Source organism: Hordeum vulgare, chromosome 5H, assembly GCF_904849725.1.
Source record: "Hordeum vulgare subsp. vulgare chromosome 5H, MorexV3_pseudomolecules_assembly, whole genome shotgun sequence".
NCBI classification, from domain to species: domain Eukaryota; kingdom Viridiplantae; phylum Streptophyta; class Magnoliopsida; order Poales; family Poaceae; genus Hordeum; species Hordeum vulgare.
Window position 1 is genome coordinate 494,339,905 of NC_058522.1, and position 72,089 is coordinate 494,411,993.

Sequence of the window (72,089 nt, forward strand, 5' to 3'; positions counted from 1 at the left end):
TTATATGAATCCTTGGCACTGAGGTTCAAACGATAAGATCTTCGTAGAATATGTAGGATCCAATATGGGCATCCAGGTCCCGCTATTGGATATTGACCGAGGAGTCTCTCGGGTCATGTCTACATAGTTCTCGAACCCGCAGGGTCTGCACACTTAAGGTTCGACGTTGTTTTATGCGTATTTGAGTTATATGGTTGGTTACCGAATGTTGTTCGGAGTCCCAGATGAGATCACGGACGTCACGAGGGTTTCCGAAATGGTCCGAAAACGAAGATTGATATATAGGATGACCTCATTTGATTACCGGAAGGTTTTTGGAGTTACCGGGAATGTGCCGGGAATGACGAATGGGTTCCGGGAGTTCACCGGGGGGGGCAACCCACCCCGGGGAAGCCCATAGGCCTTGAGGGAGGCACACCAGCCCTTAGTGGGCTGGTGGGACAGTCCACAAGTGCCCTATGCGCCATAGAGATAAAAATCGAAGAGAAAGAAAAAAAAAGGAGGAGGTGGGAAGGAAGGGGGACTCCCTCCCACCAAACCAAGTCCAACTCGGTTTGGGGGGGAGTCCTCCCCCCTTGGACTCGGCCGACCCCCTTGGGGCTCCTTGAGCCCCAAGGCAAGGTCCCCTCCCTCCCACCTATATATATGGAGGTTTTAGGGCTGATTTGAGACGACTTTTCCACGGCAGCCCGACCACATACCTCCACGATTTTTCCTCTAGATCGCGTTTCTGCGGAGCTCGGGCGGAGCCCTGCTGAGACAAGGTCATCACCAACCTTCGGAGCGCCGTCACGCTGCCGGAGAACTCTTCTACCTCTCCGTCTCTCTTGCTGGATCAAGAAGGCCGAGATCATCGTCGAGCTGTACGTGTGCTGAACGCGGAGGTGCCGTCCGTTCGGTACTAGATCGTGGGACTGATCGCAGGATTGTTCGCGGGGCGGATCGAGGGACGTGAGGACGTTCCACTACATCAACCGCGTTCTCTAACGCTTCTGCTGTACGGTCTACAAGGGTACATAGATCATTCATCCCCTCTCATAGATGGACATCACCATGATAGGTCTTCGTGCGCGTAGGAAAATTTTTGTTTCCCGTGCGACGTTCTCCAACAGGTGAATATCTGAGTTTCGAGTTTGGTGCTCACTTAAGAAAATGTGGAATTGTTTCACAGTTGACACCGCCTGGAACACCACAGCGTAATGGTGTGTTCGAACGTCATAATCGTACTTTATTAGAGATGGTTCGATCTATAATGTCTCTTACCGATTTGCCGTTATCGTTTTGGGGTTATGCATTAGAAACAGCTGCATTCACTTTAAATAGGGCACCATCAAAATCCGTTGAGACGACACCATACGAACTGTGGTATGGCAAAAGGCCAAAGTTGTCGTTTCTTAAAGTTTGGGGATGTGATGCTTATGTCAAAAAGCTTCAGCCTGAAAAGCTGGAACCCAAAGCGGAAAAGTGCGTCTTCATAGGTTACCCAAAAGAGACAGTTGGGTACACCTTCTATCTCAAATCCGAGGGCAAAGTGTTTGTTGCTAAAAACAGAGCTTTTCTCGAGAAGGAGTTTCTCTCGAGAGAATTGAGTGGGAGGAAGATAGAGCTTGATGAGGTTATCGAACCTCTCATCCCTCTGGATGGTGGCGCAGGGCAAGGGGAAACCTCTGTCGTTGCGACGCCGGTTGAGGAGGAAGTTAATGATGATGATCATGAAACTCCGGTTCAAGTTTCTGTCGAACCACGCAGGTCGACGAGACCACGTGCTGCTCTAGAGTGGTACGGTAATCCCGTCTTGTCAATCATGTTGTTGGACAACAATGAACCTGCAAATTATGAAGAAGCAATGGTGGGCCCAGATTCCAACAAATGGCTAGAAGCCATGAAGTTCGAGATAGGATCCATGTATGAGAACAAAGTGTGGACTTTGGAGGTACTGCCTGAGGGCCGCAAGGCTATTCAGAACAAATGGATCTTTAAGAGGAAAACAGACGCTGACGGCAATGTGACCGTTTATAAAGCTCGACTTGTGGCAAAGGGTTTTTCACAAGTTCAAGGAGTTGACTACGATGAGACATTCTCACCCGTAGCGATGCTTAAGTCCGTCAGAATCATGTTAGCAATAGCTGCATTTTTCGATTATGAAATCTGGCAGATGGATGTCAAAACGGCGTTCCTTAACGGTTTCCTTAAGGAAGAATTGTATATGATGCAACCCGAAGGTTTTGTCAATCCTAAGAATGCTAACAAGGTGTGCAAGCTCCAGCAATCCATTTATGGACTGGTGCAAGCATCTCGGAGTTGGAACAAACGCTTTGATGAGGTGATCAAAGCATTTGGGTTTATACAAGTGGTTGGAGAATCTTGTATTTACAAGAAAGTGAGTGGGAGCTCTGTGGCGTTTCTAATATTATATGTGGATGACATATTGCTGATTGGAAATAACGTGGAGTTTTTGGAGAGCATAAAGGATTACTTGAATAAAAGTTTCTCTATGAAGGACCTAGGAGAAGCTGCTTACATTCTAGGCATTAAGATCTATAGGGATAGATCAAAACGCCTGATAGGACTTTCACAAAGCACATACCTTGATAAAGTTTTGAAGAGGTTCAAAATGGAACAGTCCAAGAAAGGGTTCTTGCCAGTTTTACAAGGTACGAGATTGAGTAAGACTTAGTGCCCAGCAACTGATGAAGATAGAGAGCATATGCGCTCCGTCCCCTATGCTTCATCCATAGGTTCTATCATGTATGCAATGCTGTGCACTAGACCGGACGTTAGCCTGGCCATAAGTATGGCAGGTAGGTTCCAGAGTAATCCAGGAGTGGATCACTGGACAGCGGTCAAGAATATCCTGAAGTACCTGAAAAGGACTAAGGAGATGTTTCTCGTGTATGGAGGTGACGAAGAGCTCGCCGTAAAAGGTTACGTCGATGCAAGCTTTGACACAGATCCGGACGACTCTAAGTCGCAAACCGGATACGTATTTATTCTTAATGGGGGTGCGGTAAGCTGGTGCAGTTCCAAGCAAAGCGTCGTAGCAGATTCTACATGTGAAGCGGAGTACATGGCTGCCTCGGAGGCGGCTAAGGAGGGTGTCTGGATGAAGCAATTCATGACGGATCTTGGAGTGGTGCCGAGCGCATTGAATCCAATAACCTTGTTCTGTGACAACACGGGTGCCATTGCCTTAGCAAAGGAACCACGGTTTCACAAGAAGTCCAGACACATCAAACGACGCTTCGACCTCATCCGCGACTACGTCAAAGGGGAGGACGTAAATATATGCAAAGTGCACACAGATCTGAATGTAGCAGACCCGCTGACTAAACCTCTTCCACGGGCTAAGCATGATCAACACCAGAACTGTATGGGTGTTAGATTTATTACAATGTAATTCGCATGATGATGTGAGGGCTAGATTATTGACTCTAGTGCAAGTGGGAGACTGTTGGAATTATGCCCTAGAGGCAATAATAAATATAGTTATTATTATAATTCCTGTATCAAGATAATCGTTTATTATCCATGCTATAATTGTATTGAATGAAGACTCATTTACATGTGTGGATACATAGACAAAACACTGTCCCTAGCAAGCCTCTAGTTGGCTAGCCAGTTGATCAAAGATAGTCAGTGTCTTCTGATTATGAACAAGGTGTTGTTGCTTGATAACTGGATCACGTCATTAGGAGAATCACGTGATGGACTAGACCCAAACTAATAGACGTAGCATGTTGATCGTGTCATTTTGTTGCTACTGTTTTCTGCGTGTCAAGTATTTGTTCCTATGACCATGAGATCATATAACTCACTTACACCGGAGGAATGCTTTGTGTGTATCAAACGTCGCAACGTAACTGGGTGACTATAAAGATGCTCTACAGGTATCTCCGAAGGTGTTCGTTGAGTTAGTATGGATCAAGACTGGGATTTGTCACTCCATGTGACGGAGAGGTATCTCGGGGCCTACTCGGTAATACAACATCACACACAAGCCTTGCAAGCAATGTGACTTAGTGTAAGTTGCGCGATCTTGTATTACGGAACGAGTAAAGAGACTTGTCGGTAAACGAAATTGAAATAGGTATACGGATACTGACGATCGAATCTCGGGCAAGTAACATACCGAAGGACAAAGGGAATGACATACGGGATTATATGAATCCTTGGCACTGAGGTTCAAACGATGAGATCTTCGTAGAATATGTAGGATCCAATATGGGCATCCAGGTCCCGCTATTGGATATTGACCGAGAAGTCTCTCGGGTCATGTATACATAGTTCTCGAACCCGCAGGGTCTGCACAATTAAGGTTCGACGTTGTTTTATGCGTATTTGAGTTATATGGTTGGTTACCGAATGTTGTTCGGAGTCCCGGATGAGATCACGGACGTCACGAGGGTTTCCGGAATGGTCCGGAAACGAAGATTGATATATAGGATGACCTCATTTGATTACCGGAAGGTTTTCGGAGTTACCGGGAATGTACCGGGAATGACGAATGGGTTCCGGGAGTTCACCGGGGGGGGCAACCCACCCCGGGGAAGCCCATAGGCCTTGAGGGTGGCGCACCAGCCCTTAGTGGGCTGGTGGGACAGCCCAAAAGGGCCCTATGCGCATTGGAAGAAAAATCAAAGAGAAAGAAAAAAAAGAAGGAGGTGGGAAGGGAAGGAAGGACTCCCACCCACCAAACCAAGTCCAACTCGGTTTAGGGGGGGAGACCTTCCCCCCTTGGCTCGGCCGACCCCCTTGGGGCTCCTTGAGCCCCAAGGCAAGGCCCCCCCTCTCCCTTCTATATATACGGAGGTTTTAGGGCTGATTTGAGACGACTTTTCCACGGCAGCTCGACCACATACCTCCACGGTTTTTCCTCTAGATCGCGTTTCTGCGGAGCTCGGGCAGAGCCCTGCCGAGACAAGGTCATCACCAACCTCCGGAGCGCCGTCATGCTGCCGGAGAATTCTTCTACCTCTCCGTCTCTCTTGTTGGATCAAGAAGGCCGAGATCATCGTCGAGCTGTACGTGTGCTGAACGCGGAGGTGCCGTCCGTTCGGTACTAGATCGTGGGACTGATCGCGGGATTGTTCGCGGGGCGGATCGAAGGACGTGAGGACGTTCCACTAAATCAACCGCGTTCACTAACGCTTCTGCTGTACGGTCTACAAGGGTACGTAGATCACTCATCCCCTCTCGTAGATGGACATCACCATGATAGGTCTTCGTGCGCGTAGGAAAATTTTTGTTTCCCATGCGACGTTCCCCAACATTAAATTCCTCAAGTGTCAAACTTTTTCATTTTCTTCAAATCTGAGAAAGCATATGACCTCTCCAAATTCCTCGCAACTATACTTTGTTCACAGGTACACACATGTCAGCTGATGAATCTCTCGGTTCTCATCACATTAACTCATTTGCAGCGTTTCTTGAAGAAAATCTTCAAGTCTCATTAGAATCCTCAAGAGTTCAATATCATCAGCAAAATCCTCAGCTGAAGAAAATGGAGGATGACAGGAAACAAAAGGGAGGCAAGAAACTTGAGCAGAATACAGCCTTGGATATCCCTGAGGATATTTACTTAGACTATTGCACACCTGATGAATCTGAAACAATGGCAAAGAGAAAGATTCGGCTTCAGAAGATAGAACGCCTATGGGCAAAGGAGTGGAAGGAATACATATTCGTCACTGCCAAGTATGCGAAGAAATTCGCTCTGAAGCCTCCTGGCAAACGGGCTCCACTTGAGGCTCATCAAGTAGCACATCCCTCAAGCCTCAAGACCCTTGATGACTATCCTGATGAAAAGGACAAGCACTTGGCTAAGATTAAGAAGCAGGCAGATGCTGCGGTGAGGAAATTCAATGAATCCTCAGCTACTGCTTCAACTGCAACTACTTCCTCTGCCGCTGAGACCTCTGGTTCAGCAATTCCTCAACCAAAGTCTGTGCCGTCAAAACCAAAGGCTCCAAAGCCTCAAGAGAAACCATCTCAGGCAACAGTTACAAAACCCTCAGCGCCAAAATCCTCAGCACCACCACAGGTTTCAAAACCAGAACTGAAGCCGGTCATGAAGCCACTGCCCGCTACCTCCAGGTCCTCACTCCCAACTGCAACCAGCTCGGAGACAAAGTCTGCACCACCTCCTATGAAGACTCAGGTGTCTGCTGAAAGAGGAACACAACCAAGCCCCAGTAAAATCATCACAGTCCCGTCTGCATCAGAGGGTAGTGATGAATATGATGATGAAACCCTGCAAGCTATAATCAGAAACAAGCAGGAGAGGGTAGCTCAAGCTTCTGGTAGCGCCATTCCTCTGGCCATGGACCCCAAGGTCCTCCTAGACTACATAAACATCTGGTATGAGGACCCTAACACTCCGCTTGATGATTTGAAACTTCCCCTGGCATCAGCCACATGGTGGCCACATTCATCAATGAGGCCAAGTGGAAGGAGCAGCAAGCCAAGCAGGCCAAGGTTGCTAAGCTCAAAAAGGAGAAATTCCTCAAGCAGAATCTCCTCAACTTGACGCCTGATGCACTGGTGTCAACACAGGCCGAGTTGAAGACTTTGACAGATAAGTACTCCAAGCTATCTGGTCGTCAGAGTCTCAAAAGCAGTTTCATCAAATTTGCCACTAAAGTTGTTGACGACTACAACAAGAAGGCTGCCCCTCTAGTACCAACTCCTCAGCCTCTGATTGAAGAGCCAGCCTATGAATCTCCTCAAGCTGATGAAACTCCTCAAGCTAAGGAAATACCCCAAGAAAGCCGTGTGGATGTACCGGCTATTGAAGAAATCACCATGGAAAATCCAGCTGATGAATCTACTACAGCTGGTGAGACTGCCCCTGATCCAGCTGCTGCATCAAAGCAAGCTGATGACTCTACTCCAGCTGGTTCCTCAAAGCCAGCTGATGAATTTGTCAAGAGAACCCCTTCACCAAAAGCTTCAAAGGTGTAGAAGATGACTCCGTCTGCATCAGACGTGAAGAAGACGAGGGCCGCGGAGAAGGAAGCCAAAAAGAGAAAGGCCTCCTCAGCAGAAGAAAACACTGAGGCCAAGCGCCTCAAAGCGCTTGAAGATAATGCTCCACTGGACCCTGTGCCCCTCAACGTCGCTCCATCTTATGAAATGGTCACCTTTGAAGACCAAGAGAAAGGGCCAGATGAGGAAATGAAGGATGCTGCATCTGAGGAACATACTGACGAAGAAATTCGTATTGACGACAGTCCTCAGCACTCCATTCCTCAGGAAGACACTGTACAAGGATCAGCTGCACCAGCTGATGAAACTGTCTCTGTCACCACGCAAGCTGAGGAAGAGCAAAGTGAAATTCCTCAAGCTGATGAAATTCAAAGTCCTGAGAAAAATCCTCAAGATGAGGAACAGGCTGACCAACTCCTCCACCTGAACAAGATCTACACACTGAGGCTCAGAATGAACCTATTCCTTCTCCGGAGCAGAACCCTCAACAGGATGCTCCAGTTGATGAAATTCCTCAGCCTGATGCCCAGCCAGATCCCATTCCTCAACATGAAGCACAACATGAGCAAGCTCCTCAGCCTGAAGCCCAAGCTGATGAAATTCCTCACCCTGAGGACAATGTTGAGGAAAATGCACTTGACCAAGACAATGCTTTCGTCGTGCTCAACCCCGAGACTGCAATTGTTGTCTCCCCTCCAGTTCCTCAGCAAAATCTTCAGCCAATGCAGCATCAGCCATTCTCCAAGCGTCCAAAGTTTCAAAAGGAGAACTTCTTTGAAGAACACATGTACTTCATTGGAGAAAATCCCTATGACAAGCCTCAAATCAGACATCTGAAGTTTTGGACGAGGACACAGCTGAATTACTATGCCTCTGTGCTGTGTGGAAGAAATAAGATATTCCAGCACAAGCATATTCCTCATGTTGAACTTGAAGCAATTCCATGCCTGGTTCCAGTCCTCAATGTTCTTCATGAAGCTGGACTGCTACCAATGTGCTCAGACATCTCTGATTGGAACAGTGAGCTCATTCTTCAGTTTTATGCCACTCTTCACATATCTGGCGATCCTGAAGACATTAACACCTGGGTGTTTGACTGGATGACACAAAACACTCACTACAAGGCTCCTGCTACTGAGCTACTGCGTGAATTGCCAGTATCAATTCCCTGAGAGGAGGTTGTGAAGCTTTATGGTGAGCGTGAGCTGCCCAACAGGATGATGGAAGTCCTCATGAAGCCTTTGGCTAAAGGGCAACCACCGAGAAAAACCTTCCTGTCCACGAACTCAAGTATGAACCAAGATCTGTTTACAGAATCCTCTGCAGCGTCCTTGCACCAATCAAGGGACACGATGATGAAGAAGATGGTGTAGGCCTCATGAAGAATATCCTCTTCAACATCATTCATGGTATTCCTATCAACTACCGCCAAAGAGTAGTATAAAAAACTACTACCACTGTGCCTACGGTACTAACGCTGGCACTAGCGGTACTACCGCTGTAAGTGCATCTAGTGCCCCTTAGTGATTTTGGTGGTTTGAAGACTTATAGGTTAAGTATCTAATGTGTTTATGAGTGTACACAGGATCTATAAGTCACTGAGGAGTTTGAAATATTTGAGGAATATCGACCCCTAAAAATGTATATCTTCGGTTGAAGAAATTGGTCTAAAGCTGAAGAATTGAATCGCAAAGAATCCGCGATGAAATTGATATTCCTCATGAAGATATTGAAATTGAGGAATTCGGTGTGTCCTGAAGAAAATCATTCTGAAGACTTTGAAGCATGAAGATTTACTCTTTCTGTTTTATTTTCTTCACACTTGAGTAATAGGAACACCATACTGTTAAAGGGGGTGGAAGTTACACTCTGGAATGAATTTCCTCATGATGCTCAACCCAAGCCTAATCCTACCAAAAGCCTCAAGTGAGGAATACGAGTGACATGAGGACTCTCACAGTTGAGGGTTCCGACCGTTTCGATAGCCACGCCACATCATTGGTCTTATCCACACCAACGGTCATATTATTTAAGGGCATTAGTGTCAAATCATGTCGGGATGCTCCCAGGCTATAAATAGCCGCCCCCACAACCATTAGCTGGTTGGCTGCTCCGTTAGAAACTGACACTTGTCATAAGAGCAACCCAATTCCTCAGAGTCTTCGAGAGAAATTTATCAGTGAGGAAATACCCCAAACACCAAACCACAAACTTAGAACCAAGTGATTGAGCATCACTGAAGAAGTTGTTCCTGTGTGGGACTGAAGCCTTTTACCTTTGAGGACTGTGCATCCTCGAGACGGTTAGGCATCATGGTCTAGAGCAATCCAGCAGTCAATTGTGGATCGCCGGGTGACCAAGTTTGTGAGGGTTTGGAAGTCTGCCCTGAAGACTTACCACGAGTGTTGGGTGAGGACTGTGTGTTCTTAGCCCAAGGAGAATACGGTAGGGACTGTGTGTCTTTTGGTTTCAATACCAAGCCACTCCAAACCAGATGTACGACTGTCACAGCAGTTGGAACTCGGTCATCAACTACTGTCTTCGCTGTGAAACGGGTTCTAATTCCTCAACCCTTTACATTTCTCAGATTATGTGTTGATGACTTTCACTGTGACTGTTTGAAGAATTTGCTGAAGACTTTCTCTGAAATTCCTCAACCCCAAATTCTTCACGCTAGTTAATCCTCATCTGTTTTCTGCATGCCTGCTCACTGTGCAATCTGTTTTCACATTCCTCACACTGAAAAACTGCTGTTGTGAAACTTTGCACTTCTGATCCTTTACTGTTTCCGCTGTAAGTTAGTCATCAGTGAGGGATTTCCTCAAAAGGAATTTCCTCAGTGATGAAATTCTAAAAATCTCCTATTCACCCCCCTCTAGTCGATATAATGCACTTTCAACCGCTGGACACAAAAACTGCCATAACTTTCGCATATGAGCTTCGAATCGAGCAAACTCAAGCTTGTTGGATTCAGAACGACAAGAGCTATCAAAACAGTGGATTCTGGACGACAAGAGCTATCAAGCTTGTTGGAAATCTTAAGAACATGCAGTTGTGAAAATGCCAATGTTATAGAGATGTGAGACCTCTATGAATGAAGAACCGACAAAAACTTCCAACATCGAAAACATCATAGAAGATGCATATGGAGTCCGTTTTCGATGAACTCGAGCTTGTCCTGAAGATGACCATAAGCTCTAAAACTCACAAAGAGAAACACGAAACAAGAACAAACAAATATAATGCAAGGATGCAAATGGTTTGAGCTCTCAACGAACGATACGATCAAGCTACTCACTTAAGAGCCCCCCTTGACATATGGTAATCTATCCTAAAATAGATAAACCTATCAAGGGCAAACCCGTACCTTGCACCTAGTCCTCTTGAGCTAGATGACGATGATCTTGGCTTCCTCAAGATGGACCACCTTCGTCGATTGTGTTGGTTTGATGAAGACTAGTTGATTGCTCCCCATACTCACTATGGGTGAGCCACTCTTCAGCACATCTTACAAGTCCATTGCCACCAGAATGGACGACAAGCTTCAAGCATGATATCTTCGTGATGCTCCACTTGAACTTGCACACCGCAATATTGATGACGATCACCACTTGATGTCATCCTTCATAGGTTGAATGAGATCTTCCTCTTAACGCAAACCCATGGGAACACACCTAATCCCACATAGAACTCTCATGAAGACCATGGGTTAGTACACAAAAGCGTTATGGACAATAGAGATTGTCATCAATTACCAAAACCACATATGGATAAATATGCTCTAACACCTTTGCTCATGTTGAATAAAATGAAGTGCATCGTGTCTACTACCATGCTGTAAATTTTTATGTCATCTCAAATCATGTAGCATATAGTTTTCTTACTGTCAATATGCCTTCAAGTTAAAAGAGTTTGTGAAAAATGTTTTTTGCACCAAGTCTCTAAATGTTATGTTTTATAGTCATCTTGTGAATTCCTACCATGTGATCCAAACAACTTTTATAATGTATTGCTATTGATATCAATTAAAATGGCACTCACAGTCGTAGAACTATGGCAGTGTCTTAATCACATCCAAAATAAAAAATCAAGTGTTTGAATCACACCTAATATAACAAATGATTTCTAACGGCGGGAGTTAGGCTAACCTTCTTTGTATGTGGCTGAAACTTCCTCCCACTGTACCATATTCAAAAGCTCATAACTTTACGGATGGAAATTTATGTCGATCATGAACATGCATGTCTTCACCTACCCCGCTCCATTCCTTAGAAGTGGTTGTCCTAGGTAGCTACAAGAGAAAGAAATTGCTCAAATCGTCCCGCCGCTTTAAAATCCCCAGTTCCAAACCAAAACCCTAAGCCTAGTTGAGCCAGTAAATGTCTTCGAAGTGAGCAAAAATGACTTAGGATCAGTTAGGGATTACAGTCAAGGAGCTAGGCAATGCATGTAATGATACGGAGACATTCAGGCAAGTATGGCACATTCATCATGCAAACAAAAGTGAATCAAAGATAAACTTGAGCAGTATGAAGACAAATGCAAATCAGATGAATGTCTTTGGTGAATGTCTTCATACAAGAATAAGCAAGCAATGGCTTCACAATACTAAATAGTATGTAAAGGAGTGAAAAGATAGAACCAACTGCTTGACGAAGACACAAGATTTGTGGACCAGTTCCAGTTGTTGTGACAACTGTACGTCTGGTTGGGGAGGCTGAGATTTAACTATAAAGACCTCATCTTCACCTTATTCCCCTTGAGCCAAGGTCTCTTAGACCTCGCCCAATCACTCTGGTAAATCTTCAAGGTAGACTTTTGAAACCTTCAAAAACTCGATCACCCGATAATCCAGAGTAACTCTTGGATGCTCTAGACCACGACGACTAACAGGCTAGAAGATCACAGTCTTTAAGGGTAATAAATCTTTAGTTCTCTTAGAACAGAATGACTTCGATGATGCTCAAACACTCTGGCTCTAGGTGTTTGGGTTTATCCTTGCACGATAGCTCTCGCTCTTAATGTCTTAGAAGTGGGACGCTCCAAAACGACAATAATTGTATAATAACTCTGAGTAGCCACCAACTTATGATGGAGGCGATGGGTTATTTATAGCCAACAGGCAACCCGACATGATATGACCGAAATTATCCTGGGTCAATGGCCAACCGACACATGTCACAGTGGTCGGATTTCAACGACTCACATGGCAACATTACTTGGGGTACAAGCAATGTTGACTCAACCAACTCTGAAAGAGATTTCTTCTTATTGTATTCACTCGAAGACATAGGTGTTTGGGTTGAGCATCACGTCAGATTCTGACTTCAATCACTTAGACCCCACTTAACAATATATTGGTTCATATGACTAAGGAAAGAAAAAAAGGAACTACCAAAAGACTTCGTCTTCACGTTTCATTAGCTTCATGCATATATCTTCGCGCACCATTGTTGCCTTCAACCATCTTCAGTGTCTTCAGATATTTTTAGGGGTCGTCTTCGATGGTTAAACCAAATCTTCATGGATTTTTATCCGTGTTATCCTGTGAACTCTCACAAACACATTAAATCCCTCAATCACGCTTGTCTTCAATACTCCAAAACCAACAAAGGATGGCACTAGATGCACTTACACATATGATCCAAGAAAATAAGAACATTGTTAGTTGAATAATAAAATAGCTAAGAAAGGCTTGAAACGTAGAAATCATAATATATTACTGGTTCTTACTTCTAGCGAAAGCGGAACGAGAAAGAGGGTTTATTGTGGGCAAAGATGTCGGACGTCCACGTGATACATCTGGATTGTCTATCGTTTTGTTTTTGGTTTGTGAGATTTCATACGCCTTATCAATTCTTCTTTTTTTAACAAAGTATAGAGCAAGTGTCACGTCTTCTTCCATTAAATACGCGTCATAAAAAATACCGAATAAATTCAGAAATACGAGTATCAAGACTTCAAGCCTGATGGACTGTAATACCACTGCCTTTCTATCCATCTAACCACGGGTTAATTGGTGCATTCTCATCAGTTCGCGGATGTTTGATGCACGTGTTGGATGACCGTCACCGTCACCGTCACCGTCATCGCACGCGCTCTAGAAAACCGCACGGAGGAAGACGGCGCGCGCCAGCCCACCCACTGCACCAGACCAGAGAGGGCACCACCGAAGGCGCGCGCCAAGCCCCAAGGTCAACGGCCCCGCTACGCATGCCCCCTTTTCCCCGCCGCTTCCAGGCTCTTGCTTGCGCTCCAGGCCACGCCAACGCAAGCCCTTACGTATCCAAGCCGCAGATCAGAGCAGAACCCCCCATGCCCACACCACACCACACCACAACGTGCGGTCGGCGCGTGCCCCCCCCCCCCCCCCCCCACACACACACACACATCATAAAGCTCCTCCCGGTCTCTCTCCGCCCATCCACCCCCGCCCCCAAAACAATCGCGCCCGTGAGTCGTGGCTGCTGCTACCAATCTGCCCAGCAGAGCCGGCTCTCGACACGCTCGCTCGCGCCGCGTTCGTTGCATGCGCCGGGCCGCCGCCGCCACCAGCAGGGTCAGGATCCACATGGCGGCGGAGGAGGTCAGGCAGGCGTCCGCGGCCGCCACGGCGGCCGAGGCGGTGCCGGCCCCCGCGGGCTCCCGCTGGGCGCGGGCCTGGCCGGCCGCGCTGCGCTGGATCCCCACCTCCACCGACCGCATCATCGCCGCCGAGAAGCGCCTCCTCTCCGTCCTCAAGTCAGTGCCCCCATATCCCCTACCCCTGTTCCTCTCCTCGGACCACGATTACTTGTTTTCGTCCACGATTACCACTTGTACCATCTGCACGATTAGTTGTTCCGCCTCTTCACTCCGCCATCCCACGATCCGTAACAGCTGATTGACCTCCTCATAGGGCCCAATTTTGGGGTTGCTGGACGACTTGTAGGGCTGTAATCCGCTCATCCCCCCACCACGGTTCACTGGTTTCCGAGCGTCGGGCGAGGGCGAGTGCCAAAGCTGTCTGCTTGTGCTCAAAACCATCCAGCCGGATACTGATTCTGCAGCCAATTCTGATGTTGAAGTTGCTACCTTCATTGATAGGACTATATCAGAGCAGTGTGTCACTTTGGGATCACTAAAGCCTGGATTTATTTATACGCACTACTTAATTTGAACTGTTCGATTGTTGTGCATATATAACACTCAGTTTCGTTTAAGCATGGAACCGGCGGCTGTTCTGTCTGCTTGTCAGTATTGTCTATTTGGTCTCATGAAGCCCATACAACAATATATAGCATATGTTGTAGTCTTTGATGATAATGTTGTTAATACTTGAAAGCATTGACGGGACTCCTTGACCATTAGTTGGATATTGTCCATTTGGTCTTTCTATTATACTGTTGAAAAGATATACTCATGAACTGCATGGTGAAACTTTGTTTGTTGTTGATCTGGTACTTCATTCCAATGCATGATAGCTTGGTCAACACATTGCTCTGTTTCGATTTGTGCAATAAGGATTTAAAAAAAAAAATCATTCTGTACCTGAACTCGCTAACGCCCTGAAGGGATAATGTTACGAGTTCGTTCCAAGACATAATATTGTATTACAGTACTACTGACATGGGACTTCACATCCCCGTTTTTTCGCCTACTTGGCCTTTAGTAGATATTCCATGTCTTCCTTTGTTTTATTGTAGATAGAAGAGTTACTATTTCATTATGCTGATACATGATGTAACTTTTTTTTATCTTCACAGAACTGGGTATGTCCAAGAACAAGTTAACATTGGCTCGGCTCCACCTGGGTCAAAAGTAAAATGGTTTAGATCATCAAGTGATGAGCCAAGATTCATCAATACAGTGACATTTGATAGCAAGGAGAATGCCCCCACCCTTGTCATGGTCCATGGTTATGGTGCTTCACAGGGGTTCTTCTTTCGAAACTTTGATGCCCTTGCAAGCCGCTTCAGGGTGATTGCCATTGATCAACTTGGGTAAGCTCTAAGAAAATCAATACACTATTGTGACTAATATTCCTCAATGTGGTGATTGAAGTAATTATATTTCCATTCCTTTGCTCACTTTTTCCCAACTGTTACAATTATCCTTGATACCTGTAGAAAAGAGACATTGGTCTAAAGAGTTTTGTGCATTGTAATATTTGCACACAATGTGTCTTCATACCCACAGCATACTAGGATATGATTCCTGACTTGTTCACATGCCACAAATCTAATTTTGATTGTTTACAATTATCGGTGTTAATGATGCTTGTTCTTGTAATTGACATAAAGAAAGAAAAATATTAGTGTAGATTCATTGATCTTAGAGTTCAAGATTTATGTTAGAAATTGAATCTTATCAGTGTGAGTTAAGAGGAGTCAATCGTGTCCTTTTACCTCTAGGTAAGGAAAATTAATATGATGATACATAAATGTTTGCCTACTATTAGGATATGTGTCATGGATGATAAAAAATGTTTTATACTGTTCTTGTAATTACTCCACATTGTTTGATGTTGCATATTGTTGAATTTTTCCTACCCTTTTGCAGTTGGGGTGGATCAAGCAGACCTGACTTCGACTGTAGAAGTACTGAAGGTTAGATACAGATACTTTATTTTAGTATGCTACTGGTTCCCCTCGACTGCCACTATCATTTCTGTTGTTGACCATGCCTTGGCATCAAATTTTATGGTGAACATCCTGTTTTATTTTGATTTTTGACGATCCTGCAAGCAATTGCTACTATGGGAAACCCATGTAGATTTGTTCCATCATATTGCTTTGTGATGTAGTTTCTGCTATATGCTTTTTTTTTAAACAACGAGTAACATGCTTCCTTTCGTTTTTTATTTTGGTCAACTTTGTGAACAGAAACCGAGGCTTGGTTCATAGATTCTTTTGAGGAATGGCGCAAAGCAAAGAACCTCAGTAATTTTATATTGCTCGGTCATTCTTTCGGAGGATATGTTGCGGCAAAGTATGCGTTACAGGTATATTTATAATTAATTTAGCAAGTGAAGCTACTCAACTGCTGCCTATGATAATTATACTAAAATGTATGCTTTATTTCAGCATCCTGAACATGTTCAGCACTTGATTTTGGTTGGTTCTGCTGGCTTTTCATCAGAAACAGATCATAGTTCTGAGAGGTTAACCAAGTTCCGTGCAACGTGGAAAGGCATGCTAGTAAACCATCTTTGGGAGTCCAATTTTACTCCTCAAAGAATTGTGAGGTAAGGCTAGGGCTTCTTCTATTTGTATTTTCATTTTTTTACCTAATAATGCAAATGAAGACAAGATGAAAATGTAAGCCTCTCCACTTCATAATTAGCAATCATCCATGTCTAGTTAAATTTGGTTAGTGCACGTACCTTAACAAAACAGAGCAATCCATCACCCATTTTAACTGGAAGTATTATGTAGCCAGCTGTGACCACCATATCAGACCAAACCTGCCAGCATGATTTTGTTAGGAAAACAGCAACGCATATTGAACGGAAGCTCCAAAAATAAGCTGCAATATTATTTGCTGTCAAATAGAGAAGTGCCAATTATTATCTGAAGTAACACGAATTAACAAAAATCGCAATCAAATTCATTCTGCTGTCTTAGAAGTCCATGAAGGCATCATATATACTCTGAACTGGCAGTCACAGCTGGGGCATATAACAACCTTGTCATGCTTCAGTCAGTTAAAATGGATGGAAGGGCTGGATTGCTCCTTCTATCGAAGTAAATGAGTACTACTCCCTCCGTTCCTAAATATAGGTCTTTTTAGAGATTTCACTAGGGACTACATACGGAGCAAAAGGAATGAATCTACGCTCTAAAGTATGTCTATATACATCCGTATGTAGTCCGCTAGTAAAACCTCTAAAAAGACCTATATTTAGGAACAGAGGGAGTATGTTCAAATTGAAGTAGAGATAGCTCAACAACGCAAAAATAATTTGAAGTGGAGATAGCTGCAACAATTCGAAAACTATCGGATTTCTTTATAAGCTACCTCTTTGGTACCTTTTGTACTGATGTCCGTTTGTTTTACTTAAACAGAGGATTGGGTCCTTGGGGTCCTGATTTAGTTCGGAAATATACCACTGCTAGGTTTGGCTCACATTCAACAGGTGAATTACTAACAGAACATGAGTCCTCCTTACTGACAGGTAAACATTTGTTGTTACATTAATTCTGTAAGTGCATTTTCTTAGATGATGCTTGTAATTGAACCTTATTGTTGCTTTCTTGTATATGAAGATTACATTTACCACACTTTAGCTGCTAAAGCTAGTGGAGAGTTGTGCTTAAAACATATTTTCTCATTGGGGGCATTTGCAAGGAAACCACTTCTGCACAGGTTAGCTCCTCTTCCTATGCACTTAGTTTCTTGGAACTGCCCCCCTGGTGATAACAGCATGTTCAATTATTATGTTTCTCAGTAATCATTAAGAATTTAAGATAAGAGCCCCTCCTATAATACTACCTCTGTAACTTAATATAAGACGTTTTTTGACACTACGACGGTGTCAAAAAACGTCTTATATTTTGATACGTTGGGAATATTATTTAGAACTGTATTTAATAAAAGTGAAAAAGGGTTGTGTGTGCGCCCAAGTAGCTGTGGAAAATCTGCTTTCGTTGATTGTGGCTTTTGAATCTTTAGCGGACAGGATGGAATTTGTTTCACATGTTCTTCCCTAGCATACTTGTTAATTTCTTCTCTCTTTATAGCATTAGTCAAGTAGATAAGATAACTATGGCTGCCAATAACCACTTATTCGTTACCATGAATAGATTTGAATTCCAGAATGGCTTATCTAGCGAAAAGTTTGAAAATCCGACTCTGTAACAAACTAGCTATACTACCAATTTTCGTCAGTATATTTGATATATAAAACATGATAAGTTAATGATCTTGTAGATGCAGTAATGTATTGACCAAAAGTACCAGAGTGAACTATATGCAGCGTAAATATATTTGTGATGTTTTCTCACTGGCCTATGACTTGCGACAGTGCATCCGACTGGAAAGTGCCAACTACTTTCATATATGGCCACGATGATTGGATGAATTACCAAGGGGCGCAGCAAGCACGCAAGGACATGAAAGTTCCTTGCGAAATCATCAGAGTCCCACAGGTCAGTTTTCCATTCTGGCAGTATGTGCCCAGCCAGCCAAAAGATTAGTATTGACGACATATACCTTAACTGCTATGCAGGGAGGACATTTTGTGTTTATAGATAACCCTGAGGGGTTCCACTCGGCGATCTTCTACGCGTGCCGGAAATTTTTATCTGGAGATGCAGAGGAAGGTCTCTCTCTTCCTGATGGCTTGATATCTGCATGAGGCGTCATCTTGTGTGATCTCGTACCGAATAGCGGTGTCAGCATAAAGCAAAGCTATACAACAATAGAAATGTTTTTGTATGTATGAATTGTGTGAATATGTCATTCATATGTGCTTGCGTACCAACAACACTAGTGAGACTATTATGTTTTTTTTTTTGCAGGTCTAGACATAATTATGTCATATATGTAAGATCTTCCTAGTCAGTTTTTAGGTCAAGTTGCTGTAAGTGATGCTCTATATTCTTTCAGGGCAACTTTATGTTTGCCTGCTACGAAACATCTTCACAGTATTAACTGCCGCTGTACATTTGCTGCAGTCATTGCTGCGTCGTAGCCATTTTTAGAAAGTATTTTGGAACAGTGGAAGTGCATTTTGGTGTCTTACGATGCTATTATCCTACCAGACTATTTTGGTACTAGTACGTCTACGAGTATTCTACAATTAGTCATGAGGCTGACAATGGCAACGTCCGCGGGGGCTGTTCCTGTCCCTGAAGGAGTTTTTTTTGGCCCCGATCGGACTTCCTTCCTCGAGCTCGGGGGAATCCCTTGGTCCGGTCTCCGGACCAGGAGGCGGTGGCGGCATGGTGTCACTATCTTTTTGAAGGGGTCGTCTTGTTGTTCGAAGAGTCTCGATGGTGCGGCTCGAGTCAATGTTACCGGACTTCTTGGGCGTAATGTATGCCATCTCCGGCGCCATCTCAAAGACACCTTTCCTAGGTTTGGCCGTACCGTTCACTTGTTGATTTTCTCTTGGCACAATTGGTGATAGTACGTTGGAATGTGTTGATGTTGAGGTGATAGTACGTTGGAATGTGTTGACGTTGAGTCTTGGTTTTGTTGTAGAGGTCTCGGTATTGGTTGTGATGTGACTTGGTTGCTTTTTGGCTTGAGTCATTGTCATTGACATAAGGTTGGACTAGGGAAACATATATCCTAGTAGACAAGGTGGATATGAGTGATGAGTGTGGCGGCTAATTCTCGTGATTAACGTTGTAATGGTCGAAAGGCTTTGTATTCGGTTTCTTTTTTTAATGTGAAAGGTGCTTCTTTATACTTCTTTTAATGCGATGATACGCATATTTACGTGTATTCTATAAAAAAAATCATGGCAAAAATATTTGTGTTTACTAAGCTCAACAGCTTGCTGATTCCTACTCTCTCAAATATAAATCGCTTTAGATATTTTAATATGAACTATGTACGGATATGTATATAGATGTATTTTGAAACATAAATTCATCTATTTTACTTCCTACATATTTCCTCCGTTTTTAAATATTTGTCTTTTCAGAGATTTAACTACAGACTACATCGGAGCAAAATGATGAATTTACATTTTAAACTATGTCTATATACATTCATATGTAATCGATAGTGAAATTTCTAGAAAGACAAATATTTAAAAACGGAGGGAGTAGTTTATATTAAAAATCTTTAAAATGATTTATATTTAAAAACGAGGGGAGTAGTTCTCTTGGACATTATGCCTAACTTCCAACTCCAAACAAAGAAAAAGCTCGCCCTTTCATTTCAGCAAAGAGGGAGCGAGCGTGCCGCTCTTTCGCGGTTTCGCCTACCCCATTTGATGAGCCTAAACCCACAGGCGGGGCGCGCCGCAGCTCGCGTGGCAGAGCATGGAGCGCCCTCCGCCATCGCCGGCCTGGCCGCCGCCACCTCCAGGATCGCCTCCCACGGCCGCGCCGGCGACGCCGCCGCGGCGCGCGCCGTGTTCGACGCGATGCCCCGCCGCGACGCCGTCGCCTGGAACGCCATGCTCACCGCCTACGCCCGCGCCGGGCAGCCGCGCGCGGCCCTCGCCCTCTTCGCCGCCATGCGCGGTCCGGACGCCTTCTCCCTCACCGCCGCGCTCTCCGCGGCGGCCGCCCTCCGCTCGCCCGGCGCCGGCGCGCAGCTCCACGCCCGCCTCCTCCGGCTCGGCCTGCGCGCGCCGCTCCCCGTCGGCAACGCGCTCGTCGCCATGTACGCCAGGTGCGCCCGCGCCGACGACGCCGCGCGCGCCTTCCGGGAGATGCGCGACCGCAACGCGCTCTCCTGGTGCTCGCTCCTCCACGGCTACGTCGCATCGGGCCGCATGGCGCTCGCGCGCGAGCTGTTCGACGAAATGCCCGCTGGAAGCGTTAGCAGTGTTGCCTGGAACACGCTGCTCACGGGGTATTCCCGCTGTGGCAATGCCAAGCAGTGTCTGCTTCTGTTCAACGAGATGCGGGTGTCGGGGCTTTCCTGCGACGATGCGACGCTCTGCATTCTGATCGATGCTTGCACGGAGCTGCCCTGCCCATCCACCGGCGCTGCAGTCCACAAGATTGTGGTTCAGAGTGGCTGGAGTGCCATCCCTGAGGTCAATAACTCGCTTATTTCCTTCTACAGTAAGTTCAGCTTGCTGGATTGTGCTGTCAAGATCTTCGAGTCTATGGAGAGTAGAACCGTTGTGTCATGGAATTCACTGATCGACGCACACACAAGGCTTGGCCACATTGAACAAGCTGCTGCTCTGTTTCAAAGTGCTCCTGAGACCAATGACATCTCCTGGACTTCGATGATTGGAGGTTTTGCGAGGAATGGCTGTGCGGATGAGGCCCTTGCACTATTTAGTAAGATGTTGGAACACGGGCATATCCATCCTGACGACTTCACCTTTGGTGCTGTGCTTCATGCTTGCGCTGCTGCGGCATCTATGGCCAGTGGAAGGATGATTCATGGCTGTGCATTCCAAACGGGTTATGCATGCTACTTGTACGTGGCCAACAGTTTGATGGACATGTATGCAAAGTGCGGAGACGTCGAGGGGGCAAGCAATGTGTTCCATGCCGTTCTTCAGAAGGACACAGTGTCATGGAACACCATGTTGTTCGGGTTTGCAATAAATGGATGGGCAAAGCAAGCATTTGCAGTGTATGAAAGGATGTTGTCCCAGGATGTTTGCCCCGACGAAGTCACATTCACAGGCTTGCTCACAGCCTGCAGCCATTCTGGCCTCCTGGAGCAAGGGAGAGCCTTCTTTGAGTCGATGGTGTCTGTCCATGGACTGAAGCCAACACCGGAGCATTTAGCTTGCGTTCTCGACATGTATGCTAGATCTGGGAACATCGCAAAAGCCATTGAGGTGCTGGAGCAATACTCTGAAACGGTTCAGATGCACAGCAGCGATATGCGTGAGTCTCTGCTTAGTGCCTACTCATCGGTGCAACTGGACACAAGAATCGGAAGGAAGGTGGGGAGCGGCATGGTGTCGATGGAGCCTGTGAGAGACACTGGGTATGTGATGTTGTCCAACATGTTGTGCGCCACTGGGCAGTGGAAGGAAGCGGAGGGGGTGAGAAGAGCCATGGCAGAGCATGGTGTCAAGAAGTCTCCTGGCTGTAGCTGGATCCAACTGAAAGGTGCTGCTAAGGTGTTTGTATCAGGCGGGCAGGAACTTGATCCGTCAGATAGAATATGTGATATCATTCAGTTGTTGGATGAAGAAATGAGAAATACTGTGTGCTGTGGTGCATAATTATTGTCACTCAGTTTAGCGCAGTACCTTTGATGCGTGGAGTTCTTCAGAGAATCACATATTGTTAGACATGCTCAAATACTACATGTATGAATTCCGGTACTACCATGATCGGCGGCACGAAATCGAAGGTGATTAGAACAGCAACAACAAGAAAAACGCCGAGAACGCACTGAAACGCAGGTTGCAGTTCAGAGCGGCTGAAACACACGTTGTCTACACTGAAAAGATTGAAGAACGTGCGGTTTCCAGTTTAAAACACCATGGATATGTTTTCTGTCCTTACGAGTGATGCAATGAACACACTGAGTATAGGATAACCGTAGTGTCAAAATGTGAGCTAGTCAGCAGCCAAAATGGAGATATCTTCTCGGTGCTCAGAAGATATCCATTGCAAGTCTCTGATAAAACTCTACCCAACTTTGGTATCTATACAGAATTGACAGGGCTGTTGCTGGAAACCGATTCTCCTGGGCTGGGAAAAAATAAACGTTCGGTGTTTCCTTCATCGCTGACACAGGAGTTGCAAACATCAAAGGATACTCATTTGTCGGCCCCTATACATATGAAAGGTATTGTAGGTTTGAGTCTATTTATCACTGTTTGGCTGAAGCTTTTATAGGGCAGAACGATATAGGTCGACACACGTATATGATGCGAGCTTGATCTTGTTTCAGCAGCAGTGCTATGTGGGCGGTTTTATACTAGCCATGTCAAAGATGAATTGGTGTAAATCATCATATAGGGTGTAGATTTTTGGCTTGTCGGTGCACCAGATTTTTTCCTAGAAAGTACTCCCTCCGTTCTTAAATATTTGTCTTTTTAGAGATTCAACTACGGACTACATACGGAGCAAAATGAGTGAACTTACACTCTAAATTATGTCTATATGCATCCTTTTGTAGTCCGTAGTGGAATCTCTAGAAAGACAAATATTTATGAACTGAGGGAATAGGACCGAACCGGACTAGTGGTTGGATTCATGCCCTAAAAGGTGTAATTATTCCTGGCCAGAGAAACACTTAAGGTGACGAAGCGAGAAATTTCATGTTGGAGAGTGCTCCGGGAGAAATATATGAGAATTGTTTCTTTTTAATCATGGGTGAAGAAAAATCGCTGCCTTCGTGTAGGATAATGTTTTTTTTCCTTATTCGACATGAACCGGAGGCATGGAAGTTCAGGCATTTTCAACTCATGTTTACAAAGTCTATGAGACCAAAGGTCCAAATATGAAATCGTAAGTCGAAGTAATGTGTCTGAATGGATATCAAGCTGACGAAATGCCTTTGCATTCCCGGTGTTCCAACACTTTGAAAGGACGAGCATTACACTGAGGAGCCAAAGTGATTGGGGCGGAAAAAGCATCAACTCTTTGTTTTTGGTGGAGACTTATTCATGAATTGCATGTTGTAGGGAAGCGATAATGCCTCGACGAAGAACACCTCCCCATGTATTAGTTAAGTTTCTTGCACAACAATGGATAGCTGGTGAATGTTCGTTGTAAGGGATAGTATGAGGGAAGGATTGGCCCTTGCAACTCTTGTATAAATGTTCGGTACAAACCAAGGACATGGTGATCATGACCATTTGACGAATTTGGCAACTTCAGAATGATTTTACACATGGGAAGTGTGAGACCCCGATTCAAGTTATAGTTGACTATTTGAACATCTATTATAAGTCGCTTAACTTGGCAACTAAGTTCAATACGGAAGAAATCATAGAAGGAAAAATGCCAACGATGGAGGAAGGCCAAGCTGTGTACACAACAAACGTGTGCTACTTATTGTACCATGGCCTCATCCACCTGCTGGTGTTGGGGAACGTTGCATGGGAAACAAAAAAAATTACGCACACGAAGACCTATCATGATGATGTTCATCTATGAGAGGGAGATCGGTCCACATACCCTTGTAGATCGCTAAGCGTGAAGCGTTAAGAAACGCGATTGATGTAGTGCACAACTTCGTGATTCAAATCACTGTCGTCCCACGATCCGTTCCGATGTAGCGTCGAACGGAAGGCACCTCCGCGTTTAACTCGATGACGATCTCCGCCTTCTTGATCCAGCAAAAGAGACGGGGAAGTAGATGAGTTCTCCGTCAGAGTGACGGCGCGCCGGTGATGGTGATGATCTATTCCTGCAGGGCTCCGCCCGAGCTCCACAGAAAACCGATCTAGAGGAAGAACTACGAAGTATAGGTTTAGGGTTGCACGTGGCTAAAGTTGTGTCACAAAAACCCTAAAACCTCTAGTATATATAGGAGGAGGGGAGGGGCTAGCCTTGGGGCTCAAGAGAGCCTCTAGGGCGTCGGGCGAGTGGAGGAGGAGGGGACTCCAACTCCAATTCGGTTTAGGGAAGGAGGAGTCCCCTCCTTCCTTCCCACCTTCCTTTTTTTCTCCTTTGATTTTTCTTCTAGCCGACATAGCCCCATTGGGCTGGCCTCACTAGCCCACCAAGGGCTGGTGCGCCACCCATGGGCGAGTTGCAAATATGAGCAACATAACCGGTATCAAATACCGAGGCACTACTATGAGAGTTGGTTAGATACACATCAATAACATGTATATCACATATACCTGGTTTGGCGTTGGCCGCCTTCTTATCAAAAAAATACTTGGTCAGTTGCGCTTCGAGTGACCCATCCCCTTGCAATAATAACACTCAGTTTCCGGCTTAGGTCCAGCCTTAGGTTTCTTCGTCGGAGTGGCAACAATTTTGCCGCTCTTCTTAGAGTTACCCTTCTTGTCTTTGCTGTTTCTCTTGAAACCAGTGGTCTTATTGACCATCAACACTTGATGTTCTTTCCGGAGTTCTGACTCTGCGACTTTCAGCATCGCGAATAACTCGCGGGTGACTTGTTCATCCCTTGCATGTTATAGTTCAACACAAAGCTCTTGTAGCTAGGTGGCAGTGATTGAAGAATTCTGTCAGTGATAGCCTCTTGCGGAAGTTCAACTCCCAGCTCAGCTAGACGATTTGAGTACCCAGACATTTTGAGCACATGTTCACTGACAGACAAATTCTCCTCCATTTTGCAAGATCAGAATTTATCGGAGGTCTCATACCTCTCGATCCGGGCATTCTTCTAAAAGATAAACGTTAACTCCTGGAACATCTCATATGCTCCATGACGTTCAAAGCATCGTTGGAGTCCCGGTTCTAAGCCATACAAGACTACACATTGAACTACTGGGTAGTCCTCCTTACGTGCTTGCCAAGCATTCAAAACATCTTGATCAGACGTAGCGGGTGGTTCATCTCCTAGCGCTGCATCAAGGATATAATTCTTTTTCCCAGCTTGTAGGATGAGCCTTAGATTACGAGCCCAGTCTACAAAGTTGCTACCATCATCTTTCAGCTTAGCTTTCTCTAGGAACGTATTGAAATTCACGGTTGCTACTCCGTGAGCCATTGATCTACAACATAAAATATTTCAAAATGGACTTGACTATGTTGAAGACAATTAGAGTTTAGCTAATCAAATTACTAATAAACTCCCACTCAAATAGACATCCCTCTAGTTACTTGAGTGTGGCATGATCCAAATTCACTAACTCAAGTCCGATCATCACGTGAGTTGAGTGTAGTTTCAGTGGTAAACATCTCTATATTAATCATATTAACTACTCCCTTCGTTCCTAAATATAAGTCTTTAAAGAAGTTTTATTAGTGGACTACATACAGATGTATATAGACATAATTTAGAGTGTAGATTCACTCATTTTGCTCCGTATGTAAACTACTAGTGAAATATCTTAAAAGACTTATATTTAGGAACGGATGGAGTATATGATTCATGCTCGACCTTTCGGTCGCATGTGTTCCGAGACCATGTCTGCACATGCTAGGCTCGTCAAGTTTAACCCGAGTGTTCCGCGTGTGCAACTGTTTTGCACCCGTTGTATGTGAATATTGAGTCTATCACGCCTGATCATCACGCGGTGTCTCGAAACGACGAACTGCCGCAACGGTGCACAGTCGGGTATAACATAATTTTATCTTGAAATTTAGTGAGGGATCACCTTATAATTCTATCGTCGTTCTAAGCAAGATAAGGTGCATAAAAGGATTAACATCACATGCAATTCATAAGTGACATGATATGGCCATGATCTTGTGTTTCTTGATCTCCATCACCAAACACCAGCATGATCTTCATCGTCACGGGCGCCACACCATGATCTCCATCATTGTGCCGCCATCGAGGTTGTCGTGCTAACTATGCTATTACTACTAAAGCTACAACCTAGCAATATAGTAAACGCATCTGCGAACACAAACGTTAGTTTAGAGACAAACCTATGGCTCTTGCCGGTTGCCGTAGCATCGACGTGCAAGTCGATATTTAACTATCACAACATGATCATCTCATACATCCAATATATTACATCATGTCTTTGGCCACATCACATCACATGCATACCCTGCAAAAACAAGTTAGACGTCCTCTAATTTGTTGTTGCATGTGTTTACGTGGCTGATATGGGTATCTAGTATGATCGCATCTTACTTACGCAAAACCACAACGGAGATGAGCAAATTGCTATTTAACCTTTCTCCAAGGACCGCCTCGGTCAAATCCAATTCAACTAAAGTTGAAGAAACAGACACCCGCCAGTCATCTTTATGCAACAATTTGCATGTTAGTCGATGGGACCGGTCTCTCGTAAGCGTACGAGTAATGTTGGTCCGGGCCGCTTCAATCCAACAATACCACCGAATCGAGAAAATACTAAGGAGGGCAGCAAATCGAACATCAACGCCCACAAAAACTTTTGTGTTCTACTCGAGATTACATCTACGCATGAACCTAGCTCATGATGCCACTGTTGGGGAACGTTGCATGGGAAACAAAAAAATTCCTACGCCCACGAAGACCGATCATGGTGATGTTCATCTACGAGAGGGAGATCGGATCCACATACCCTTGTAGATCGCTAAGTGGGAAGCGTTAAGAAACGCGGTTGATGTAGTGGAACAGCTTCGTGATTCAAATCACCGTCGTCCCACGATCCGTTCTAATCTAGCGCCTTACGGACGGCACCTCCGCGTTCAGCACACGTACAGCTCGATGACGATCTCCGCCTTCTTGGTCCAGCAAGAGAGACGGTGAAGTAGATGAGTTCCACGACAGTGTGATGGCGCCCCGGTAATGGTGATGATCTATTCCTGCAAGGCTCCGCCCGAGCTCCATAGAAAACCGATCTAGAGGAAGAACTACGAAGTAGAGGTTTACAGTTGCACATGGCTAAAGTTGTGTCACCAAAAATCCTAAACCTCTAATATATACAGGAGGGGGGGACTAGCCTTGGGGCTCAAGAGAGCCCCTAGGGCGTCGGTCGAGTGGAGGAGGAGGGGACTCCAACTCCAATTCAGTTTGGGGAAGGAGGAGTCCCCTCCTTCCTTCCCACCTCATTTTTTTTCTTTTTCTCCTTTGATTTTTCTTCTAGCCGACATAGACCCATTGGGCTGGCCTCACCAGCCCACCAAAGGCTGGTGCGCCACCCATGTGATGTTGGGTTCTCTCCCGGGTGGGTGGCTCCCTCCCGGTAAAAACCCGGAACCCATTCGTCACTCCCGGTACACTGCCGGTAATGCCTGAAATCTTTCCGGAGGCCAAATGAAACAATCCTATATATCAATCTTCGTTTCCGGACCATTCCAGAAATCCTCGTGATGTCCGTGATCTCATCCGGGACTCCGAACAACCTTCGGTCACCAACACCTATAACTCAACTATACCGAAACGTCACTGAACCTTAAGTGTGCAGACCCTGCGGGTTCGAGAACTATGCAGACATGACCTGAGACACTCCCCGGTCAATATCCAATAGCGGGACCTGGATGTCCATATTTGATCCTACATATTCTACGAAGATCTTATCGGTTGAACCTTTGTGCCAAGGATTCATATAATCCCGTATACCATTCCCTTTGCCCTTCGGTGTGTTACTTGCCCGAGATTTGATCATCGGTATCCCTATACCTATTTCAATCTCGTTATCGGCAAGTCTCTTTACTCGTTCCATAATACAAGATCCCGTGACTAACACTTTAGTCACATTGCTTGCAAGGCTTATATGTGATGTTGTATTACCGAGTGGGCCCCGAGATACCTCTCCGTCACACGGAGTGACAAATCCCAGTCTTGATCCACGCTAACTCAATGGACACCTTCGGAGATACGTGTAGAGCATCTTTATAGTCACCTAGTAACATTGCGACGTTTGATACACACAAGGTATTCCTTCGGTGTCAGTGAGTTACATGATCTCATGGTCATAGGAATGAATACTTGACACGCAGAAAAAATAGAAACAAAATGACACGATCACATGCTACGTTTATAGTTTGGGTCTTGTCCATCACATCATTCTCCTAATGATGTGATCCAGTCATCAAGTGACAACACTTGCATATGGTCAGAAAACCTTAACCATCCTTGATCAACTGGCTAGTCAACTGGAGGCTTACTAGGGACTTTGTTTTGTCTATATATCCACACATGCATTTATGCTTTCATTCAATACAATTATAGCATGGATAATAAACGATTATCTTGAAACAGGAAATATAATAATAACTATTTTATCATTGCCTCTAGGGCATATTTCCAACAGCTGGATGGTGTGCCTTTTCTGTTTGAGGCTCATTTTCGAGTCATGATGGGCGTGCATGTGCTGGAATGGTTCTGTGAAATGAGGATGATTCCGCGAACTTTGATGCATACAAGTATATCTTTCATTGCAATGACGCACTTGATGCAGAAATTCACGCAATCATGCAAGGTATGGCATTGACCATTGAGCATTCAAACAAGCCGGTAATCGTCCAACACGACTCTACGAATGCCTTGACAGTACTCTCAGGCGTCAGTCTTTCGAGATCAATCTTTAGTCAGTTGGATGCTAACATTAAAAATCACATAGTTGTTAGTGAGTTTGTTCCTTGTAAAATTGGTAGAGAGCAAAATAGGGTAGCACATCTTCTCACACATTATAGCCGTATCGAGTGTTGCCCTGCGGTATGGTTGAACATGAGTCCTCTGTTTTGTGAGGAGCATTTGACTCGTGATTGTAACCCTATAATATTAGAATAAACTCCTTTTCATTCCGAAAAAAAGAATGTCATGACAATATCTTTATAGGAATACATGGCCACTGCTAGGGATCATCCGGCTCATTTCTAGAGAAAATCAGTCGGGTCGAAAGCCGTTGGAGCCGTCCCGCGTAGCAGCTGGATCGGTCAATGCAAAACCGTGTCAACATGTCCTGCTTATTTCTCCTCTGGTCGTCGCCTGCCTCCCAGCCTCTGCTTCGTGGTAGGGGTCATATCCATCACTAATGCTCATCAGTAGGTTCACCTGCCACACCCCTGTCTTACCTTCCAACAGCCACCGATGAGCATTGCATTGCAGCACGATAGTCGTCGATGAGCGCTGCATCGAAGCACCAACATCGTCCATGCATCATCATGAGCGCCCATCGGAGCTCCGACAACGTTGCGCCGCAGCACAAACAACCACCGACAAAGCTGCATCGAAGCACCCGTTTCTCCCTGTAGAGTCGCAACTGTTGCAACGCAACAGCCTCGCCGCAGCACCGACTACTCACGCGAGCGCTCCATTGCAGCATTGTGACCGTTGCACTGCAGCTTCGGCAACACCGACCAGCATTGCATGCCGCCGGTGAGTACTCCATTGTAGCACGACGAGAGCTGCAACGCCTCATCCTCAAGCGGACCGTTGCCACTTTGCAACTTCACGGGTGCTGCGACATCTCCTTTTGCGGCAGCGCCACACCCTCGAGCGGCGATACGACGAGCCCTTATCAGCAGCGATGGCTGCCCTGCAACTCACGACAACAGGGTGGTCAGCGTTGTGCGGCTCTCCTCTCCTACAACAATGGCAGATGATCCCCGATTTTCAATTGTTAGGGCAGCAACACGTGTGGGATATCGGGACTGCGACTGCACGACGATCCTGCACTCGATTCCTCAACTCCGTCGACAGTCCTCCTGATTTCCCTCCAGTGTCTCATCTAACAGCTGACGAATAAGAGAACAATGAAAAGGGAAAGGGAGAAACGAGTGGAGGGGAAGAGATAAGGTGGGACGAGAGTGAGCGGTGGATGAATCCATGAGGGCACATGGCGTACGGAGGCGACGGTTTAAGGGAGAGAGAATCAGTTGGTTGTTTTTAATTGTTTTCTTTTTTCTTTCAAAGAAGGCATTTTTTCTAAAACTGTCATCGTTTAATCTCGCGCCGTAACCAAAACGGTCATGAAAATGCATTCGCTTGCCATCTACCTTCCACAGAGGAAACGTTCGTCAGTTAGTATTTCCGTAAAACATTCACTCGATGAGATTTCGGTTCTAAGAGCAACTCTAGCAGACCCCGCATCCGCCCTCGACCCGCAAAATAACCGCCAAAATGCGGGTCGGGGTGGAAAAGCCTGCCCGATCAGACCCCGCATCCCGCCCCGGCTCGCAAAAATTTTCAGGGGGCGCGGCAAATTCCCGACCCCAACCTGGGAAAACGCGGGTTTCCCCCTCACGGCTGCGGTGCCCTGCATAACAGAGAGGCAGTTGGCGGGAGGGACATTTCAGCCCGCGCTATTTTCCCCTCCCTTCCGCCGCCGCCGCCCCGCCCTTGCTTCCTCCCGCCTGCTGGTGGCGATTCCGGCCATATCTGCAGGCGAGCCGCTGCACCGCCCCTCCGGATCCGGCGAGAAGAGCCCCCTCTAGCCGTCGCCGCCCGGGATCGACCACCGCCTCATCGCCGCCGCCGGTTAGTACCTTTTTTGTGGTTCCTACTATCCTCCCGCCAACTACCCGAGAAGATGGAGTTGACCCCATGTGAGAAGTTCCTGCTATCCGATTCGTCCGATTCGGACGGCTCGGATGTTGAGACCATGCTTGCGACCTTTCGTCAGCAAACATTAGTCATGACGCTTGCCGTGAAGGAGAATGAAGACGAGAACCATAAGAAGAGGCGAGGATCGACTGTCGAGCGTTTGTGCATTCCTCGGAATCGCCATCTTGGGAACGAGATGTTGATGCAAGACTATTTCGCGGAGAATCCTACATATCCTCCACACCTCTTCCGGAGAAGGTACCGAATGCGCTGATCCCTCTTTGTGAAAATTGTTCAAGCTTGCGAGGAAAATTGCCGGTATTTTACTCAAAGAAGGAATGTCGCAGGCTTAAAGGGATTTAGTGCATATCAAAAAATCTCCGCAGCTATGCGGGTGATTGCATATGGCGTTCCGGTTAACTATGCCGATGTGTACATTCGCATTGGTGAAGATACCACAATTGAGTATGTGCGTAGATTTGCAAAAGTGATCATCCGTCTCTTCGGTCCTGAGTATCTTCGGGCATCCAATGAAGATGACACAAAGAAATTGATGGCATCTAATGAGAGGAGAGGTTGGCCTGGAATGCTAGATAGCATTGATTGTATGCATTGGAATTTGAAAAATTGCCCCAAGGCTTGGCAAGGAATATATTGTGACAAGTCTCGTGATGCAATAATTGTGCTAGAGGCCGTAGCATCCGAGGATTTATGGATTTGACATTGCTTTTTTGGTATGCCGGGCACTCTCAATGATATCAATGTGTTGTAACGGTCGCATTTGTTTGCTAGGCTTGCTAGTGATGATGCTCCTGCTTGCAACTACGCTATTAATGGACATGAATACACAAAGGGGTACTATCTTGCAGATGGTATATACCCTCCTTGGTGCACATTTGTCAAGAGCATCAAAGAACCCAAAACAAAAAAAATATGAATTTGCAAAGGTGCAAGAGGCAGCCCGCAAAGACATTGAAAGAGCATTCGGTGTTTTGCAATCTAGGTTTGCCATTGTGCATGGTCCTGCTCGTTTTTGGGATAAGAGAACCTTGAAGAACATCATGACACGCTGTGTTATCCCGCACAATATGATTCTTGAAGATGAGAGAGGATTGAACTTAGAATTCTTTTACGACAATGTGGGTAGCCGTGTCAAACCAGCTAGAGACCCAAACCGCATTAGAGCTTTTCTTCAGACATACAAGGAGATTGAAAACCCAGACACCCACTTTCAACTTCAGAAGTATCTCATTGAACACTATTGGCAAAGGGCTAGACAACGACTTATTTTTGTATTCATTTGTATTTGTATTCATGACAAGTTTTGAATAATTATTTGTAATGCGGATGATTATTGTATTGTGTTTGATTGGAATAATTCAGTTTGTTTTCGGCCGTTGAATTATGTTGTATTTGATATTTACGGTCTAATGATACGGGAAGCAGCGGTGCAAAGAACGGACCCTTCAAAGTCGACCCGTAAAAAAGAATATTCCACAAATATATTTTTTACGGATCCGTTTGTGGGATCTGCATATGTGACAGCCCAGGCCAGCCCGCATAAGCAGTTTAGCACGACCTGCAAACGTGTTTTTCGGGTCGACGGGATGCGGGGTGTGGTAGGGTTGCTCTAGAGAAACTCTTTCCAGCGGTTGACTGGTTTTGACTGAGCGTTACATGCCACGTCATCGGGTTTACCTCACCAGGACAAGTCCCGCCTCCCGAGCCCGAACCAATCCGTCCCGTGAGAGGAGCGCCGCCACTGCCCTCCGCCGCCGGCTTGGCCCTCCCCGTCGCCCACTTTCCCGCCCTCCCCCGCGGCCCCGCTCCTCCAATCCCCTCCTCGCCGCACCACCCCGTCGCCCCGGTCTCGCCACCCCGCCCCACCCACCCACCCAATCCTAAACCCTAGACCTATCCCCCTCAAACCCTAGGAAGGACCAGGTCTCGCCGGAGCCGCCCCGCCGGGGCGCGGCGGACGCGGAGCCCCGGAGACCCTCTGCGGAGGAGAAGAGTTCCGAGGAGGCCCAGCGGGGCAGCGAGGGAGGAGGCAAGATGAGGATCATGATTAAGGGCGGGGTGTGGAAGAACACCGAGGACGAGATCCTCAAGGCCGCCGTGATGAAGTACGGCAAGAACCAGTGGGCGCGCATCTCCTCGCTGCTCGTCCGCAAGTCCGCCAAGCAGTGCAAGGCCCGCTGGTACGAGTGGCTCGACCCCTCCATCAAGAAGGTAACCCGGCAGCCCCCCCCCCCCCCCCCCCCCCCACCCCCCACCCCAACCCCTTTGTTGCTCGCGGCTGTGGCGCTCGGTAGATTTTTTTAGATGGCTAGTACTTTGTTAGCGAGTGAACTGCAACTAGATGCTGCTATGAAAGGATTATATAGAGGATCTGTAATTGTGACGCGGAGTGAGTACAAACTAGAGGATCCGTGGTTATCATGTGGTGTTTTGAAAATGCTACACTGTGTACAGTTTTGACGAATTGCCATTTGGTTTACATTATCTAGTTTACATTTTTTGTTGTAAATTGCTCCACATGTTTTTGAAGTGCTCATATTTCAACACACATATTGGTTTTGAGGTTATGTTATTCTCTCTTCATACTATACCATGCTAGAATCCTATGCACTGATTGTACATACGTTATTGGATGGTCAACTTCTACCAATGGAACTGACTAATTGTCTTTGTGCATTGTAATATTCTTGTTAGCGAGGGTAATATAATGAACACAATATGTCATATCTGTGTTGCCATCGTATACTTATTTTTTGGTCATGACTATTATGGCTTGCATGATGTTATGCTCTTAACACATTCTCTGTGATATCGTTGAAATATGGACCTAGCTTGTTAAAGTTATAGGAAAGATGTTAATAAATCTTTGTTGAGAACTCTAAATTTGATTCTTAATGCTTCATTAGCGTTGTCATCTAACTCTAAAACTTAAGTGTCTAATAAAAACCAAGCTAACTTGACTAAACTATATTTTCAGTCTGTGTGATTCACATTCTAATCAAATTAACTTGTTCAAAATAACCGTCAATCTTTACCTGTCATATGATGCTTAATGTTTCTTTTAATTGGTTATATCTGCTCTATTATGACATAGGTCTGCCCCATTTTCAGTTTTCAGTTGTCTGTCGAATAATATAGAGGTTCTGTCATTTACGTTACTTAACTAACCAGTGCCCATTAACCCCAGACTGAGTGGACAAGGGAAGAGGATGAGAAGCTGCTTCATCTTGCTAAGCTCATGCCTACTCAATGGAGGACTATTGCACCTATTGTGGGTCGAACACCATCCCAGTGCCTCGAGCGTTATGAAAAATTGCTTGATGCTGCCTGTGCAAAGGATGAGAATTATGAGCCTAACGATGACCCAAGAAAGTTGCGACCTGGGGAGATAGATCCAAACCCTGAGTCAAAACCTGCACGTCCAGATCCTGTTGACATGGACGAAGATGAAAAGGAAATGCTTTCTGAGGCAAGGGCTCGCTTAGCTAACACCAGGGGTAAAAAGGCAAAACGGAAGGCAAGAGAGAAACAGCTTGAAGAGGCGAGGCGGCTTGCATCACTGCAAAAAAGGAGAGAACTGAAGGCAGCTGGTATTGACAACCGGCACAAAAAAAGAAAGAGAAAGGGAATTGACTATAATGCCGAGATCCCTTTTGAAAAGAGACCCCCTCCAGGTTTTTATGATACAGTGGGCGAGGACAGGCCACTTGAGCATGTGCAGTTTCCAACTACCATTGAGGAGCTTGAAGGGAGGAGAAGAGTGGATGTAGAGGCTCAATTAAGAAAGCAAGACATTGCCAAGAACAAGATTCTGCAGAGGCAGGATGCCCCTGCCGCAATAATGCAAGCAAATAAACTCAATGACCCAGAAGCTGTCACAAGAAGGTCCAAACTAATGCTTCCACCACCCCAAATTTCCGACCATGAATTGGAGGAGATTGCAAAGATGGGCAATGCCGGTGATCCTGCTCTAGCCGAGGAGCTTGGTGAAGGAAGTACTGCCACTAGGACACTGCTTGCAAATTATTCCCAGACTCCAAGGCTTGGTATGACACCATTGCGAACGCCGCAACGAACGCCAGGTGGGAAAGGTGACGCTATTATGATGGAGGCAGAGAATCTTGCACGTTTAAGGGAATCACAAACACCTCTTTTAGGAGGCGATAACCCAGAGCTTCACCCATCAGATTTCTCAGGCGTTACACCACGTAAGAAAGAGATACAGACTCCAAATCCCATGGCGACGCCTCTGGCTAGCCCTGGCCCTGGTGTTACCCCAAGGATTGGTTTGACACCATCCAGAGATGGAAATGCCTTTGGGTTAACTCCAAAAGGAACCCCTTTCAGGGATGAGCTTCACATAAATGAAGAGGTGGAAATGCAAGACAGCGCTCAGCTTGAGCTTCGTAGGCAAGCCGAGCTGAGAAGAGGTTTGCGGTCTGGTTTTGCTTCTATTCCACAGCCTAAGAATGAGTACCAGATAGTTATGCCACCTATCACAGAGGAGAAGGAAGAAGCAGAAGAGAGAATTGAAGAGGATATGTCAGACAGGTTAGCACGAGAAAGGGCTGAGGAACAAGCAAGGCAGGAGGCATTGCTCAGAAAGAGGTCCAAAGTGTTGCAGAGGAGTTTGCCTAGGCCACCTGCTGCTTCAGTGGAGATTCTCCGGCAATCTCTGATTAAAGGTGGTGAAACCAGAAGTACCTTTGTGCCTCCTACATCACTTGAACAAGCTGACGAGCTAATAAATGAGGAACTCCTTAGGCTCCTTGAGCATGATAATGCTAAATATCCTCTTGATGAACAAACTCAAAGAGAGAAAAAGAAAGGCAGCAAGCGTCAGGCAAATGGGGCAGCTTTCGTCCCTGAAATCGAAGGTTTTGATGAGCATGAACTAAAAGAGGTATACTTCTTTTCTGTTCCTTTTTTATTATTGGTATTTGATGTTGAACTGTATATTCAATTTACATGATAACATATATTCCGATTTCATGTAGTATTAGGCACATCAATAATTACTTGCTGTGGTTTCATAATTGTATATACACAAGTGAGTAACACAGTAATATGGAATATAGCGCCTGTATGTGAGCAGCAGGTCTAAACTATTCCTGTACCAACCTTTATGATCTTACTTCTGATAGCCAATTACTTTTATAGCTAATCCATTGGCATTGAGTGCTATCCTGGAGATGGCAAGGGAAGGAAAGCATGTTTATTTTGTATAGTGGGAGCTGTATACAGCACATCACTCACAAGATAACTGTTTTGCTGTAGGATTCATTGAAGAATTGTGCTAGGTTTTATGCAGTGCTTACCCCATTTTTTAGGATACTCGTGTTTCTGGAAAATGAATGAATGCTCAAAAATCCAAGAGGCCACTAATCAGGTTAAGCATGCATCACTTAGATGTGACATTGTCATGGATAGACAATGAGTGCACAAGATTGCTTGAAAAACAACCTCTCTCGGGGATTGAAAGTTGAAAAGAATTTGAAAACCGTGGTTGGAAGTCTGAAATATCAAGAATTCAATCAAGATAAAAATATATGGATTCTCCAGTTTGAAAATATGTCCCTCCGGAGTGTAAAGGATGTTACCATCTACAAGTAATGTGTTAGTTAGAATTGTTATGTTATGCACATGGGCACACACCATGTAGAGAACTGTGCAGTATTTCTTCACAATAGTATTGACAAAGTTTGAGATGTGTATTCTTTCTGCATAAGAACTCAGATACACATATATTGAATTACTGAAACACTTCTTCAATTTAGTAATCACTTATAGCCATCTGTCCTTTTTGTTTAGCCTGACTAAGTGGGTTGTTGTCTAGCATACCATCTGTGAATGGAGATTTTTGCCTTTCAATAGAAGGCTGTGTGTTATGACTTGTGAGTGGGTGGTTTTCTTTAACCGTATATGGATTTGATTTCTTGCTAAATCTTATTTACGGTTTTTTATAGTTCTTTGTGCCAGTCCTGTTTGCCCGCTTTAGTCTAATCGTAATGATGAAGAAGTTTTTAAAATCACATATTTATTTGTTGACAGGCAAGTTCTATGGTTGAGGAGGAGATTCAGTATCTTCGTGTGGCCATGGGCCATGAAAATGAATCTTTTGAGGATTTTGTAAAGTCACATGATGCATGCCAGGAGGACCTTATGTTTTTCCCTACTAACAACAGCTATGGTCTTGCTAGTGTTGCTGGAAATGCTGATAAAATTTCTGCTTTGCAACATGAGTTTGAAATGGTAAAGAAGAGAATGGATGATGAGGCAAAGAAAGCTTCTCGGCTTGAGCAGAAGATCAAACTGCTGACACAAGGATACCAGGTTAGTTGAGGATGATGCATCATCTTTGTGGTATGCCTATATTAGTTTTAACTTTTTTCCAGACAGCATTTTATACAGTCTAGCTATGCTAAATGTTTCTCTCTAGTCTGTGTAAGGGCACCAAGGGCACCTCTCTAACATCTCTGCCCCATTGATGTTTGGTGTCATTTAAAAATGCACCATGTGTAAGCTAACCCATAATTTGAAAGATTATCCAGTTGCCCCAAACCAAACTTGCATAATTTGCAAAGAAATGCAACAGTTTAGTGATCACTTCTTATTTTGCTTTTCATTTGATACATACTGGATTAGTTCTATTGCTTTTCATTTGATACATACTGGATTAGTTCTACTGAAACAATATTGTATGATATTGTTTTCATTTTGTTTCTAGGTTTTCCATGTCGATTTGCAGTGCTGATGGTTTGTTCCACTTGTTATTTGATTTGTTAGGCTCGGGCTGCAAAATTGGGGTCACAGATCCAGGACACCTTCAAGCAGATGAACACTGCAGCCACAGAACTTGAATGCTTCCAAGAGTTGCAGAAACAAGAACAGATGGCTGCTGCCTATCGTGTGAAAAATTTGTCTGATGAAGTGAATAAACAGAAAGCATTAGAACGGACTCTCCAGAGCCGCTATGGTGATCTGCTGTCTGGATACCAGAGCATCCATGAACAACTTGAGGAGCACAAGAGGCTACTTAGGCTACAGGCAGAGACAATAGAGGCAGAAAACCGTGCTAAGGAAGAGGCAATAGAGGCAGAAAACCGTGCTAAGGAGGAGGCAATAGAGGCAGAAAACCGTGCTAAGGAAGCGGCAATAGAGGCAGAAACCCGTGCTAAGGAGGAGGAAGCTGCAGCTCAAAATCGTGCTGCTGAGGAAGAAAATGAGAGGAAGAATCATGACATTGAAGAGGAATCAGGACAGACGAATATGGTTACTGATGAAGAAGCTGCAGGAAGCAAAGAAATCAAGGGGGATCAGATGGACATGGACAATGCAGATGTAGATGGAGACCTTGTAGGTCCTATTCCTCCATTGCCTGACACTCAAGTGGATAACGATGGGGCTTCAGTTGGACAGACTACTTCTAATGCTCATAGTGGGGACAGCGTTACCATGAACGAGGGCGCCATTGACAAGGTTGATTCATCCAAATTAGATGACCAGGACAATACCAATTGTAGCATGGATGTTGATGCTGGTAGCCAAGAAGAGGGGGGAAATGTTCCTAAGGCTGCTGCTACAAGTGTAGATGTAGGGAACACACCTGTATCTTGGGATCAAGCTGTCTCTAATGAAGGGAGTGACGCGGTTCACGCACCTGCATCTTCAGATCAAGCTGTCTCTAATGAAGGGAGTGACGCGGTTCACGCACCTGTGTCTTCAGATCAAGCTGTCTCTAATGAAGGGAGTGACGCGGTTCACGCACCTGCATCTTCAGATCAAGCTGTCTCTAATGAAGGGAGTGACGCGGTTCACGCACCTGTGTCTTCAGATCAAGCTGTCTCGAATGAAGAGAGTGATGCCGTTCCTGAATAAAACATCTTCCGCATACCTCATCTGCGGCGGATGTCACAGGCATGATGCCAAAGGTGACTACTGAACACTAGCTCACGTACCATGTTTATTTTGTTAATTTTCTTCGGGCAACCTTCAGTTTCCTGTTGGTCTGAACATTTGTGGAAGGTAAAAACCTGATATTTACAGTTTTCTATTGAGAATATGAACTTGAGAAAACTGGTCACCCCGCTAGCGCCATGTTTGACCTCTCTTTTTTTGGGGGTCCGCGCTTCTGGTCCCTCCTTTGAAGCACCACCCATGTTTGTGGGGTTATCACTCCTGCTGTTGTGCTGCCGGTGCTGTTCATGTTGCTAGTGCTACTTACTAATGATTTCCAGAATGTGGCGCTTTAGCTTTGCTCATGTTTGATCATGTCTGTTAGCCTCATTGGTTTCAGGAAAAACACATGTGCACCTTCGTCGCATGTGATTCAGACCACCATAATATATCACTGCTTGTTCAAAGATGTGATCTGAGAAACGACACAAATCTTGCTCATTTGTACACAGTTTCTGTATCTTAGGGCCTGTTTGGGACTGCTTCAATTCACCAAAATCAGCTTCACTTCATTAAATTTATTTTGGAGCAGTTTCATACAGAAGCTATAGCACTATCAAGAGAATGTTTGACTTCCGTTTAGCTCCAACTTCAAGAATAGAAAATTTGATGGAAAGAATCTATTTAATTGGTTGAGGGGAAAGAAATGAAGGGGTATCCACTTACTGGTGGCAGTGATGGGTAATTTCCTCCCAACTCCACCTTCTAGAGTTTTTTGGAGCACCCTCTTAGGAGCTTCATAAAAACTCTGAAGTTGAATCCCAGATTCTAGTTTTTTCAGGGAGCAGCATATCGTGGAGCTACCCCGTTTGGCTTGTCTTTTCTAAACCAAAGCTGAATTTTAAGGAGCAGTCTCAAAAAGAGCCAACGCCTTTCTTTGGGCCGTATGAATGAAGTACTTCAAATCTTGGGGCAAACAAGTACGATAAACACAACTCTTCGAGAAAAGAAATTTTGGTTCGTTTTAGTATGTTACAACAACAACAACAACAAAGCCTTTTGTTTCAAGCAAATTGAGGTAGGCTAGAGATGAAAACATACGAGAATTCATAAAAGAGATCTCCATGCAGTCTTACAAAGGGCCAAATCTCCGGGTATATACAAGTCCTTGACGTCGAAAAAGTGCAAATGGAGCATGGGCACCAGGATGGACTTAAAAAAAAACATATTTCCACATCACAAAAAAGTAAAAAAATATACATATGAAAATACATATATAACATGTTGAGGAAAAAATTCATAACAATATACTTTCATACGTGGCGTATACATAAAAAACAAGAACATAAATGAAAATGGATCTTTTTTTGTTGTTTTTGGGCCATAATTTTTTAATTTTTGTGCAGCTTGTAAAAAATAAAATTTTTGAACGAAATTTCATAGATCCACTGCAAATACGTATAAGTTTTCAAATATTTATTTTGGGATTTAAAAAAAAATAGAAATATCATTTTTGAATCTTTTGAAATAAAGTCCTCTAATGCCCCCGTCCATTAAAACTTTGCACTCTCCTTGATGTCTCCTTTTACTGTCTATTCTCATGTTAAGAGCATTGTCTATTCTCATGTTAAGAGCATCTCTAGCAGACCCCGTATAAAGTTAACCCGCAAAGTCGTTTACAGTTCGAGAAAAAAGGGTTTTGTGGGCCAGTGCGGGCACGAATGGAATCAGATCCCGCAAAACGGATCCGTAAAAAATATATTTGCAGAAGATGTTTTTTACGGGTTGGCAATACGGGGTCTGCTCGGATGCCGCCACGTTGACCCGTAAACCGAAAAGCCTCCCAATAAGCGAATTTGAGAGCGGTTCCGAGAAATGAATTCGATTTTAAACAATATAACATAGTTCGCGTGCAAAATGAAAGCATAGTTTAAAATACAAACCCAAAAGGACTTCATGCATCCTGGTCGCTCTTCACTCCGCACCATCGAGGTCATCGTCGCCCCTGAATCCATCGACTCCCCCGTATCCATCGCTGACACTTGTTCCAACTCCGGCATTGAAATCATCGACAATATTGGTTCCGATTCCCAATGAGAAAACATCGCCGCCATTGTAACACGCAAGCATCCTCCTCTTCAAGATTTCTCTCCTTGTCATATCATGCCATTCTTTGCTGATGTCGTCCATGTCATTACAGTTCAAAGTCATGATCCTGTTCTCTTCGGCAAGAAGGTTGGCCATGGTTTTGTTCTCAGCAACACGTGCTCTTCTCTCCTCAATGTCCTTTAGCAATTTCCACCTCTCTTGTTTCTCTCATGCCTTCTTCTCGGCCAACTCTATCTTTGCCTCCAGAGACTTCGCTAGCATCACCTCATTTGATTTTACCATGGCATATATCCTATCCCGCAAGCTCGATGCTTCGTGTTCCCTTTTGATCTTCTTCTTTGTCTTCTTGTCACCATCAGGCTTGTTCAAGTTTCTTGGGTCATCATCATCTTCATCTTCATCCATGTTCGTAAGTGAACCTCTCTTCGGTGGGGATTCTTTGTCAATCAACTTTCACTTGTCGCAGTCTTTGATCATTTCCCAACAATGCTCTAGTTTAATTTTTTTGCCTTATGAAGCTTCCATGTCTTTGTACCGGTGTTGGGCAATTTTTTCCTACACAATTAAAACAAAGTCAAATGATGGAACCATTTCACATGATGCAAATGGTGTGTAGAACTTGGGACGTGAAAACAAACTAACATAGTCGGATTCCACGGTTCCACTTGGAGGAGCATTGCGAACTTGTTCCAAGCAAGCTGCCCAATGGCTACAAGTCGGCTTGATCACGTCCCAACGACCTTGGAGTGACTGAAAGGTTCGTACTGTCTTATTGGGATACTTGACCATGAGTTGGAAGTATTAATCCATGTTGACGAGATCCGCCGATGGGATTGTGCATGCGTAACCTCCATGTTGACGAGATCCGCCGGCTGAGAGGCTTCCATGGCGGCATGGAATGGTGGGGAAGATGGTCCGGAGCGCGCGGTAGCGTGGCAATGGCAGTCGAGGAGGGGGGAGCAGGGAACAACCGCGCGGAAATTTCCCTCGCGTTAAATCTCGTTGCGGATAGGGGGCGAGCTCGGGTCGGCCTCCCACCCCGTGAATCTGAAGGTTGAGGGCAAACTTTTATCGCGCCCCGCAAAGTTTTTTACGGCTCGGACACATTGCGGGATCTGATGTGGTAATATTTTCGATCCTTATTTTGGCGGTTATTTTACGGGACGAGGCATTACACAGGGTGTGCTAGAGATGCTCTAATTTTAGTTGCCCCTACCCTTCCTAGAGTATTTTCATTGACGCTTTTGCATGCCTGTGGTGGATATGTCCAAGTCACATCTAGTCGGTATAGGATAAGCTTTTCTTTAGTCTGTGCCACCTCCTCCTTGACCTGTCCTTCCTTTGTTTCAAAACAAATGATTTAATTTTATACTAACCTTATAAAATTAATATAAAATCGAGTCATTTATTTTGAAAGAAGGAGTATTATATTCCTTTGTTTCTAACTTGATCATTTATTTTATGATAACATGTCCACCTGAGCATGTGCCTATTAATGACACTTGTTTGTCGGATGTGTCGCCTCTTAGGCTGGTAGTATAATGGATATTCAATTTGATTCTAGGAAGCATATGCTTCTGCGTGTTAAAAATGTATTTTACAAATATCAAATTTTTTGAAAAAAACAGATGTGTTCATTGTCACACTCAAATGGTATATGCAATTTACAGGTCAAAAACTTAAGTATTTTGGTCTGCACAAAATGAACAAGTCCAACGTCAAATGTTATCTTCAAATGTTTAGTTTAATTTTAATTTTTTCACCAACGAAGCACCGCTATCCCATATGTCATGAAAATTAGCAAGCACACTTGCCACACTAATGTGAACATCTATAAAAAAAATTCAGAATTTTTAAAACTTATTTACTTTTTTTTTTTTGGTTTTACTGTTCATTAGGGAGCATCATATGCTCCCCAGAGCAAAAAAAAATCCACGTCCGTAATATAATAGCTAGTATCATACATGTGAATTAGATATTTTATTAAGGTAACATATAATTAAATAAATAAAATTAAGTATGATATCAAACCATAATTCTATGCATTATGGACGTAGTATCAATATACGATACTTTCGACTGTGACCAGCACGCTGCTCCACATAGCATGGTGTCCGCGATGACATCTCAATCGTCCGAGTCCAGGTGCTTCATCAGTCCAGAAACCAAACGTCCACTGTCGAGAGATTCTAGAAGTGATCCGCTCCATGTTCTTCCCAAGGTTGGAAAGGTCTCGGTGGCTCGGCAGGAGATGGCCGTGATGGACACGGAACGCAAACCTCCCCGTCCATCGACCAATGGCGCTAGCTAGCTAGCTACTTTTCTTTTTTCCCTTTTCTAAGAGGATAGCTAGCTAGCTACTTTTCTTTTTTCCCTTTTCTTTGAGGATAGCTAGCTGGCTAGCTGACGAACACATATGAGACTTGCGGTTGCCGTTTAGGCGCAGGGCTCGTCGTGGTGCCTACGAAGGAGGAAATGACAAACGGACAAGCCAAACAAACGACACATGTGTTGATTGACACGACACGGGCCGTATACTACATGGCGCATATCCCAGTCGCCATCCAACTGATCTCTCCTCGCTCCTAGTTTTCACCACCCACCCCGCCGGCCGTATATATGCAGTTTGTTTTCCCCACGCTTCTCTCCTCTCGACGGAGCCAACCAAATAATATCCTCCTTTCTTTCTTTTTTCCCGCCGCATCCCATATGGTCATATGAGTATCGCATTTCAAATAATTCCCAACACCCCTTTCTCACAGTAAATATCTTAGAATTACATTTTCGTTTACTAAGGGCATTTCCAACACTGACCCCTAAACGGACACCGCAAATGTTTGTTTTTATGTCCAATTTTATTTACAAATTATTCCAATTGAAAGGAGAGAGAGAGAGAGAGAGAGTAGAAGAGGACTATGCATGTAGTGGGATATTGTGTTGTTGTGTTCGGTTGAGAGGAGGAGGGTGGTCATGCATGTGACTAGAGAGAAAATAGAGGAGGACCGTGAAGGGGCTTTTTATTGGTCAATTGCATGTCGCGACTTCACCATAGCTTCCTCAATTCTGTTTTAAATTTGTCAAAAATCGGGGTCCACACTAATCTGCAGACGTTTAAAGTCCCATTAAATTATAAAGGTTAGCAAAACTGGTTCGGACACGGTGTACCAAAGCTTTGAGGGTTCGCTTTGAGGATGCGCTAAGAGCATCTCCAGAAGACCTCGTATAATGCCGATCCGCAAAAAATATTTTTACAGTTCATGAAAAACGGTTTTTGCGGATCGACGCGGGCGTGGATAGAGGTAGACCCTCCAAAATGGATACGTATAAAAGGATATTCACAGAAGATGCTATTATACGGATCGTCAATGCGGGGTCTGCTTGGGCGCCACCGCGTCGACCCACAACCCGGATACCCCGTAAATTAGAATTACTCATCATGTGCAATATAAGTAAAATGCCAATATTACAAATACAGTAATCATCTAAAGTACAATAATTATTCAAATCACCGTAGCAAACTAAATGAATGTCACACATGAATACAAAACTTGTCCCGTATACAAATCACACATGAATGAAATGAAAATGAATGGAAAAATAGAATGAGTTAATGCCCAGCCCTTTGTCAATGGTGCTCAATGAGATCCTTCTGAAGTTGGCACTCGGTGTTTGCATTTTCAATCTCCCTGTATGTAACGACTAAGATACGGCCCTTTCCTATTTTGAGGGCGATGCCCCAAAAGGGAAAGAGGCATATCTAAACGTTTCACAAGCGAGATAATCATAACATTACATAACTGAAGAATGACAAGTAGGGCATACACTTGCCATCTGACATAGTATAACATAAGGTTTACATCCACACAATTATTCAGAGCAAAGTTTAGTCCCGCTACGGACAACATGAAACAAGTAAAAGAACTATGACATCCCACATGCTGGCCCACGATCACGACCACGGCCTCAGTCCTCCGGATAGTTCACGTACAGTCGGCCAGACTCCTCATCGTACTGCCACATCAGCTGGGTGCCATCAGGATCTCCTGCGTCGAGCGTACCTGTACCTGTTGGGGTTTTGTAGTAAACTGTGAGCCACGGGGACTCAACAATCGGATGACCTTGGTATCGAATCTAGTCAAGTTATTAGGTGAGGAAGGTTTAGTGTATAGGTTTGCAACAACCTAAGCATATATGATGGCTAACTTACGATGATCAGAGTAATTGATATGGTGGTCTACGCGAGCGGTCGAAGACTAGATGATCACTAAGTGATCCTGAACACCTACTTACGTCAAACATAACCCCATAATGTTCCCGATCGAAGAGAGGTCTTCGAAGGAGACAGTCACGGTTACGCACGCAGTTGGCAATTTTATTAGAGTTACTTCAAGTTATCTAGAACCGGATGTTAACAAATTATCCATGTTTGCCACATAACCGCGGGCACGGCTTTATGAAAGATTATACCCTGCAGGGGTGCTCCAAGTAGTCCATCGCAAACTGCCACGGGCCGCAAAGTAATCCTCTATCACGAAGCTCGTGATCTCGTCGGATTCCTTAGAGGAAAACCTCAACTTTGAGGAGACCCAAAGTTTCACCGGGGTTCCTATACGCAAGATATATCGCTAAGGTAAGACAAATCTAGCAGGACCTCCCGCCGTGTAGACGACCCCGATAAGAGCCGTGTATCTCAGTCTCACGACACGACGGATGAGCACAGCGTACAGTGGCCTGATAGACATCTCCCGAGTTGCCCCGGGTTGGCCCCGCACACGACTCTAGTTTGGACCAACACTCATGAGGAGCACTGGCCCGGGGGTCGATTAAATTCCTCGGGGTAGCTATTCCCTATGCAAAATTATTATTAGGTGATTAGCAGATTAAAACCAATGTTGGGTCCTGCCGGACAAGCCTTAACACTACACGATTTATCAAGGGGGTCCCCATAACAACCCCGAACGTGTTAGGAGCGATCAGTTATGGAAACAAACACCGGTGACCAAAACTAAGGCGACAATAACGGAACAAATCACCCGGCAAAAGGCTAGGCCTTCCGTCATCTACCAAGTATATAGGTGCATTAATTAAATAGCAGTTTAGACATAATGATATCAAAATACTCATGTTATCACATGAGACAGCTGGCACCTGCAACTAGCAAAGCTATCCATTAGAAGCTGAGCAAGCCTACTTAGCCAAACAACTTTTGCTAGGAGAGGAAGGTGTTTGGGTTTCATGGCAATGTCAGGAGGCATTTATATCAAGTGGTAGGCAGCGAGCATATGTTGAAGGAAACGTGATTCTAAGCATAACAAAGCTAGATACGGTATCAAGGTCACGGTCATCTTGCCTATGATGTCTTCAGCTTGGAACTGCTCGTGATCTTCCTGCACGTACTCTCAAGAATCCACGTACCCGCTCTCCGATCCCGATGCTATCCAAGATAAAATAACACCCAATGAACACCAACACAACATGATGCAACAAACAATATGATGCATGAGTGAAGAAGGAACTATGCATCACTATTCTAGACACTTTCATATGCATGAGATGAGTCAATAGAGTTCTGGACAGAACCTCATCTTAACTGATCATGACATGTGCTACTGCAACAAAAGACCTTCCAACGGCGCCAGAAATAGGTGTGTCGACGGCACCAGGAATCCTTCTGCTACGGCTACGCCTTAAGGGACTTCCTAGGCAAATATGCAAAGGATTTCCCCCGTGGCCTTGGAGCCTTGCGTTGGTGTTCCCTCGAAGCGGAAAGGATGATGTAGCGCAGCGGTGGTAAGTATTTCCCTCAGTTTGAGAACCAAGGCATCGATCCAGTGAAGGAGTATCACAAGAGCCTGCACAAACACAAAAATCTTGCTCCCAACGCTATGAAGGGGTCGTCAATCCCTTATAGATTGTTCGCCAAGTGAGAACTGAAAGCAACAAAGTAACAAAGCAAAGTAAAAGCGAAAGTGGAAACGATAGATGTGAATAGACCCGGGGGCCGTAGTGTTTACTAGTGGCTTCTCTCATGAAAGCAAGTAGACGGTGGGTGAAAAAATTACTGTCGAGCAATTGATAGAACCGCGCAAAGTCGTGACGTCATCTATGGCAATGATTATATCTATATGCGTCACGTCCAAAACAAGTAGACCGATACTTTCTGCATCTACTACTATTACTCCACACGTCGATCGCTATCCAGTATGCATCTAGTGTATTATGTCCAAAAGAACAGAGTAACACCTTAAGCAAGATGACATGATGTAGATGGACAATCTCATATCAACGCCAGATCCCACCTTGTTACCCTTGATGGCAACTAGTTAATGTGTGCCTTGTTGCCCCTACTGTCGCTGGGAAAGGTCACCACATGGTAAGAACCCAAAACCAAGCACTTCTCCCATTGCAAGAATCATAGATCTAGTTGGCAAAACAAAACCCAAGACTCGGAGAGACTTACAAGGATATCAAATCATGCATATAAGAAATCAGCAAAGACTCAAATATATATCATAGATAATCTGATCACAAATCCACAATTCATCGGATCTCGACAAACACACCGCCAAAGAAGATTACATCGGATAGATCTCCATGAAGATCATGGAGAACTTTGTATTGAAGATCCAAGAGAGAGAAGAACCCATCTAGCTACTAACTACGGACCCGTAGGTCTGAAGTGAACTACTCACGAGTCATTGGAGGGGCGATGATGATGATGAAGAAGCCCTCCAACTCCAAGGTCCCCTTCGGTAGGGCACCGGGAAGGGTCTCCAGATGAGATCTCACGGAAACGGAAGCTTGCGGTGGCGGAAAAGTATTTTCGTGGATCCCTTGATTTTTTTCTGATTTTTAGGGAATATATAGGCGCTAGATCTAGGTCAGGGGGGCGCCAGGGAGGCCACAAGCCTGCCCACCGCCGCCTCCCCCTGGTGGCGGAGTGGGGGCTTGTGGGCTCCCTGTAGCCCTCCTGGCTTGGCCCATAGGCCCCCTGATCTTCTTCCGTTCGAAAAAAAAATCATTTCGGGGATTTTATTCCGTTTGGACTCCGTTCCAAAATCAGATCTGAAAAGAGCCAAAATCACAGAAAAAACAGGAACTGGCACTTGGCACTGAATTAATAAGTTAGTCCCCAAAAAGATATAAAAGGTACATAAAACATCCAAAGATGACAAGATAACAACATGAAACCATCAAAAATTATAGATACGTTTGAGATGTATCAACATGCATGAGGATGTCATGAACATGTGCAGCACGAGAAAACGAAGCAAAAACATATAAAGAACGTAGAGAACGGAGCTACGGATCAACCGGAAACTACAAAACAAGATATGGAGTCCTACGGTTCAAATCAACCACAAGCAGACTCCAATGGCACTCCTATGGTGTTACCAGGTTTCCACATGATCAAACAATCAAATACAAGTGGGGTGGTGCATGGAATCACACCACACCATCAACAATGCCCACACAAGCTTCAAAACAACTAAAACATGCAATCTGTTTTTAACAGCAACATAGCAGTTTGTCCACAACATTTAAAGTTCCTACAACCACCCAAATGAGCCAAACAAGATATGAGGCAAAAGCCATTCAAAAGCTCTACAAGCATGTGCAAGAAGTTTATACATAGGAGTCACACATGAGAAGATCTATGGACACAAACTTGGACAAAAATAACAGATTCTGGGACTTAGTGAAAATCACCAGCTGCTTATGCTCTCAAGCATTTTGGCAGCCTCCAAAATGATATCTACAGGAAGTGAATGAGCATGAAATTTAACAGGAAGCTAGACAAACACAAAAGCTCACAAACCTTAGTTTGTTGCATGGGCTGATTCCCAACACATGAGCTTGTGCAACCAAATCAACAAGGGAAGAAAATAACAGCAGATTCTCAGACAGTGAAAATCACAGATTTTCACAAAGGTGTCAATTTCAGCCAAATGTCAACTTTGACAAGGCACCACAAGTGCATACAAACTCCTATGAATACAACAAAGACCCCATGCCGTAGAGGGGTTCACCCACTACTGCCACATCAAGAATTCATCCTCATAGGGTCAAAGCACTACATAATACAAAGCTCTAAACATGGCATCATGACAAAAAAATGACAGTTTATGAAGTTGCTCTAAAGTGAAATCTGATTTCACCAGTGGATTCTTGGGATGATTCTACCCCAAAAGCATATATAATACATGGGTACTTGCTTGTAACATGTAGGCACAAAGCTAGCTCGAAAAACAACATAGAATCCTATAAGATCATATGAGACATCATCACATGTGAACAAAGCATTATAGTATCTACTACTCCTACATATGCACACACACAAGGTTCATACACCACCACATCACCATAATGGCAAGCATGAGGGGTTAGCCCTCATGCACAAGTGCATAGGTGCACTCATGCCCACACACACACATGCATGAACACATACACACAAATATATGTGCCCCACCCACACACACTACAAGAGGTGCATCAAGAGGGGCTAGGCCCTCTTGCACATGTGCATGTGCAACCATATGCACACACACACCCACATGCACATGTGTGCACAACTCATTCATGTGCACACACACACACACAACCACACACCATACACACACTCATACACACTCCACCTACACACACTAGTGCATACACAAGCACTTGCACACACCTATATATGGTATCCTAGGCAGCAGATAATACACACCAAAACTCTATCTAAAAGAAAAACTATCATGCTTGCTGCACAAGAAAAGAAATAGGGAAAAAAATGAACAAGGGTAAAAAAAGGGGTACCCTGGATTCGAACCCAGGTCCCCTGCTCCACAGCACCACCACTGGGCTACTGCCCTCTGCTCGACAGATAAGGGGAAGGGGGGGGGGGTAGGTTAACCCCTTCTGCCAAGCAACTACCAGCAACGAAAAACATGAATAAAAAGGGGGGCTTGGAGGGGTATCGAACCCGCAACCTCAGGGTCGATGCGCAAGCGTGCTGCCAGCCGGGCTAGATGGGGTGATCTGCTCTGCTATGGGATCCACACCAACAACAGAAAAAAAGGCATTGACTTCTTTATTAAACAGAGAAGCGCCGACGACGACTACCGGACGAACACAGGGAGGCTGTTGCCACGAACTGCCGTTATCTGCGCTACTACCACACCGCATGCACGCATTGAAGCTGCCGCCGTTAGCTACTGAACTGCCTGCTGCTGAACCTGTAACTACTCCTGGTGTTACCACTACAGACGCACCGCATGCACGAGCAGCTCGCCGGCGGACATGGCTACCGACGGCGGGGCCTCGGCTACAAGGGGAAAACGAAGGAGAAGGGAACCGCGCGTCACCTAGGGTGCCGAGGAGAGGGAGACGCCGTGGAGGAAGAAGGCCCGACGACGTGTTGCTGCACGGAGAGGCCGCCGGAGTTGACGAGGACGCCGGCCGTCGTGGACGTCGTGGAAGAAGACCCTGCTCCCGCTCTGAGCAAAAATGGAACCCCTCCTGGGTCCTTGATACGTCTCCGTCGTATCTACTTTTCCGAACTCTTTTGCCCTTGTTTTGGACTCTAATTTGCTTGTTTTGAATGGAACTAACCCGGACTGACGCTGTTTTCAGCAGAATTGCCATGGTGTTGTTTTTGTGCAGAAATAGAAGTTCTCGGAATGTCCTGAAAATTTACGGAGATTTTTTCTGGAATAAAAGAAAACTACATGCGCAAAAATCCACCTGAGGGGGCGTGCGAGTGGGCCACAAGTCCACAGGTCGTGGCCACCCCCCTAGGCCTCACCGTGCAGGCTTGTGGGGCCCACGTGGCACCACCGCCCCCAAACTCAGCTCTATATCTTCCGTTTCGCCTGGAAAAAATCAAAGAGAAGGTTTCATCGCGTTTTGCGATACAGAGGCGCCGCCACATCTTGTTCTTCATCTGGAGGAGATCTGGAGTCCGTTTCGGGCTCCGGAGAGGGGAAATCGTCGCCATCGTCATCATCAACCTTTCTCCATCGACAATTCCATGATGCTCTTCATCGTTCGTGAGTAATCTCATCGTAGGCTTGCTGGAAGGTGATGAGTTGGATGAGATCTATCATGTAATCGAGTTAGTTCTTGACGGGGATTGATCCCTAGTATCCACTATGTTCTAGATTGATGTTGCTACTACTTGGCAATGCTTAATGCTTGTCACTAGGACCCGAGTGTCATGATTTCAGATCTTAACCTATTATGTTGTCGCCAATATATGTGTGTTTTAGATCCTATCTTGCAAGTTGTAGTCACCTACTATGTGTTATGACCCGGCAACCCCGGAGTGACAATAGCCGGAACCACTCCCGGAGATGACCATAGTATGAGGAGTTCATGTATTCACTGCGTGTTAATGCGTTGGTCCGGTTCTTTATTAAAAGGAGAACCTTAATATCCCGTAGTTTCCATTAGGACCCCGCTGCCACGGGAGGGATGGAAAATAGATGTCATGCAAGTTCTTTTCCCTAAGCACGTATGACTACATATGGAATACATGCCTACATTAGATTGATGAAAGGGAGCTAGTTACATATCTCTCCGTGTTATAGCTATTACATGATGAATCACATCCGTCATACTCATCCATCACCGATCCACTGCGTACGAGTCTTTTACTACTGGTCCTCGCTACGTTACTTTGCCTAGGCTTGTCCCTTGCTACAAAGGGATTGGGCCACTTTGCTACTGCTGTTACTTGTTACTTTGTTGATGCTGCTACTGCTGTTCCTTGCTACTCCGCTGTTACTTGTTGCAAGACTTTGTTGGAGCCGTAGCCGGGGAAGCATTCTTCTAAAGAATAATCCCCCGTCAACGTGCTAGCGCCATTGATACAACAGTTAGGAATAGTCTGCCGTCAACAGATCGTTTCTGGCACCGTTGCTATCATACTACCTTGCTACTGATACTTTGCTTGCAGACACTAATCTTTCAGGTGTGGTTGAATCTGACACATTCAACTGCTAATACTTGAGAATATTCTTTCGCTTCCCGTCTTGGCGAATCAATAAATTTGGGTTGAATACTCTACCCTCGAAAACTGTTGCGATCCCATACGCTTATGGGACATCAGTCCTCTTGCTCCCGGCAGCTTCGGGGAGGAGGCGAGGTCGAGGCTACGCCGGCGTCGAGCTCGGGCCGGAGGTCTCCATGGCGATGGGGATGCTCTGCTATGTTCCTGGCGGCGCTAGAGGGAGAAGAGGAGGGGAAAATAGAACCCTAGACGCAGGGAGGCACCGGCTCCTTATATGACCTCGGGAGGCATGCTTGGAGCCACCAGATCGAAGGGGGAGGAAGATCAGTGGTGGAGGTGGCGTCGTACACAGTGACGACAGCGAGGAGGAAGAAGAGGGTCGCCGGGTGGGCCTGGCTCGGGAGAAAAGGAGGCGGCCCAGGGAGAGAAAAGGAAGCCCACTCCTATCTAGCGCATGATAGGAAAAAAATAAAACAAGGGTTTTTCCTATTTTATTTAAACCAAGCAGAAAGCAAAAAGCCCAGTGCTCCAGAGTGTTTGGAAAAATAAAAACTAAAGCACACAGGGCATAAGGGAATTATGCCCTATTTAAAAAAAATAAAAACCAGATTTTTAGAGCAAGTAATTTAAATGCAAAAACAGAAAATCTATGCTGTTTTTGTATTTAAACTCCCATTCATTTAAGTTTTAAAAACCCCAAAACAGTATCCCTCATCCACAAGGTAAAACTACAAAATGAACAACATTTCTAAAATAGATTTTGAGCAAGTTAAACATGAGCTCGAATAAATAAAGAAGAAGGGGTTTTTGAAACCTAGTTGAAAGCAACAATGTTTTGAAGACATCACCACATCAAACACAACACACTCCACTAATGAAGGATCAAGCAACAACATCAACACAAAGGAGAAAACATGAATGCAATGAATGGCATGATCCAAAAGTGATGACATGAAATGACCGCATGAAATGATACTCTTATAGCATTGCCATCATGACCCAAAATAGGAAAGGGTTCCACAAAAGGCAAGGGTTACATCTGGGTCATTACACTGTAGGTCTAAAGAAAAGCTCTAATTCGGTTAGGGTCTCTAGCTGGTTTGACACGACTGTCCACATTGCATAGAAGAACTCCAAGTTCATGCCTCTCTCATATTCGAGAATCATATTATGAAGAATAACACAACATGTCATGATGTTTTTTAAGGATCGTTTGTCCCAAAATCGAGCAGGACCACGAACAATGGCAAACCTAGATTGCAAAACCCCACATGCTCTTTCAATGTCTTTTCAGGCTGCCTCTTGTGCCCTTGCGAATTCAGACTCCTTTCTACTTTGGGGGTCTTTGATGCTCTTCACAAATGTGCACCAAGAAGGGTATATACCATATGCAAGATAGTATCCTTTTGTGTATTCATGCCCATTGATAGTGTATTTGCAAGCTGGAGCATCACCACTAGCAAGCCTAGCAAGCAAATGAGACCGTTGCAACACATTGATATATATCATTTAGAGTACCCGGCATACCAAAAAATCAAGGCCAATTCCATAAATCATGTGAAGGTACGACCTCTAGCACAATTGTTGCATCACGAGACTTGCCACGGTACATTCCTTGCCATGCTTTTGGACAATTTTTTCAAGTCCAATGCATACAATCTATGCTTCCTAGCATGCGAGCCATCCTCTTCTTTCGTTAAATGTCATCAATTTTTTGTGTCTTCCTCGTTCGGTGCCCAAAGATATTCAGGATCAAAGACACGGACAATCATTTTGGCAAACCTACGCACCGACTCAATTGTACTGTCTTCCCCAATGCGAAGGTACTCATCGGTATAGTCAGCCGGAACGCCGTATGAAATTACCCGCATAGCTGCCGAGATTTTCTGATATGCACTAAATCCCTTCAAGCCCGCGACATTCCTTCTTTGAGTAAAATATCGACAATTAGCCTCGCAAGCTTAACTTTTTTTAACAAACATGGATCTGCACATACGGTACCTTCTCCCGAAGAGGTGCGGCGGGTATGTTGGATTGGCGGCGAAGTAGTCTCGCATCAGCATCTCGTTGCCGAGATGGCTATTTCGAGGAATGCAAAGACGACTAATAGTTGATCCACGCCGCCTCTTTCGGTGCTCGTCTTCGTGCTCCTTCACGGCGAGGGCCATCACCAAACTATGCTGGCAAAATATGAGAACATCGTCTCAACATCTGGGTCGTCCGAATCGGATGAATCCTCGAGCGGAAACTTCTCGCACAGGCTCAAGTCCATCTCCGGCGGTGGCTCTCCCGCCGCCGTGGATTGGCGGATCCGGGGGAGTCGATGTAGCGGCTTGGCGGAAGAGGACAGTGGTGCCCAGCGGCGCGATTCACCCGGTAGATTCGGCAGAATCACCGACGGGGGATAGGGGGAACTAATGGCGGCGCGGCAGCGGAAGGGGGTGGGGAAAGGGCGTGGGCTGAAATGTCCGTCCCGCTAACCGCTTCCCTCGAATGCAGGGCATCCTATAGGCGAGGCGGAAACCTGTGTTTTCGTGGGTCGGGAGGGGATTTTGCCGCGCCCGTCAAAAAAGTTTGCGGGTCGGACGCGTTTGCAGGGTCTTGTGTGGCAACATTTTCCGTGCAAACCCTTATTTTGGCGATTATTTTGTGGGTCAAACTAATTGTCTAAAAGTTGGTCAATTACCCAAATAACCGTTTGATATCTCAACTTCTTGTTTCCGAGAACATAAATAATTGTCTAAAAGTTGGTCAATTACCCAAATAACCTCGTCATATCTTAACTCTGTATTGGCCATTCTTGTTTTTGAAAGCATAAAAAATTGTCAAATTGTCTAGAAGTTGGTTAATTACCCAAGTAATGTTTTTTATGACGAGGTTGCATCCACTTATTCACGCAAAAGACATACACTTAGCAAAAATAAGTAGGGAAAACAAGAAACTTGAAAACAAACAAGGAGCTAAAAATATTAAAGAAATGCTAATATCTCCTATGAATTTTATGCCTAACAGACACATTTATTCTAAAAACAGAGGTGAACTAGACAAAAACAATCCATGCAGACAGTTTTTTTACACTATAACGGTATTTCAGAATTTTTGATGTTATAGATGTTCCAAGACAATTTCAATTTTGAAATATCATGTTTCTATGAATGTATACCTTTTTCACAATTGGTTTCTTTTTTTCTTTTGTATATCCGTAAGTTTTTAACATTACTTTTCATTGTTTTCCTTCGAATCACTTAAGTTTTCGACTATTTATTTACAACACTTCCTTTTTTCCTTACTTTTCTACTTCATTTGTCCAATGTATAGTATCATACCATTTTTAGTTTGAACATGGGACTAGATATAAACATTTTTTTACTTCTAAAAGTTCTCAAAAGTTTTCGAATCCTTATGTGGAATATTTCACATTTGTCTAAACATTTTAGAGTTCTTATGTGATTATGGATGTTTCCCGATAAATTTCAAGTCAAAATTCCTTGTGTAAGCTTGCAGTTTTATACACAACCGGTTTCTTGTTTTTGGTCACATATATTTTTTATATTTTAAATCACCTTTTCCTAGTTTTCATTTCAAATTATCTTAGTTTTCAACAAAAGAAACTCTTTTCCTATTTTTGTTTCCAAATTATCTTAATTTTCGACGAAGAAAATTATCAACATGGAAAACACCGATTACAAGAAACCAGTTACCGAGTTTCTTAACTCATTTCCTTGACTAGGTGATCATAAGCATCAAATCCTCTAAAACAAAATCCTTTTTTAAACACATGTTACAATGTAGACTCATGCATGCGTGCACTCACACCAGAATGTCGTCTCTATTTTTTTTAAATGATGCCCATTACCCGAGGTTTGATGAGTGATAGCCCGGGGCACGGACACCCTCCTAAGAGCACCTCCAGCAGAACCCTTAAATCGTGAAACTGAAGCGCGGTTTTCAATTCAGAAAAAAACGCATTTTAAGAATCGATTTGAGTTGCGGTCGAACAAACCTCTCAAACTTAAACTATAAAACTGAATATTTGCTTATATTTGTCTCAGTCTTCTTCTTCATCTCGTTCATATCCACGATCAACTAGCTCGCTCTAAAAAGCCGACGAACAGCACACGAAGCAGCCAAATACAAATCGATCTAGCGTAGCTAGCTAGTCCGTAGCTGCTCGAGTTGGCGAGTTTCATGGTGAAAGGTCATCGGAGCCCGTGTGCGCACGACAAAATCCTTTATCATATACTCCCTCCGTCCGGTAATAAGTGTACTTTTTCCTTTTCTGTCAGTCAAACTAGTTAAACTTTGACTAACTTTATTGAGAAAAGTGTTAGCATTTATGACATCAAATAAGTATCAATAGATTCGTCTTTACATGAAGTTTTTAAATATATCATTTTTATGCCATATATGTTGCTACTATTTTCTATAAAATTGATCAAATTTTAAAAAATTTAACTAAGTAAAAATCTATATGTACACTTATTTGTGGACGGAGGGAGGGAGTAACGTTGACCGGTTTTTAAGGTATCCTCAGTTCTGCCTCCAAATATGGAAATAAAGGAGTCATGGGGTGGATGCTCAGGGGTTTACGGATTTAACCACTTTTACGGGCTCTATTCGTTTGAAAATAGTACTTGAGATGTTTGTTGACAACTGACGTTATTTCTTATGAATTTAACCATTTTTAAGGGATCTGTTAGAGATGATCCAACCATCCAATCCCTGGCTGCTTCTCTGCATCCAACCATTTTCAGTTTGAACATAGGACCAAACCGAACCCGTTTTTTCACACTCCGAGGGTGATCGCACCAAATTTAACTAGAATTTTGGCGGGGAAGGCAACTAGATGATTCGAAAGGTCAAGGTTTGCATCATACAGAAGTTGCGCGGTTGTATGGTGTCGCACTCGCTCCCTAGCTCTCGTCATCGGTCGTTGAGTTTTTCTTCAAGAAAATCATCGGCCTCGTGCAAGAAACTCACCAAGTAGCTTACGTGATCAGTGACCGCATCTCCTGTGTGCATGCCGTGTGCACCCTTGCCACCTACATCTCGATAAGACCCAGGTCCCAATCCAACAACCCTTTCGTCGCACAAAGAAAAATGAAACGAAACGAAACATAGTACATGTCGCTCGCCCGCCGGCGGATACATACAACTGGACCGCGTCGCCACCACCACCACCGCGCGCGCTACAACAGAGCACGCCGCTAGTCCACTCCAGGTTCAGCTAGTTTGTTTCGAGATGGGCATGGCGAAGCTGCTGGTGCTGCTCCTCGTAGTCACCGCCGGCCACGGGCACGGGGCGGCGGCGGCGGGGGGGAAGGAGAGGAACACGATCACGCACGTCAAGGGGTTCGACGGGGCGCTGCCCTTCGCCCTGGAGACCGGGTACGTGGAGGTGGACGAGGCGCACGGCGCCGAGCTCTTCTACTACTTCATCCAGTCGGAGCGCAGCCCGCGGGACGACCCGCTCATCCTGTGGATCACCGGCGGCCCCGGCTGCTCCGCGCTCTCGGGCCTCCTCTTCGAGATCGGGCCGCTCAAGTTCGACGTCGCCGGCTACACCGAGGGCTTCCCGCGCCTCGTCTACTTCGAGGACTCGTGGACCCGGGTGAGCAACGTCATCTTCCTGGACGCGCCCGTCGGCACCGGCTTCTCCTACGCGCGCGACGAGCAGGGCCTCGACGTCAGCCTCACCGGCACCGGCACGCACCTCCGGGTGTTCTTGCAGCGGTGGATCGCCGACCACCCCGAGTTCGCCTCCAACCCGCTCTACATCGGCGGCGACTCCTACTCCGGGTACACCGTCCCCGTCGCCGCGCTCGAGATCGCCGACCAGCCGGATAACGGGGGGCTCAACCTCAAGGGGTACCTGGTGGGCAACGCCGCCACCGACGACAAGCACGACTCCGGCGGCAAGGTGCCGTTCATGCACGGCATGGGGCTCATCTCCGACGAGCTCTACGAGGCGGCGCAGGGCAGCTGCGGCGGGGACTTCGTGACGACCCCCCGGAACGTGCAGTGCGCCAACGCGCTCATGGCGATCACCATCGCCACCTTCGCCGTGAACCCCGTGCACATCCTCGAGCCCATGTGCGGGCTGGCGCTGGCGCCGCGCGCTCTACGTCCGACGGCCCCGATCAGCAGCATCCTCTCCTCCGCGGGCGCGGGGAGGAGGAGGTCGGCGAGGCTGCTGGTGCAGGAGGCGGACCGGCTGGCGCTCCCGGTGGAGTGCCGGGACAACGGGTACCGGCTGTCCTACACCTGGGCGGACGACCCGGAGGTGAGGGCGACGCTGGGCATCCGGGAGGGGACCGTCGGCGCGTGGAGCCGGTGCGTGCAGCTGACGCACTTCCGGCACGACGTGTACAGCACCGTGCCCTACCACGCCAACCTGACGCGGCGAGGCTACCGCGCGCTGGTGTACAACGGCGACCACGACATGGACATGACCTTCGTGGGCACGCAGGCCTGGATCCGGACGCTGGGTTACCCGGCGGTGGCGCCGTGGAGGCCGTGGTACGCCAACCGGCAGGTCGCCGGGTTCACGACGGAGTACGCCCACAACCTCACCTTCGCCACCGTCAAGGGCGGCGGCCACACCGCGCCCGAGTATCGCCCCAAGGAGTGCCTCGCCATGCTCGACAGGTGGACCTCGGCCGACGGCAGGCTCTGATCTGATGAGCCTCCGACTTACCACTCCCACCTACGGTTATGCGGTGCCTACGAGTGAAAATTAGTGTACTGGATTTGGACCACGGCTAGCTGGTCACGTCATTTCATGTACGGTGTAGTACTATCGATTGCAGTGCCATGCACACCAGAGGAGGAAGAAATAAAAGTCGGGAGAAAACTGGAGAGTTCCATGGAGTATAGGGTCGAGACCACCGAGCAAGCCATACCACGTACGTCTGCATGCAGTCCAGTTAGCGGAAACAGACGAATCATGAGCCGAAAGAATGAGCAAGCCCATTCCCTTCCTCTCGTATGTACTTCTGTTCCCGTGACCGAGTAAACTGGGATGACATTGCAGATTGGCAGTGCTTAGAATTCATCTATATGAGATGTAATTTGGTCTTATTCACTTTGTTTTCCTATATACATCACTAATATGGTCTGTCATTGTATTTTCGCTTGTGCTGCCTTTTATTGTGTTATGTAGGCTGGGCTGGGCTTGTTTTGTACTAAGTAGCTATATATTCTTCTATGTCTTGTTACTTTTTCTACATTCGCATGGCTGAGGTATTCACAAATCTTCTACGCATGTCAAGTACTCCCTTCGTTTCTAAATATAAAACCTTTTAAAGATTACACTACAAACTACATACGGATGTATATAGACATATTTTAGAGTGTACATTCATTCATTTTGCTTTGTATGTAGTCTCCTAATGAAATCTTTAAAAGGTCTTATATTTTGGAACGAAGGGAGTAGGATATAAGATGCATCATGTTTACTGTTGATTGTGTTTTTTCTTTTGCATTTGCATGGATCGTACATGCACACGTGTGTCTTGTACTTGCAACCGTACATATCTCTTCCTAATAATAAAGCGCGGATCGTTTTTGTCGTCCGTCGCAGTCATTTTATAAAAACACCTCTCGTTTTTTCAGTATTCATCCCGCAGTCCGTTTTTGAATAAAAAAGAATCTTTTTAGCATTTTTCAGAAAACCCCCAGATGTTTCACGTAATCAACGCGCAGCCCGGATTTAAGTCAGAAAACGAATCGTTTTTTTTGCATTTTTCCGAAAATCCTTTGATGTTTCAGGTAATCAACCCGCCTCCGTATTTTAACAAAAAAAACCTAACTTTTCAGTTAATCAATCCACATTTTATCTAAAACAAAATTATCCATAACTTTTAAACCGTAACTCCGATTTTAACATGTTATATATGAAATTTGATTAAAAAAATATGTAGAATCTAAATAGGATGTTATTTTTAGCTGTTGAATACTTCTTAAATATTATTTTTGATGCAAACTTAATCTCTAGTGCACGGTTCTTTTTTTCCTCTCTTTCCGACGACGATACAAATTGCAATAAACATTCATTAAATTAAAACCAAATTGAGAGGAAAGAAAACATCGTTAACAACACGTGCACATCTCTGAAAAACCTCGTAGGGAGAAACAACATATTTCTCATCTTATTCCGAGTGACTGTATATTCAAACGTGTTTTCATTGTGTGAGCACTAAAGCCATCGTCAACAACACAAATGTTATGCCATGTGAAAATATATTGCGTTCAGAGCGTGTGTTATTTTCTCTTCCGTTGCAACGCACGGACTCTTCTGCTAGTAAGTACAATACAAATTGGATGTAGAGATCCCATCTCAAATAGTTGTGGTTGCAATCAAACAAGATGTGTGTCATGTGTAGTTGCATGCAAGTGAGCTTGTCGAAGAAAATGTTATTTTTGAAAGAAAATTTTTGTATCGCAGATGTTGCGCAATTGATGCGATGACTTAAATTTTGCATATGTGCGTCACATGCAACTCACACAAATGTGACTAGTAGAAAAATCTAAAAGAAAATTAAATCGAGCATATGCACCAACTTTGTACACGCATGACTAACATGAGAACGTAAAAATAAAAATTTAAATAAAAAAGAAGCAAACTTGTACTCGTTTTGTGCACGTGGAGTTGCAGTCAGGTTACACCGCTTGTAGTTGCATGTCTAGTCATGGGCATGCAACTGGCTCGACAGCCCCCTTTCGATAGTAATTGCAGTCAATATGAACCCATATAGTTCCAGTCAGGTTATATTTTTTGCAATTGCATGCCTAGTGCTGAACATGCAACTGGCGCACACAACTATCACCAGACCCAATTGCACTCACATGTGTGCCCTTGCTCTTGCAGTCAGGTTACAAAGCTTGCAACTGACCCCGACAACTCCCCTCGAGACACCAGTTGCAGTCGCTTTTGTGCCGGTGAAGTTGCAGTCAGGTTACAATGCTTATTGCAGTTGCATGTCTAGTGGTGGACATGTAGCTGGCCGTGACAACTCCCCTCCCAACCCCAGCTCCACTCGTTGTGTGCAAGTGCAGCTGCGGCTGGGTTATAATGGTTGCAATTGCATGCCTTGTGATTGCCTTGCAACTCACTCGAGAATCCCCCTTTGGACCCATTTACAATCGCTTGTGTGCGAGTGAAATTGTAATTGGGTTACAACACTTATAATTGCATGTTCAGTGATGGACATACAACTGGCCTAACAACGCTCTTGCTGACCCCAATTGTAGTCGATTTGTTCCTCATGAAGTTGCAGTCGGTTTATAATGTTTGCAGTTGCAGTCGGTTTATAATGTTTGCAGTTGCATGTCTAATGGTAGACACGTAACTGACCCAACAACCACCTACCCGATCAGAGTTGCATTCGTTTTAAGCCACGTGCAGTTGCAGTTGAGTTACAACGCTTGCAATTGCATGTCTAATGAAAAGCATGTAACTGATACAAAAATATTTAAAATAAATTGTGATCCTCATGGAAAACAATAAAAACAGCAAAAAGATTTTGGCAAACATGCCACTGAAAAAATATTAACAGGCACGTAGTTCGGTGTTTGACCAGGGTAAAAAAGCGGGCAGATGACAAGCATGAGAAAAACATAAAAAGCATCAGAAAGACTCTCTTGGTCGAAGGTAATGGGTGTGTTTGACCAGGCGTTTGTCTCCACTACATGGTTGATTTGATTGAGCTCTCGAAAGGCTCTCTTTCTCCGGTTTACCGAGGAGAATGTCTCGTAGATCGTTAGGATCTCGACACTATTGCTCGGTGGTGCCCCACGCCCTTCGTGTCTTGAAGTGTGGAGGATTACTTCCCCACTTTTTGCGACTTGTCGGACAACCCAACAGGCTCGAAGGTTGTGTGTGGAAAGTGTGTCTGACGGGTCAAAAGTGTATGTGCATGGCTTGTCTAGTAGTGTGTCGAGAATCGACTTGTCCCTTGATTTGGACTTATTTTTATTTTTCGCGTGCTCGGAGGTAGCTTGTCCCGTAAACGAGGGTGACTGCTTCATCCGAATTCGCCTGCCATGCTCGATGTAATTAGGCTCGATGCACATCTTTTGCATTCGCCAGGTGCTCTCCATGGCATAGTACTTGAGCACCAGGTTTGACAGTTCCATGAAGGTTTGAACCCGGCGACGTGCCAGGGCGTTGAGAGGCACTTATTATCTCATGGTCGCTGCTTCCTTCCTTCTTTTGGAGGAGGAGGAACCTCGCCCAAAAGTGGTGCACTGATTCACCCGGTCTTTGAGTGACCATGGACGAGTTTGAACGAACCCTGCTCTCGAGGGATGTTGAGTTTGGGTGGCGGGTGGGTTTAATTTTTGGATTCCCGTTGGTTGTGCTCTTGCGAGTTCGGGCTTCGCGTCCTTGAATGAACCGCGTTCCGAACCAGCCACTGGCCTTGAATTTTTCCCGGAGCTGGATGGAAGCTCCGGGTTTTCGAGTTTGTGCGAGCGATCGGCGACTGTGATGTGTATAGTTCTTAGTTCCGATGATTGGTACTAGGAGCCCTTGAATGTGCGTTCGACAATACTGACCAGATGCGTGATAGGCGGGATGTGGATTTCCCTGTCGTCGGGTCTGCTCCCGATCCGATCATAGATCGTGCCCTGATCGTTAGTCATGCCCAAGACTTGGATGTGGTCGAGTAACCTGTGTAGTGTTGAGGTTTCAGCGGTGCTTGCACCGATTGTGTGCTCGGGGGTGACTAGTGTCCCTAATCCCTGGGCGGTACTTGAGATCGCCTTTGGGGAGAACTCGCCTCACGCGAGTCCGGACGCCCTGAGCCTGTCAGGCTTTAAGGCCGGATCAGGGATGAGTTTTGTCTCGATGATTGGATTCATGGCCTTGGAGGACAAAGCGTCGAGGTCCGTGTGCTCCTTCAAGGGAGCGGAAAGCCCTGTTAACACAAGGCCTCATCGGGGGTCGGCGGTGAAATCTATGCTCCCGAACCTGACTTCCTGACCGGGGGCAAAATTTGTGATCTGACCGAGGTGGTCGGAGGGATCGGCGTGCAGAATGATGCTTCCGAACACGAAGATTTGTCCGGGGACGAACAAGTCCCTATTGCGGACCTCGTGACTGACTACCAGACATGCTATCAAACCTTTTGGCGATCCCGTAGTGGAACTCTCAATGAAAGCACCAATGTAGGTGTCAAAACCGGCATATCTCGGGTAGGGGGTCCCAAACTGTGGACCCTGGATCGATGGACTGTAGGAAGTAGGGGGAGACAGTGGTTTACCCAGGTTCAGGCCCTCCTATGGAGGTAACACCCTACGTCATGCTTGATTGTATTAATGAAGATGATTACATGGTTGATCTATCTCTAGATCGCATATGCTAAACCCTAGATGATTCGGCATCCTCTACACGGATAGGGGTCCCTGGTTTATATAGGCATCACGGACCTTAGGGTTTACAAGTTACCGACTATCAGTCGGGGATAGATGAGCTGAACTAGTCCTTCCAAGCTTGGAGTACACGCCGGTCCTCGGAGCCTTCCTTCCTGCGTACGAAGTTGTCAATTCTCTGGACTCTGATGATTCGGTCCATGAGCCGGTCCCCGGAGGACCCCTTAATCCAGGACTCGCTCACCAAGGACAACCGCGCCGGCGATATCGCGCATGTGATGTAGTTTTTTGTCTAGTCTAAACTGGACTAATGTAGTGGAGGTCTGAACTTATTGATACGTCTCCATCGTATCTACTTTTCCAAACTCTTTTGCCCTTGTTTTGGACTCTAATTTGCATGATTTGAATGGAACTAACCCGGACTGACGCTGTTTTCAGCAGAATTGCCATGGTGTTGTTTTTGTGCAGAAATGAAAGTTCTCGGAACGTCCTGAAAATTTACGGAGAATTTTTCTGGAAAATATAAAAAATACCTGCGCAAAGATCCACCGGAGGGGATGGGCCAGTGGACCACAAGCCCTGTTGCCGCGGCCACCCCCCCCCCCCCGGCCGCGGCAACCAAGCTTGTGGGGCCCACGTGGCTCTGCCGCCCCCAAACTCAGCTCTATAAATTCACTTTTGCCCAGAAAAAATCAGAAGAGAAGATTTCGTCGCGTTTGTGATACAGAGGCGCCGCCACATCCTGTTCTTCATCTGGAGGACAGATCTGGAGTCCGTTTTGGGCTCCGGAGAGGGGAAATCGTCGCCATCGTCATCATCAACCTTCTTCCCTCTCCAATTCCATGAAGCTCTTCATCGCTCGTGAGTAATCTATTCGTAGGCTCGCTGGGCGGTGATGAGTAGGATGAGATCTATCATGTAATCGAGTTAGTTTTGACGGGGATTGATCCCTAGTATCCACTATGTTCTGAGATTGAAGTTGCTACTACTTTGCCATTCTTAATGCTTGTCACTAGGGCCCGAGTGCCATGATTTCAAATCTGAAATTATTATGTTGTCACCAATATATGTGTGTTTTAGATCCGATCTTGCAAGTTGTAGTTACCTACTATGTGTTATGACCCGGCAACCCCGGAGTGACAATAATCGGAACCACTTCCGGTGATGACCATAGTTTGAGGAGTTCATGTGTTCACCAAGTGCTAATGTGTTGTTCCGGTTCTTTATTAAAAGGAGAACCTTAATATCCCGTAGTATCCTTTTGGACTCCGTTGCCACGGGAGGGATGGACAATAGATGTCATGCAAGTTCTTTTCCCTAAGCATGTATGACTAGAGACGGAATGCATGCCTACATCACATTGACGAACGGGGGCTAGCCACATATCTCTCCGTGTTTTAACTGTTGCATGATGAATGTCATCCAAACGAATCACCGACTCATTGCATACGAGTTTGTACCACTGCTGTTGTTACTTGTTTTGCTCTACAGCTGTTACTCGCTCTGAAGCTACTGCTGTTACTACTGTTGCTGCTATTGATACTTGCTACTGTTGTTACTTGCTACTGTTGCTACTTGCTACTGCTGTCACTATTGTTGTTCCTTGCCACTGCTGTTACTCGTTACACTGCTGCTACCTGCTACAATACTTGTTCGCTCGACGTTGATGGGAAAATACTATTTCCGTCTATGGGCAACTTGTGGCGCCATTGATACGACAGTTAGGAATAGTCTGCCGTCAACAGATCGTTTCTGACACCATTGTTATCATCCTACTGTGCTGCTAATACTTTGCTTGCAGATACTAATCTTTCAGGTGTGGTTGAATCTGACACATTCAGCTGCTAATACTCGAGAGTATCCTCTCACTTCCTGCCTGGCGAACCAACAAATTTGGGTTGAATACTCTACCCTCAAAAACTGCCGCGAACCCACGCGCTGGTGGGCCATTGCAAGACAATTGCTAATTGTTCAACTACTGGGAGTAGTTCTGGCTCTGTTGTCGCGAAGGCATCAAGTCAGGGACACGTCAACAACATTCTTCTAGTGTCGTTGCCGGGGACTGCCGTTAGCACTTATGTCCGAACGTCTCTTTTTTTCTATGAGCATGTCCATATTTTGCCCAAGGACCAGCACCATGGGATCCAACACCGGGCATTGATGCCTTGCTATTGTAATCTTATGCCTACTACTACTTATGAGTTGTTTGTTCTTGCTGAGGATGATCAGTATGTTGTGTGTGTTGTGTGTGACAAATGGGCGGTAAGTCCACCACATTTGAAAGAGGTGAGCGAACCAAGTACTTGCACACAACCAAACAGTTGTGGTTTTCATATGCTCACACCCAAAGCACAAACATAGGCAACCAAACAACATGCACCCATCTGGGCATTGATGCAACACACACAACTAACCAACATGCAGCTGTTGGTTTTTTACCTACATATGCTCAGCGAGGCCCAATTGAGGCAACCATACAAATAAAAAAACAATATAGGTAACCAAATGTGACCTTGCTTTCTTGATGTATTTGCACGTCTACATATTAACATCGACATAATGATTAATCATTGTGTGAAAATTTATGCTATCCGCTCAACATAGACAACCTGAATTAAGGACTTTTGATTAATAGGATTTTATTGACATGTGAATAGGAAAATGGTAGGATTGGAGTGTCATGAAATATTTAATCCTACAAGCTTGTAGGAATTAGCAAATGATGTTTGATGCACCATAGTGAAGTCATAAAAATTAAGAAAGGTAATTTGAGTTTATTGTAATTTTCCTTCAAAAGACTCCACAACATAGTACAAGCAATTCCTTAGGGATTTTCCCTAGGGATTTCAATCCTTCAAATCAAACAACCACCATAGGAAAATTCCGGAATGATTACAAATCCTTTCAAATTTCTTTGAATCAAAGATGCCCTTAGTGAATTTATCTGCAACAAGTCTACAACGTAACAAGTGCAATTTCACCACTTGTCTCGATTAATAAGTTTTATCTGTAGTGTCAAGTTGGCGTGAAAAACTCCTATTCGTTGGTGGGCGTGCGATCATGGTAAACGTAGACTTGTCGTCACACCCAACATACTCAATGTGCTCTCTGCAACTTGGCATAGGAACAATCGCCGCCATTGAAAAAAAGGCAGCGGTCCTTCTTTTGGTTTGGTGAAGACTCATGCTCTAGAGGAATCTACAAAATAGCATGGGCAGACGTCTACATCCCGCAAGACCGAGGGGGCTCGAGCATAAAATATATCGCCACACAAAACAAGTTTCTAACATAAAAGTTTCTCGCAAAGTTGTATAAACCCATCACTACCAATTGGCAAAGGTGGTTTCCCTTCCGATGCTCGGGGCACCATGGACTTTTTCTTGGTGATCATCGGATGAAAAACTCCAACCTATAAAAGCCTCCTCACATTGCTGTCGGACTTCGGGAAGAGCATGCAGGTTGCCGTGGGTGATGACTGCTACGGCAACAAAAGACCTTCCCCGGCAACGGCGCCAGGAATCCTCCTGCTGCTGGCTACGCCTACAGGGACTTCCTTGGCAAATATGCAAAGGATTCCCCCGCGGCCTTGGAGCCTTGCGTTGGTGTTCCCTTGAAGAGGAAAGGGTGATGTAGCACTGCGGCAGTAAGTATTTCCCTCAGTTTGAGAACCAAGGTATCGATCCGGTAGGAGGATCGCGTCAAGTCACAAGTACCTGCACAAACACAAAGAGCTTGCACCCAACGCTATGAAGGGGTTGTCAATCCCTTATAGATTTTCTGCAAAGTGAGAACTGAAAGCAAAAAGGAAACAAAGCAAAGTAAAAGTAAAATTGGAGACGATAGTTGTGAATAGACCCGGGGGCCGTAGTGTTCACTAGTGGCTTCTCTCATGAAAGCAAGTAGACGGTGGGTGAACAAATTACTGTCGAGCAATTGATAGAACCGCGCAAAGTCATGACGTTATCTATGGCAATGATCATATCTATATGCATCACGTCCAAAACAAGTAGACCGATACTTTCTGCATCTACTACTATTACTCCACACGTCGACCGCTATCCAGCATGCATCTAGTGTATTGAGTTCATAAGAACAGAGTAACGCCTTAAGCAAGATGACATGATGTAGATGGACAATCTCAAATCTATGATGAAAGCCCATCTTGTTACCCTTGATGGCAACAACACGACGCGTGCCTTGCTGCCCCTTCTCTCAGTGGGAAAGGTCACCGCACGGTATGAACCCAAAACCAAGCACTTCTCCCATTGCAAGAATCATAGATCTAGTCGGCCAAACAAAACCCAAGACTCGGAGAGACTTACAAGGATATCAAATCATGCATATAAGAAATCAGCAAAGACTCAAATATAATTCATAGATAATCTGATCACAAATCCACAATTCATCGGATCTCGACAAACACACCGCCAAAGAGGATCACATCGGATAGATATCCATGAAGATCATGGAGAACTTTGTATTGAAGATCCAAGAGAGAGAAGAAGCCATCTAGATATTAACTACGGACCCGTAGGTCTGAAGTGGACTACTCACGAGTCATTGGAGGGGCGATGATGTTGATGTAGAAGCCCTCCAGCTCCAAAGTCCCCTCCGGCAGGGCACCGGGAAGAGTCTCCAGATGAGATCTCGCGAAAATGGAAGCTTGCGGCGGCGGAAAAGTGGTTTCGTGGGCGCCTTGATTTTTTTGGGATTTTAGAGAATATATAGGCCAAAGAGCTAGGGCAAGGGAGCGCCAGGGAGGCCACAAGCCTGGTCGCCGCGGGCCCCCTGGCCGCGGCAACAGGGCTTGTGGGCTCCGTGTGGGCCTCCTGCCTTGGCCCTCAAGTCCCCCGATCTTCTTCTGTTCTGGAAAAATTTATTTCGGGGATTTTATTCCGTTTGGACTCCTTTCCAAAATCAGATCTGAAAAGAGTCAAAAATACAGAAAAAACATGAACTGGCACTTGGCATTGAATTAATAAGTTAGTCCCAAAAAAAGATATAAAAGGTATATAAAACATCCAAAGTTGACAAGATAACAACATGAAACCATAAAAAATTATATATACGTTTGAGACGTATCAAGCATCCCCAAGCTTAACTCCTGCTCGTCCTCGAGTAGGGAAGTGATAAAGAATGAATTTTTGATGCTTTCATACTACCTAGCATAGATGTCCTTTGTAACTTCTCTTATCTGACGTGAATGTTCAGATCCATTAGATTCAAAACAATAGTTTGCTATTGACATGGAGACAATAATACTTCAAGCAAACTAGCAAGGTATTCATGAACTTTCAAAATAACAAGGCCAAAAGAAAGTTATCCCTACAAAATCATATAGTCTGGCTATGCTCTATCATCCTTGCACAACGAATTTAAATCATGCACAACCTCGGTATTGGCCAAGTAATTGTTTTCACACCTTTACTTTCTCAAACCTTTTCAACTCTCACGCAATACATGAGCGTGAGCCATGGTTTTAACACTATAAGTGGAATGGAGTGTGGTGGAGGTTGCAAGGCAAACAAGGAGAAGATGGTCACATTGACTAGGCATATAAATGAACTATGGATATGCTCATCAATAGATATCAACGTGAATGAGTAGGGATTGCCATACAAATGATCCACTAGAGCTAAGAGTATGTGAAAGCTCTTTAAAGAAAACTAGTGGGTGTGCATCCAACTTGTTTGCTCACGAAGACCTAAGGCAATTTTGAGGAAGCCTATCATTGAAATATACAAGCCAAGTTATATAATGAAAATTTCCCACTAGCTATATGGTGGTGACAAAACGAGAGACTCTCAATCACGAAGATCATGGTGCTTAATAAGCACAAGTGTGGAAAGATAGTAGCATTGTCCCTTCTCTCTTTTTCTCTCATTTTTTGGTGGGCTCTTTGGCCTCATTTTTTTGGTGGGCATCTTTGGCCTCTTTTTGTAAATGGGCTTCGCTGGCCTCTTTTATTTCCTCACATGGGACAATGCTCCATCAATGATGATCATCACACTTACAACTCAAAACTTAGAGCAATGATGACTCTATAAGGAATGCCTTCGGTAGTGTACCGTGACAATGATCTAGCATGTCATAGACATTAATGGAAACATCATGCTAGCTATCTAATGATCATGCAATGGCAATGTAGAAGTGGTGGCACATGTCACGGTGGTAGTTGCATGGCAATATATCTCGGAATGGCTTTGAAAAAGCCATAGTAGGTAGGTATGGTGGCTGTTTTGAGGGAGGCTAATGGTGATTTTATGCACCGACGAAAGTTGCACGGCACTAAAGAAGATAGTGATGGTGGAAGGTGAAAGTGCGTCTTAACCATGGACTCAACATTAGTCATGAAGAACTCATATACTTGTTGCAAAAGTTTTAGTAGTAATCGAAACAAAGCATTCAACGCATACTCCTAGGGGAAGGGTTGGTAGGTATAAACCATCATGCGATCCCGACCGCCACACAAAGGATGACAATCAATAGACTAGTCATGCTCAGACTTCATCACATAGCAGTTCACCATACGTGCATGCTACGGAAATCACTAACTTCAACACAAGTATTTCTAGATCCACAACACCTTACTAATATAACTTCAATATTACCACAACCACAACTCAAAACTAATTGAGATGAATCAAACTTCTCTAACTACTCAATGCACATGAAGGTGGAAGTTTTCATATCCCTTTGGATAACTACCCCTTTTGAGACTACTTTCATAGCATAAGCCAATTACCAAGCCACGCACCTCTGTGCTCTAAAAGATATAAGTGAAGCACAAAGAGCAAAAATCAACTAGCTCTAAAGATATAAGTGAAACACATGTGAGCTGAATTGCCTAACCAAAGGATACAAGTGAAGCTCGACAAAATCACGGTGAGTGCATGTCTCTCTCTCTAGGTGTGTAGCAAGGAAGATTGTGACACAACAAAAATAAAGACTCCTACGATACAAGACGCTCCAAGCAAAACACATAACATGTGGTGAATAAAAATATAGCCCCAAGTAACTTTACCGATGGATTGAAGACGAAAGAGGGGATGCCTTCCCGGGGCATCCCCAAGCTTAGGCTTTTTCGGCATCCTTGAATCAACTTGGGGTGCCTTGGGCATCCCCAAGCTTGAGCTCTTGCCACTATTTATCTCTTTGTCCATAAGAAGTTCACCCAAAACTTGAAAACTTCACAACACGAAACTTAAACACAAACTCGTGATATCATTAGTATAAGAAAGCAAACCATCACTTCCTTAGGTACTGTAGAAAACTTTAAATTCTACTTATGTTGATGTTGGGTTACTGTATTTTCAATCTTCCATGGATAATACCCCCCGATACTATCCATAGTTTCATCAAAATAAGCAACCAACTCAACAAAAACAGAATCTGTTAACAGCAGACCAGTCTGTAGCAATCTGTATACTTCGTATATTTCTGGTACTTCAAAAATTCTGAACAATTACGATAGTCTGAAGAATTTGTGTAGCAATCAGCAGCAAATAGAATCAACTCAAAAGCTCTTACAGAAAAAAATGAAAATTCTTTTCGTGAGCAGAAAGTTTCTGTCTTTTCCAGCATGACCAAACGATCATCCCCAAGACTAATCATAACAGTTTTACTTGGCACAAACGCAAAAGAAACACAACAAACACAATCATAACAGAATTATGAAAGTGTGTAAAACACAAAACAGAAAGAAAAAGGATAGATTCGTTGAGTTGCCTCCCAACAAGCGCTATTGTTTAACGCCCTTAGCTAGGCATTGATAATTCAATGATGCTCACACAAAAGACAAGAATTGAAGCACAACGAGAGCATCATAAAGCATGTGAAAATCACATCTAAGTCTAACATACTTCCTATGCATAGGCATTTTATAGGAAAACAGATTGTCAAGACAACCAATAGTTACCATATGCAAGGAAGAAGAAAGAGACAATAGCAATCTGAACATAACGAGAGGTGATTTAGTGATATGAAAGTTTCTACCACCATATTTTCCTCTCTCGTAATAATTACATGTGGGATCACATTCAAATTCGACAATGTAACTATCACATAGGATATTCTTTTCATGATCCACATGCATGCAAAGTTGGCGCTCTTCAAAAATAGTGGGATTATTATCAACTAAAGTCATGACTTCTCCAAACCCACTTTCAATAATATTGCAAACATCATATTCATCATGAGGCTTAAACAAATTTTCAAGATCATAAGAAAAATCATCGCCCCACTCATGATCATTGCAACAAGTAGTGGACATAGCAAAACTAGCATCCCCAAGCTTAGGGTTTTGCATATTTTTAGCATGATTGTCACTAATAGAATTTATAGTGAAACCATTGCAATCATGCTTTTCATCCACGGAGCCCTCGTGAATCACTTCATAAATTTCTTCCTCACAATTTCCAGATTCACGCATCTCAAGCAAAACTCCATAAAGATAGTCAAGTGCACTCAAATCACTAGCAATTGGATCAACATAATTGGATCTCTTAAAGAGATTAGCAAGTGGATGAGGATCCATATCACTAGATTTCCAGCAAGCGAAGATGCAAGCATATTGAAGGCACATGGCACACAAGCGAACAAAAAGCAAGCGAGAGAAAAGGGCGAACGAAAAAGGAAAACAAAAAAAGCAAACGAAAAAGGCAAATTGTGAAGTGGGGGAGAGGAAAACGAGAGGCAACTGGCAAACAAAGTAAATGCAAGAGATGAGTTTGTGACACTTACTTGGATAGATCTTGACTTGATCTCTCCTCCCCGGCAACGGCGCCAGAAATCCTTCTGCTACGGCAACAAAAGACCTTCCCCGGCAACGGCGCCAGGAATCCTCCTGCTGCTGGCTACGCCTACAAGGACTTCCTTGGAAAATATGCAAAGGATTCCCCCGCGGCCTTGGAGCCTTGCGTTGGTGTTCCCTTGAAGAGGAAAGGGTGATGTAGCACTGCGGCAGTAAGTATTTTCCTCAGTTTGAGAACCAAGG

The 72,089-nt window shown here is 45.0% G+C and overlaps 4 protein-coding genes across 5 annotated transcripts; all 4 read left to right on the forward strand.

Annotated features, from left to right (window-relative positions):
* Positions 1 to 13,376: 13,376 nt before the first annotated feature.
* On the forward strand, positions 13,377 to 18,618 carry LOC123399985 (probable 1-acylglycerol-3-phosphate O-acyltransferase). Its single transcript, XM_045094372.1, has 9 exons — positions 13,377 to 13,725; positions 14,730 to 14,966; positions 15,526 to 15,572; positions 15,849 to 15,967; positions 16,050 to 16,210; positions 17,031 to 17,140; positions 17,232 to 17,331; positions 17,990 to 18,113; positions 18,194 to 18,618. Exons 1-9 carry the CDS (start codon positions 13,514 to 13,516, stop codon positions 18,320 to 18,322), a joined length of 1,239 nt encoding a protein of 412 aa, XP_044950307.1. The 5' UTR covers positions 13,377 to 13,513; the 3' UTR covers positions 18,323 to 18,618.
* A 1,192-nt stretch (positions 18,619 to 19,810) lies between these two features.
* Positions 19,811 to 21,952, forward strand: LOC123397010 (pentatricopeptide repeat-containing protein At2g36980, mitochondrial-like). The gene has a single exon (XM_045091730.1). It carries the CDS (start codon positions 19,811 to 19,813, stop codon positions 21,842 to 21,844), a length of 2,034 nt encoding a protein of 677 aa, XP_044947665.1. The 3' UTR covers positions 21,845 to 21,952.
* Positions 21,953 to 32,673: 10,721 nt separating this feature from the next.
* On the forward strand, positions 32,674 to 38,799 carry LOC123399986 (cell division cycle 5-like protein). 2 transcript variants are annotated; one of them, XM_045094374.1, is made up of 5 exons: positions 32,674 to 32,934; positions 33,911 to 35,626; positions 36,775 to 37,056; positions 37,510 to 37,851; positions 37,885 to 38,799. In XM_045094374.1, the coding sequence occupies exons 1-5, from the start codon at positions 32,758 to 32,760 to the stop codon at positions 38,599 to 38,601; spliced, it is 3,234 nt and encodes a 1,077-aa protein (XP_044950309.1). In that variant the 5' UTR covers positions 32,674 to 32,757; the 3' UTR covers positions 38,602 to 38,799. The 2 variants fall into 2 exon arrangements, with proteins under 2 accessions (XP_044950309.1, XP_044950308.1); XM_045094373.1 differs by having other exon boundaries at positions 32,675 to 32,934; positions 37,510 to 38,799.
* Positions 38,800 to 56,812: 18,013 nt separating this feature from the next.
* Positions 56,813 to 58,848, forward strand: LOC123396608 (serine carboxypeptidase-like 2). Its single transcript, XM_045091496.1, has one exon. It carries the CDS (start codon positions 56,964 to 56,966, stop codon positions 58,395 to 58,397), a length of 1,434 nt encoding a protein of 477 aa, XP_044947431.1. The 5' UTR covers positions 56,813 to 56,963; the 3' UTR covers positions 58,398 to 58,848.
* The last annotated feature ends 13,241 nt before the right edge of the window (positions 58,849 to 72,089 follow it).

Bases quoted from the DNA above. Each gene is read 5' to 3' on its own strand.
- LOC123399985 (XM_045094372.1), top strand. From the start codon at position 13,514: ATGCGCCGGGCCGCCGCCGCCACCAGCAGGGTCAGGATCCACATGGCG. The intron at 17,332-17,989 runs GTTAGCTCCTCT...GACTTGCGACAG, and splicing joins AGGAAACCACTTCTGCACAG to TGCATCCGACTGGAAAGTGC. The intron at 18,114-18,193 runs GTCAGTTTTCCA...ACTGCTATGCAG, and splicing joins AAATCATCAGAGTCCCACAG to GGAGGACATTTTGTGTTTAT.
- LOC123397010 (XM_045091730.1), top strand. From the start codon at position 19,811: ATGCCTAACTTCCAACTCCAAACAAAGAAAAAGCTCGCCCTTTCATTT.
- LOC123399986 (XM_045094373.1), top strand. From the start codon at position 32,758: ATGAGGATCATGATTAAGGGCGGGGTGTGGAAGAACACCGAGGACGAG. The intron at 32,935-33,910 runs GTAACCCGGCAG...CATTAACCCCAG, and splicing joins TCGACCCCTCCATCAAGAAG to ACTGAGTGGACAAGGGAAGA. The intron at 35,627-36,774 runs GTATACTTCTTT...ATTTGTTGACAG, and splicing joins ATGAGCATGAACTAAAAGAG to GCAAGTTCTATGGTTGAGGA.
- LOC123396608 (XM_045091496.1), top strand. From the start codon at position 56,964: ATGGGCATGGCGAAGCTGCTGGTGCTGCTCCTCGTAGTCACCGCCGGC.